This window comes from Aegilops tauschii, chromosome 4 (assembly GCF_002575655.3).
Source record: "Aegilops tauschii subsp. strangulata cultivar AL8/78 chromosome 4, Aet v6.0, whole genome shotgun sequence".
NCBI lineage: Eukaryota > Viridiplantae > Streptophyta > Magnoliopsida > Poales > Poaceae > Aegilops > Aegilops tauschii.
Window position 1 is genome coordinate 520,382,050 of NC_053038.3, and position 72,089 is coordinate 520,454,138.

Below are 72,089 nucleotides of genomic sequence, written 5' to 3' on the forward strand. Positions count from 1 at the left end.
AGGCCAGAAAATAACGATCCCCGCCGCGAGCCTCGACATTCATTGGACCACATGTATGATTTCCAACAAATCTGTTGCTCGCTCCATTATTCCGAAGAACGGCGTTTTAGTCATCTTGCCCATGAGGCATGGTTCGCAAGTACCAAGTGATTCCAAAAGTCCATCGGAATGGAGTTTGTTCATGCGCTTTACACCAATATGACCTAAACGGCAGTGCCACAAATAAGTTGCACTATCATTACCAACTCTACATCTTTTGGCTTCAATATTATGAATATGTGTATCACTACTATCGAGAGTCAATATAAATAGACCACTCTTCAAGGGTGCATGACCATAAAAGATATTACTCATATAAATAGAACAACCATTATTCTCTGATTTAAATGAATAACCGCCTCGCATCAAACAAGATCCAGATATAATGTTCATGCTCAACGCTGGCACCAAATAACAATTATTCAGGTCTAAAACTAATCCCGAAGGTAGATGTAGAGGTAGCCTGCCGACCACGATCACATCGACTTTGGAACCATTTCCCACGCGCATCGTCACCTCGTCCTTAGCCAATCTTCGCTTAATCCGTAGTCCCTATTTCGAGTTGCAAATATTAGCAACAGAACCAGTACCAAATACCCAGGTGCTACTGCGAGCATTAGTAAGGTACACATCAACAACATGTATATCACATATACCTTTGTTCACCTTGGCATCCTTCTTATCCGCCAAATAGTTGGGGCAGTTCCGCTTCCAGTGACCAGTCCCTTTGCAATAGAAGCACTCAGTCTCAGGATTAGGTCCAGACTTGGGTTTCTTCACTTGAGCAGCAACTTGCTTGCCGTTCTGCTTGAAGTTCCCCTTCTTCCCTTTACCCTTTTTCTTGAAACTAGTGGTCTTGTTGACCATCAAAACTTGATGCTCCTTCTTGATTTCTACCTCTGCAGCCTTTAGCATCGCAAAGAGCTCAGGAATTGTCTTATCCATCCCTGGCATGTTATAGTTCATCACGAAGCTCTTGTAGCTTGGTGGCAGTGATTGAAAAATTCTGTCAATGACACTATCATCTGGAAGATTAACTCCCAGTTGAATCAAGTGATTGTTATACCCAGACATTTTGAGTATATGCTCACTGACAGAACTATTCTCCTCCATCTTGCACCTGTAGAACTTATTGGAGACTTCATATCTCTCAATCCGGGCATTTGCTTGAAATATTAACTTCAACTCCTGGAACATCTCATATGCTCCATGACGTTCAAAACATCGTTGAAGTCCCGGTTCTAAGTCGTAAAGCATGGCACACTGAACTATCGAGTAGTCATCAGCTTTGCTCTGCCAGACGTTCATAACATCTGGCGTTGCTCCTGCAGCGGGTTTGGCACCTAGCGGTGCTTCCAGGACGTAATTCTTCTGTGCAGTAATGAGGGTAATCCTCAAGTTACGGACCCAGTCCGTGTAGTTGCTACCATTATCGTTCAACTTAGCTTTCTCTAGGAACGCATTAAAATTCAACGGAACAACAGCACGGGCCATCTATCTACAATAACATAGACATGCAAAATACTATCAGGTACTAAGTTCATGATAAATTAAAGTTCAATTAATCAAATTACTTAAGAACTCCCACTTAGATAGACATCCCTCTAATCATCTAAGTGATCACGTGATCCATATCAACTAAACCATGTCCGATCATCACGTGAGATGGAGTAGTTTTCAATGGTGAACATCACTATGTTGATCATATCTACTATATGATTCACGCTCAACCTTTCGGTCTCACTGTTCCGAGGCCATATCTGCATATGCTAGGCTCGTCAAGTTTAACCCGAGTATTATGCGTGTGCAAAACTGGCTTGCACCCGTTGTATGTGAACGTAGAGCTTATCACACCCGATCATCACGTGGTGTCTCGGCACGACGAACTTTCGCAACGGTGCATACTCGGGGAGAACACTTGTACCTTGAAATTTAGTGAGAAATCATCTTATAATGCTACCGCCGAACTAAGCAAAATAAGATGCATAAAAGATAAACATCACATGCAATCAATATAAGTGATATGATATGGCCATCATCATCTTGTGCCTTTGATCTCCATCTCCAAAGCACCGTCATGATCACCATCGGCACCGGCGCGGCACCTTGATCTCCATCGTAGCATCGTTGTCGTCTTGCCAACTATTGCTTCTACGACTATCGCTACCGCTTAGTGATAAAGTAAAGCAATTACATGGCGATTGCATTTCATACAATAAAGCAACAACCATATGGCTCCTGCCAGTTGCCGATAACTCCATTACAAAACATGATCATCTCATACAATAAAATTTAGCATCATGTCTTGACCATATCACATCACAACATGCCTTGCAAAAACAAGTTAGACGTCCTCTACTTTGTTGTTGCAAGTTTTACGTGGCTGCTACGGGCTGAGCAAGAACCGTTCTTACCTACGCATCAAAACCACAACGATATTTCGTCAAGTATGTGTTGTTTTAACCTTCAACAAGGACCGGGCGTAGCCACACTCGATTCAACTAAAGTTGAAAAAACTAACACCCGCCAGCCACCTGTGTTCGAAGCACGTCGGTAGAACCAGTCTCGCGTAAGCGTACGCGTAATGTCGGTCCGGGCCGCTTCATCCAACAACACCACCGAATCAAAGTATGACATGCTTGTAAGCAGTATGACTAGTATCGCCCACAACTCACTTGTGTTCTACTCGTGCATATAACATCTACGCATAAACCTGCCTCGGATGCCACTGTTGCGGAACGTAGTAATTTCAAAAAAAATCCTACGCACACGCAAGATCATGGTGATGCATAGCAACGAAAGGGGAGAGTGTTGTCTACGTACCCTCGTAGACCGTAAGCGGAAGTGTTATGCCAACGCGGTTGATGTAGTCGTACGTCTTCACGATCGACCGATCCTAGCACCGAAGGTACGGCACCTCCGCGATCTGCACATGTTCGGCTCGGTGACGTCCCACGAACTCACGATCCAGCAGAGTGTCGGGGAAGAGCTTCGTCAGCACGGCGGCGTGATGACGGTGATGATGAAGCTACCGGTGCAGGGCTTAGCCTAAGCACAACGACGATATGTCCAAGGTGGATTATGGTGGAGGGGGCACCGCACACGGCTAAGAACAATATCTGTTGTGCTTCAAGGGTGCCCCCCTGCCCCGTATATAAATGATCAAGGGGGAGGCCGGCCGGCCTTGGGGCGCGCCAAGGAGGGGGACGAGTCCTCCTCCAAGTAGTAGTAGGACTCCCCCTTTCCTAGTCCAACTAGGAGGAGGAAGGGGGAATGAAAGAGAGGGAGAGGGAGAGGGAAAGAGGAGCCGCGCCCCCTCCCCTAGTCCAATTCGGACTCCCCTTGGGAGGGGGCACGCCACCTCCTGGGCTGCTGCCCTCTCTCTCCCCTCAGGCCCAGTAAGGCCGAATACTTCCCCGGGGGGTTCCGGTAACCCTGCGGCACTCCGGTTTTCTCCGAAATCACCCGGAACACTTCCGGTGTCCGAATATAGCCGTCCAATATATCGATCTTTATGTCTCGACCATTTCGAGACTCCTCGTCATGTCCGTGATCATATGTAGGAGCCAATATGAGCATCTAGGTTCCGCTATTGGTTATTGACCGGAGATGTGCCTCGGTCATGTCTACATAGTTCTCGAACCCGTAAGGTCCGCACGCTTAACGTTCGATGACGATTTGTATTATGAGTTATGTGATTTGACGTACCGAAGGTTGTTCGGAGTCCCGGATGAGATCACGGATATGACGAGGAGTCTCGAAATAGTCGATAGGTAAAGATCGATATATTGGAAGGCTATATTCGGACATCGGAAAGGTTCCGAGTAATTCAGGTATTTTTCGGAGTACCGGAGTGTTACGGGAATTCGCCGGGAGGAGTGGGCCATATTGGGCCATACGGGAATAGTGGAGGCAGGCCAAAGGGAAGGAGGCACGCGCCCCCCCATGGGTTCGAATTGGACTAGGGGAAAGGGGGAGGCGCCCCCCTTGCCCTTTCCTACTCCCTCTCTCTTTCCCTCTTTCTCTCTCCTACTCCGGAAAAGGAAAAGGGGAATCCTACTAGGACTTGGGAGTCCTAGTAGGACTCCCCACACTTGGCGCGCCCCCTCTAGGGCCGGCCTCCTCCTCCTCCCTCCTTTATATACGTGGGCAGGGGACACCCCAAAGGCACAACAGACAATCTCTTAGCCGTGGGCGGTGCCCTCCTCCACAGTTACACACCTCGGTCATATCGTCGTAGTGCTTAGGCGAAGCCCTGCGCCGGTAACTTCATCATCACCGTCGCCACGCCGTCGTGCTGACTGAACTCTCCCTCGGCCTCAACTGGATCAAGAGTATGAGGGATGTCATCGAGCTGAACGTGTGCTGAACACGGAGGTGCCGTACGTTTGGTGCTAGAATCGGTCGGATCCTGAAGACGTACGACTACATCAACTGCGTTGATAAAACGCTTCCGCTTTCGGTCTACGAGGCTACGTGGACACACTCTCCCGCTCGTTGCTATGCATCACCTAGATGGATCTTGCGTGTGCGTAGGAATTTTTTTGAAATTACTGCGTTCCCCAACATTAACGCCCAGCTGCACCTCTATTTGGCCCCTACCTGCACTCGGCCAACCTCATCTTCACCTTCACCTAGCCCATGCCGGATCCGAGCACCACCACTCCTCCCTTAACTCCACCACTGGCCGCTGCCCATACCCATATTTGTCGTTTCCCGATCTTTACCACTGGCCCGTGCCGATCTAGGAGAAGAAAGCGGAGGTTACAAAGGGAGTGGAGAATCGAACTGGGATTTGTGGCGATGCAAGGTAAGGAGAACATGTCGAGAGTAGGCGGAGCAACAGTGTCGATGATAAACGACGGGATAGTGTCGGGCGGCCTGCGACGCGGGGTCGGGGTGACAGGACCAAATTACACCGATCAACAACACCGTTACTCGAACTAGCCCCGATTGGATTAATTTTGAGGAACACAGTACAGATACAGGGGTTCAGATCGAGGATCTGCCCGAATTCTACCAAGTAGTCTAGGGTTCTAAACTTAGGCTAGCTATTACAACTTGGAGAAGGGGAAAGATGACTCCAGAGACGTCTCGAAGGGGCTAAATAGCTGGCAGGTTGGTGGCGACGCCGGTGCTGACGCGCTCCGTCACTGTAGGCTTCGGGAGGGTGGCGGCAACGGCGTGAAAATGAACAGGAACCGTTACGGCTGTCGTCCGTTGATTTCCATCTGCGTCATCCCAGCCGTCCGTTCCCAAGTGCGTACCGCTTCATCATCGCTGTCGATTTCTTCAGCGTAGTTGTTGTGTTCTTCAGTTAAGAGCTGCAGATCAGCGGGGTCCTGACACGGGGATCTGGGGGCAAAGACATACCTCGGGCGCAGGAGATACATGGGGAAGGCATGAACCCGTGCCCACTTCGTCCGCCGCGCCAAGGGGAGCCGGCGCGGACTCCACCTTGCACAGAAACACCTCCTTGGAGCGGGAGCGCGAGGGGGCATGGCGGAGAGGCGCCGGAGCCCGAGGACTCATGAGATGCTACGCGGCGAGGAGAGGAAGGTCGATCGGCGGAGCAGCATCGAGGAGTAAATCTGGACGGGGTGGAACTGAAGACGGAGGCAAAAAGGAAAAGTGAAAAGAACGACGGTCACACGTGGAGAGAAAACGGTGGCATGCAAGGCGAACCGACCTGAATCACCCCCTGTCCAATGGGCCCACAGCGTCCTCAGCATCCCCGACTCACCAGGAGGCAGTAATTCCTGGGAGTTTGGAAGTTGTAGTGATTGAAATTGGAATGGCCTGATTACAAACCGATGGAGCACAGCTCCTTGGTCGCGAACCGACTATAGAGCAGATGCTTTGACTAGCTATCTAACACGTTAGCTAGAAACTACTAGCGTTACAGCTCAACTCAAGTTGTACTGCCTTAGCTACTAAGCTACGTAGCCAGCTGCCGACGTGCACAGATCTTTTTCACTGATAGCGGCTGTAGCATTCGCTCCTTGCCGCTGGATGCATGCCAACGAAGACAGGGGTGGAGCCCACATTGATGAGCAAATTATAGTAAATCTATGAAACCCGCAAATACTGTAAGTCTCACTGCACCCTATTTTCTCTCCTACATATGGTCCAATTCCTCTCGACGGAGTCAGATTCCGCCTTCATCACACTACATCCCTAATGCTAGGATGTGGCGCATACACATTGCTTCGGCCATACATGAGCTTGCCATATTTGCAAGAAGATATGGTATCATTCGATTAGACATTTGTTAGGGATCCTAACTGATGTCTACCATTCGGTTACACAAGAAAACATTCGGGTACCCATCGCTGCAACGTCTGTGGGATGGCGGTCAAGATGTTGCCCGATGGCCTGTGGAGGATTTTTCATTGATATATTATGCGGATTTACTACGTCTGGAACACCCTTAATGGTGGTCCAAAGATATTGGCGTCTCCACTGAATCTCGTCAACAAATCTCGGTGTCATGTCATGATTGCGTGTCCTGATAAGACCAACATGCACCTCCGATTTATAACAAAATCAAAGAGTTCTCTTAGTAGCATAGATTGTACGACCGCCCTGTTAAAGTGCACGCGGGTACCACACGGTCTGTCTGACCACATCTTCTGACGACCCATGATTTTACCATCAACATTTCTCTTGCTTGTCTAAGAAGTTGCCTCGGGTCATCCTACTACAAAAGAGCTTACAATGGACATATTGTCAAGGGTGACCCAAAAGGACAATTGTTGGGGAAGCTTTCACACAAAGGGCTTCATGCAAAATTAATTGCAAAAATCCCCTTCCATATCCTTGTGCTTGTCGTCGCCTTTAGACCTTAACGATACAAAAATTAGTATGCCATGCTCCAAGAAGGCATCATATAGGCCACCTGATATACATACCTTGGAATTGGCCCGCAATTAGGGACATAACCATCACTACATTGGCTTATTTGTTGTGGTTCACCACGTACCTTTTCCCTCCCTGAGCCGCAACCTACCCATGACATAGTCGAAGAAGAATGTCGGAATCACCCTCTACCTTCTGCAAGCCCTACTCCAACTGATGCCGCCAGCGATGTGGGGAGACTCATGTAAAACATCTCCCAAGCCACTTCATGATGGAACATCTCCTAGGCCACTGCTGGTACCATATATAGTAGCACTTCAATGGAACATCTCCCAAGCCACCGCCGACACCAATCTAGTACTACCTCCGTCCTGATTTATTAGTCCTCCTTGTAGTTTGGGTCAAATTTTAACCTTTATTTTAACTATTCAAAAATAAGTTATGTACTCTAAAAATATTATCATTGGAAATCTCTTTCAAATATGAATCCAACTATATAAGTTTTGTGACATACTATTTATAATTTGTTAGTCGAATATACGGTCAAAGTTGGACACAAAATACGAATGGACCAATAAACCCGGACGGAGGTAGTACCTCCGGAATGGAGCTGGTGCTAGACAACAAAATTCCATGTAGGTGTCAAAACATCCACTACTACCTCTTCTACGCGGACCAAAAATGTAGCCGTGCTACCCTTATTGATTGTAAATGGACGCTAACTCCTAGCCGCGTCCGTAGATAGTAGAGTCGAGTTGGGGGGAGTCGAGGCACTCTTAATGCTGGAATTACACCATCGTCTTGAAGCACTGCTAACGACAAACCTATGAGATGACATCAAAGTACCTGGTCCAACTCCCGTCATAGCGGGATTAAAGCCTCTTGCCACTTAGCCTTTGTGGAGACTAAAGTCACAGGGAGAGGAAAGCAAAACTTTTGTTGACGTACTAAGTAGTAGTTTGTGTTTGTTTTCTGGAGATGCTTCCAATCTATACATAGCCAATCATAGCAGTAGAAAGAACAACAGAGGTAACAAAAATTACAACCAGGACCGTGGACCATCTAGCGATGGCTACAATAATTGGAGCGAGCTGAATGCGCGTCGCTATCATCGCCCCTCCCTCACTATATCCGGGCAAACCTTGTCGTAATAGACCGTCAGTAATTCTAAGCCCAGAGGACCAGCGCACCAGAGCAACAACCATCACTGATGAAGAGACTCGTAGATTGGAAAGATCAAACCTGCAAACACACGACTTGACTCCATGTCCTTGCCATCTATTCAGTTTGTGCTAGCTGACGTTTTGCAACTTTATGACTAATCAAATTGTAAAACCTGGCCTTTTATTAAAAAAAATCTCAAATATGTTTCAATTTCGTCGGTCCACATCAACATTATCAAGAATGGATATAAGTTCCAAAAAACAATCATGACCACCAAAAGAAATATTGATGAATCCAATAAGAAAATCATGTCCAGAATCCTGCAAAAGGGTTCAACAGTTTATAAACAATGGGCCTGGTTAGGTGCAATTCTGTCTTATGGGATATCCAGGGTCATACAAAAATCGGAAACAGCATAAAAACACAAAATAACAAAATTATGACAAAAAAGTACAAATGTTTGCATTGGAAAACAGAATCTTTGAATTGAATAGTACCTAACTGGTGACGTTCGAATTAGATAATATTAGTAGGTAAATTTGTCTTTTCGGTTTTGTTTTGTTTCTTATGCCCAAGAGGTAAACATGGATCAGAAACGCCGTGAGTGACTGGCAGATAAACATCCCGTTTATTTGTAAAAGAAAAATTATACCAATTTGGACTTCACAGTGCAATGGGAACCTTCTCATGCTGACATCACGTTTTAAGGCATCGATCTGATTTGACACTCACGAAAGGCGCTGAGGGCGAGATTTGTGGTGCCGCCGAAGTGTATGACAGTTCCCTTGGTTGCTCGGATAAGTCCGCTTCCCTCAAGAAAAAGTTCCCTTGCTTGGTGTTCATCATCTTTGGGATGCATTCGTGGTCCGTAGCGAGACATATAAAGTTGTGGCAAAAAGTTGTGGTGTGGATTCGCTTAGCATGTGATGAAAGCTAGCTAGGGTCGGGTCGAATCGTTTGCTGCCATCTTTTCTTTCTTTTTTTTAGGGAGCATCTTTTCTTTATTGGTACGCCATTGCTTCCTTTGTTTAAGGAATACATTGGTGTTATAGATTTCTGTATATCGAATAATAACCATACAAAAAAAGGGCTTGTGTCGTTGTTGGCAATACAAGGAGCGACACGTCGCAGGTTCCTTCCCATTTTTCCCAGGAAAAGTTGTGCCTGTATTATAGTCAGTGAAGGTGCAGAACACATACATTACACCATTGGAACTTTTTACAGGATGCACGACATGACATGTGAACGATGGATGCGTTGTTGCGTTCAGTATGTGGCCCTTGAATCAACCTCTCGGACGGCGGCGCCGATATCTTGAGTCGTCAGACCTGCCCCTTTCGGCAGTTCTTTTCGAAAGTTGCAACTTGAATCTGGGTGGGTCATGTGGCCTGTGTGGTGGACGATCACGACAAGTATGATAGTATGTGGCCGGAACACGATCGAGGACGTGGCTGGACCATCTCCTAGTAAAGGGATGACGCCCTCCACGGCGCATTCTGTCGACATGGACCGTCCGTCGGTGCGGATTCAACGGTCCAGATCCAATAATCCAATATAATACGCTGACGTCACTTGTATTACATGGACACATGAGGGACATTTTCAAAAATAAATAAAAAAAAATCTGACATTTGCATCTCAAATTTTAGGAGCATTTTCTGTACGATTTTTGTCCAGTTCATTCCCGTCACTGCAGGTCCGTCCTACGGCGTCATCACTAGGGATTGACTCATCTCCGGCGGTAGGGTTTCATCCCTCGCCGGCAGGATGGAGCCGCGCGTCGCGCACCCCAATCCCCTCACGCTCTCGCACCTCCTCTTCACCGAAGAACATGAGAACAGGCTGACTGCCCTCCCCGCGGCGGCCGCCAGCAAAGATACGGCGCCATCCCACCTCCCAGTCCTATGTGCATGTGCCTATAGTCCAAGATGGACATGGGGGCAGTTTCGGATCTGCCGCCTCGCCTCACCCCCTCCAACGCAGCGAGGACGCCGGAGTTGGCTCCTCCCGGCCCGCTCTCAGCTCTGTGAGGGTTGCGCAGCCCACACCGCCCCCACGTCGCCCCCTACCCCCGCCAGCCACTGCTCCCCCCGGGTAGTGGTGGGTGCTAGTGCCCACACTGTCGTCTCGGTCGCGCGCGCCGCCGGCCGCGAGAGGTAGCTGGCAAGGGAGATGAATGCGGTGGAGCCGTCCGTGCGCCGTCGCCGCGGGTTGCCAGTGGAGCCCACGAGAACGAGTGGCTCCATACTTGGGTCTACAGCCCGTCGCTTACGACGACGAAGATGGACGCTCGGTAGATCCGTCGGAAGAACGAGCCTCGTCCATGGCGTAGGTCCCTGGTGTGTCCAGCTGGAGCGGGTGAGGTCGACGTTCGTCGCCGAAGGCTGCTCGGCGTTTGTCGTCAGAGGCAGCTCCAACACGCTCATATAAGAATTTTGCGGGTCAGAATTATAGCCGCTCTCATTGAGATGCTCTTAGGTTTTTCATTTCGGCGGAGTGGATGCTGATTGTTATTGGAGGTCTTGCGTGTGTGACCCATTGTCAGCAAGCACAAACGTCGTACAGTTGATAGAGATGGAGAGAGGAAGTCAAGCTGGTCAGGAAGAGACCTCTATGCTAAGGGAGATAGAGAAAGATAAAGAGAGATAGAGAAAGAATGAAAAACCTAAGAGACAAGGGAGATAGAGAAAGATAGCATGTACTGTCGCCGGCTGATTGGATCACCACATTTTTTGAGATATATTCAAATTTCCAGCATGTGAAGGCTTCAGATTCTGCCCACTACTAGTACTACTTTAGGCTGAACTGATTGGGATAGACCTTTACAGAAAGTTTGATTCCAGAAAAGCCCTAAAAGGGCGAGGAAACATAATCTCTTGTATTTTTTTATCTTAATTCAAACTCTCTGTCCGGCAGCAATGCATTGGCCATCCGATCAGAGATCTGAGAACTGCAACAGGTTCGAAGAAGTGTATTTCTTGTTCTGGTCAGTGTACTCCATTCTTTTACGGAGATTAGTTTAGTCTATTATTGGCTTAGATATGTTGGCTAATTAAAAGGCATACCACAAATAGTATATCTTATATTTTTTCCACAGAAAAAAAAGAAAATTATATCTTTTTTAACAGTAGTCATGTCATCTCCAGCGCCGACCTTCAAACTGACCGCATACATCTGGACCGGGCGGTCCGAATATTTTGTGCCATCCAACGGGGCCTTCTATCGGTCCGCCGAGTCGTCTAGACGTGCTTTTTCCCGTAAATAGGAGATAAAATAGGAGGCTTTCCCGGCGTCCGGACCACTGCCACATCCGCGTCTGGCAACCATGGCCCGCCCAAAAACCCCTCCGTCGCCGCGCGCACTTCGCACAAAAAATGGTCAATGCCGCTCAGAGTATCAGTGCCGCATTCTTGCCCGGTCAGAGCGGACACGACATCTCGCGGATTTCGGCATTGAAGTTGCGCGATAGCCTAGAGAGCCCGCCAACGCCACTTCCTGGTGCAGACGGTTGCTCCGCATTCAAGCGACAAAACGGACGTCCGTTCGTCCGTCTGTCGCCCACATTAGTGACATGCGGTTGCCGAGGAACCAACTCTGGCGCCACCCGCCCATCCGTCTGCCGCCCACCATTGCCATTCGCCTGCTATATAAACTGCAGCCCCGGCCATAGCCGCAGTCATCTTCCTCTGGTCCCTTTCTCCTCTCCGCACCACTCCCACCATGGCCTCCTCGCGCTCCAACGCTCTCTGAGGCAGATTGTCATCGGAGCAGAAGAAGGAGATGGCCGCCATTGCTGTCGGCTGGCAGGCCGGCAGGCAGCCGGAGGCCGATGACATCCCAAATGTAGGACGCCGCCAATGACGAGCCGGCGCCACCCTCCTCATCAGTGCATTGTATCATGGCCATAGGCGAGGTCAGTGCCCACTACATGGACATGGTGTAGGAGGAGTGGGAGGAACAATTTCGGGAGGCCCAGGCCAACGCGGCCTACAACCTCCAGCTCCTCAAGGAGCAACAACAGGCGCAAGAGCAGATCGCCGCCGGCAGGACGGTCGCGCCGGACGCGGACGAGGTGGAGCAGGCGGCGCTGCTCGAGTCTTACCCCTCTGCCCACGACATCTCCCTTGACCACAAGCGGTAACGCCAGCGTTAGGCGGAACTGGAGGCCGCCTACAAGGAGTTCGACGAGGCGGCAGAGCAGGTGTGGGGCAAGAGCGACAACGACGAGGACATCGCCGGCTGGGCCAACGCCTACACTACGCCCCCACGACCACGAAACCAACACGTCCATGGGCATCGCCTAGAGCGAGAAAGAGTAGCGCATGGTACGTTGCCACCGCTTGGGTCACAAGAAGGCAACCACTCCTCCCCTCCCGTTGAAACCAAGCTTGGTGGGCTGAACATCGACGGGCGACTAGCCACTTGCCGGGACGTGGAGGCAGACATCTTCATTTCCTAGGGCTCCGGAGGAGATTAAGGAAACGGAGCTGGAGAGCGCCGAGACGGATCTGGAGAAGACGAAGGCAATAGTCGCAGATTCAGTTGTCGGGGCTTATGGCTGGACATAGGAAACGGTCTCCGGTGATCATTTAGCTTTAGTCGGGTTGTCAGGTATAAATGAAAAATTTAATGACTTTGTCCGGCTTATATGAAAAATGTCTGAAATGTTATGAATTTCGTCCGGTTTATATGAAAATCCGTCTTTTTTTGCATGAATTTTGTCCGGTTAGTCTAAAGAGTGGCCGAAATTTATGTGGGCACCGTTGGATGGTGGCCTTCGGCATCAATGTTTGTCCGCTGACTGGTCCTCTGTTGTTCGCGGATGGATGACGGAGGGAATTTGGGATGCCCTCACACTCACTCAAGATGCTTGCGTGGGAATTTCACGGGGAGGCTGGAGGCAGGGATATAAATAGCAGTAAGACGCGCGGTGCACATAGCACATGCCATAACACACAGTCTGTCGCCTACGTACGGCTGGTGTAAATAAAAGCCACATCTATCGAAGAGTCCTTTAATAAGTAAGATTAAGTAAGTCAGTGGTGTGAGCATATATATATATGTCGAGGTCGAGGGACCCGCTAATCATCGGAAGGATCGTGGGCGACGTCATCGACTACTTCGACGCATCAGCCCGGCTGAGGGTGTCGTATGGCAACCGGGAGATGACGGTCGGGTCCGAGCTAAGGCCGTCGCAGGTGGCGAACCAGCCCACGATGCACATCACAGGAAGAGCGGGATCACTCTACACACTCGTGAGTGCTCTGGTCGATCATATTCATACGTTACTACTGCTTCAGGCCTTGCTTGTGCATATGTATACCTACAAGTACGTTGCAATCGAATGCATGCATCCATGGCGCGCACCACCAATTTGTTTCAGAGTACTTCCTAGCTCTGGGTGCAGGGGAACTATTGCGAACCAAGGTGCCCCCGCCGGTTTTCTGCTGGGGGTTGATATTGCATCTAGCCTTTCTCTCCATCAATTAATATAAGCAGCGGGCTTCTCATCTTCCTCCCTTCTCATTTCGCATCACTCCGCCATGACCGAGAGACCCCCAAGTTCTAGCATCTCATGCTCATGCATGCGGCGGTCACGAGCCGCTGAGGTTCATGGCGCCGCTGGAGGACGATGATGCGTGGTCAGAGGGCCTAAAGTGAGGCAGGCCCTTAAGATGTAAAATGAGTCACATGGGGTACTTCCAGGGCATACTCCCTCCCTTTTGGTTTAAAGGGTTTAAAAGGCCTTTAGTCCCGATTTGCAAAGGCCTTTAGTCCCGGCTGTGCAACCGGGACTAAATATGCGCGACTAGCCTTTAGTCCCGGTTCTCGTGGCTAACCGGGACTAAAGGCCTCCTCCGCAGGTTTAAACCTGGTTTTTTTGCGAATTTTTTTAATTTTTTTTTATTTTTAAATTTCTGAATTATTTTAACCTCTAATCTCTAATCATCACTGCTCAATTTATCCTCTAATCTCTAATCACCCCTCATCATTTCAAATCATCTAACTTCCCGGACGGTCACCCATCCTCAAACTACTCCAGCCTGAGCACGCTTAACTTCCGGGTTCTATTCTCCCTCGTTTCCAAGTCTGCACTTGTTGTTTTCCTAACAATAGTAGGATGTCAATTCTATTAACCCTCAGGAATTTAGCTTGAGCATGAAGTGACACATTTCACTGTTTGAGTTTGAAACTATTGTTTTAAAAAACAATAATTATTTAGTAACACTAATATTTCTGGAATAATTAGTTTGACCATTGTTTGACCACTGTTTGACCACAGTTTGACCAGATTTGACCAAAATTTAAAAAAAACTGAAATAATTATTTAGTAACACTAATATTTTAGAATAATTAGTTTGACCATTGTTTGACCACAGTTTGACCACAATTTGAAATTTTTTGAATTTTTTTGCCTCTCCAGATCTTAAAAGCCCCGTATCTTTTTTTCTGTTAGGTTTTTGAGGATTTTGAAAATGTTTAACGGGGTTCCCCCGGTTAAATTTGGATGTAACTTTTCGAGTAGATGATTTTTCATATAAAAAACTTTTTCATCCGAGTTCGTATGCAAAAGTTATGCCCATTTTAAGAAATTCCAGAGAGATTTTGCAAATAAAGTCGAAATTCATATTTGTTAATTTTCCCAACAACTAGACCACATATCACATGGGAAACTTATTTTATTTTATTTTTTTGACATTTGCATCATTTTCTATTGTTTTTTCTAAAACTGAAAAGGCGATCCACGGGAGGGGGGGGGGGGGGGTAGAGTTTGAAAATGAGGCCTCAAATCTACCTTTAGTCCCGGTTGGTCTGGCCAACCGCGACTAAAGGTTCGGGCCATTAGTCGCGGTTGGCCAGACCAACCGGGACTAAAGGTCTAACCTTTAATCTCGGTTGGTCTGGCCAACCGCGATTAAAGGCCTTCGGGCCAGCCTGAGGACCTTTAGTCCCGGTTGGCCAGGCCAACCGGGACTAAAGCCCCTCCCGTCCGCCAGCTCGCGCTGGGCCCAGATAGTTGGTCGCGGGTCTCCTCCCGAACCGCGACTAAAGACCCCTTTGGTCGCGGTTCGATTATTTTGGGGACTAATGGGGGCGTATGGAAGCCTCTTTTTCTACTACTGATCTCTAAAAATTAGGTTTTTATTGTATTAGTAGTCTAATTTATGGGTCTCATTCAATTCAATTAAAGTGTTTTGAGTCCCACGCTAGTGATGTGAGAAAGATAATTATAGACCAGGCATATTCTGCTTCAGGAGTGGAACATGTGTAGAATATTTAATTGGGCAGTTTCGAACTCGTGAAGCTCGTGACATCCATTTATCATCTATCTTGGTTGCTGAGAATTTTGAGATGAGCCTTTTAAACCGAAAGAAGGGAAGTAGATGTTACATACTCCCTCGCATCCATATATGGCCTAAACCATTTTTTGAGGTTGTATTCGATCATTGATTTGATTAATAATACACGAGATATATGGTATATAAAAATATATCATTAGAAACTCCGTTAACATATGTATTTGACAATATACATTGTGTAATATTCATGTCGTATATTATTATCAATGTTCAAAACCAACCTCGTGAAACATATTAGCCCCTGAGTAGTAAGTTTGACACTCCCTCCGTTTCTTTTTACTGTGGGTATAAGTTTTGTCTTAAGTCAACTTTATGAACTTTGACCAAATTTATGTTCAACATCTACTATACTAAAGATCTATGTTAAACTCCACAAAGTTTGACCTAAGACAAAACTTATGTGCAGGATAAACAGAAATGGAAGAAATAGTATATATTCTAGGACACGTTCGGAATAGTTCGTGGACGCACCCCATACTGTACTTTATTTTCCAGGCAAACACACACGTCATTTTTTTAACGGAGTTACACACAGTAAACTGTACATGCAATAATGTGTCCCATGTTAATTTGTTTCTAGGTGATGGTAGACCCTGATGCACCCAGACCAAGCGACCCTTCCGAACGGGAGTACCTCCATTGGTACGTGCGTGCCGGCTACATTAAGCTAGCATTACCTTGGGAGTAGCTTGGTAGTACTTCCTTTATTCCTGCACTTTGTTGGCTAATTAACCTTTTTCTCAAAAAAATAACATTCATTACTTCATATATACTATATACTAGCTAATTAAGCTAATTGATTCAGTTTAATTTCTGCGTACATAGGCTTGTCACAGACATACCAGAAGGAGGTGACGTGGGCCGTGGTAAGAACTAATTTACCCATGCATCGAGTACGTACATGTAGTATCGTGTCAATTATCCTCCCCAGCCGTCTTCTTTGATAAATAATAAAAAGATTAACTGATCAAATGAAAAGTATCATATACTAGTATCATGCATATGATTCTAGTGTATCATACTATTTTCATAATGTGTAGTTTCATAGCTCAGTATGATATTGACATTATTCATTGTCATGCATGATACATACTAGCACTTCCTTTAATATGATACTACATCATATCATAATACTCAATTCTCTCTCTTCTCATTTAATTAACTATGTGTCCCCTCAACAAAAATGCCTAGTTGATATGCATGATACTAGTTATGATACTCTCATTGTGACCAGCCTAACAACATGGTTAATAATAAATCCAACAATCGGCTATAAAGGAGTTGTAATGTCATCTACAACCAACCTAATAGCCACCAACATGTACAATAGTACATTTTAAATGTGTACTACTTTATGAATAGTTGGCTCATCTTAGGGGGTGTTTGCTTCAGAAGTCCTATGACTTTTTCTAGTCCCAGGGACTAATCAAAAAAGACTCTCTAGTAGAGTCTTTTTCTAGTCCCTGTAAAAAATGTCCCTCCCGTTTGGTTCCTAGGGACTTTTTAGGGACTTTTTCTAGTCTCTGGGACTAAAAAGTCCCTGAACCAAACACCCCCTTACAACCTCACAAACTATCTTGGGGCTTGTGCTGCAGCCGGCTAATAGTCAAGAGCCTGCTTCTCTACTCTCTCATCTTCTCTCTCCTCCAGCTAAGCAAAGATATAGTATTTTAGTCTTTATAGTCTGCTTATGTCACCTTATTGTACTTGCTCTAAAATGTAGGCCGGTGCATTGAAGAGCATTTTTTCGCATGCATGCAGGAACCGAGGTGGTGGCGTACGAGAAGCCACAGCCGACAGCAGGGATCCACCGTTTCGTATTTGTGGTGTTCCGGCAGGCGGCACGGGAGGACATCGCAGCACCAGGGTGGCGCTCCAACTTCATCACAAGGGACTTGGCCGAGTGCTACAGCCTCGGCGCTCCAGTCGCCGCTGCCTACTTCAATTGCCAGAGGGAAGGCAGCTGCGGTGGCCGGAGGTGGTACAGGTGAAGCAAGCTAGATTTAACTACATCAGTGCCATCCCTAGCACTACAACCAAAATGATAGATGAATAAATGTGATACCAAAGTTTCGCATGGGTCGCGTAGTGTGGGGCACACACTTGCCCAGCCGAGCACGGCCGTCTGATTCCCACTTGATCCGCAAAGTCATTGGATCTCGTACGAGTGCACATCAAGTTTTTAGTTCCAGTTTCTGAAACTTACGATTGTAACATTCATAGTTGCTGAAAACTTACGATTTTATTGCTCCCTCGCTCTAAGGTTAACGATGCCCGCATTTGTGAAATCTGCAATTTTATCGTTTAGTTGCATTAAGTTTCAATTAATATTTTTTTTCAAAATTCTTCAAAACATATTTAAAATGGATCTTATTTGAAAGCCGCCGTCCCAAGCAACACAAACCTGAAAACAGAACTTAATTTAAATTTTTAGTTGCACACGACAAACCGGCTGGATTGCCACAGGTACGTGACGTGCCTGGCGTTTTGCTTTTGTTGATTCAACTCCACGGACGAACCTAGTCAAAATTGCTTTTGACGCTCGGCCTCTATGGAAGCCAGTTTTTGAAAAATTCAAAATTCAAAATTCAACAAAATTCATTTTTTTTACATTTCAAAAAATTCTGAAAAAAAACTACAGACATACATGTGTGTAAATTTTCTAGATGAAACATGTTGACATGCAAACAAAATATGTGGCTTTTCAACACTTGATACTATTTATCCCAAAAGTCCATGAATTTGCTCTTTCTGCACAGATCGCATCTCAAAATATTTCATTCTGAAATTTTACACGCATACACATCACATCTTAGTCCTTGTGTACCAAAAAAAATATGAATTTTGAATTTTAAAAAGAAGGCCTCGATGGAGGCCGAGCTCCAAAATGCCGTTCTACCAACCTAACCAATACAATTCCTATATGGTGACTGTCTTCTAGTCCTATCCGGCTAGGAAATCACAAGACGTAATTAACTCCAACAGACGCTCCGTCAACCAATTCTTCCCTCTCCCAACATGTCCCTTCATCGATTTTTTCAGTCCAGCTGGTATTTTTGTCACACCATGCATGTCTTTTGTCCGCATCTTCCATGTATTCTAATTAATCATCTTAATTTATTTACCTTTGAACCAGTTTCATCTTAATTTACTACCAAACTTCTCATCAAACTATCAGGTAAATTACGAGCAAGATGTGATAAACATTTATTTACATAGTCACGTTAATTTGGGAAGGTAAATCACAACCTAATGCACTAGAATATTTATATCCCATAGCAACGAAGGTGCATTGTCATAGTTTAATATAATAATTATATATATGTTGTCGTTGGCAAACGAATAATGCTTCCCCAGCAGGAGATCCAAGAGTAGCACACCACCGGGGGCCCCAGACCAAAGTGGACGACATCTAGCACACGTCCGGATCAGGGGTCCAGCCCGCCGGACTTGCATGGTTGGCGTGGAAGGACGTCCGGCCGGTGACGGGAAGAGATGAGAGGACCACAAGAAGGGGGAGAGGAGAAGGGAGGAAGAGGAGGAGAGGAGCATGAGCTCCGCCGTCATCAACCTTGCGGGACGAGGGGCTTTTGCCGTGGGACCTCTCAGCCAACAGCAAGCAGTAGGGAGGAGAAGGGTGGTCGTGGAGGAAGGATAGGGCGCCGCCCGAGTCGCCCAGGGGAAGCAACACGGAGGCAATGCTCCTTCTGTCACTGGGACTCACCGTGTCCAGATCATTACAATGTACTCCCTCCGTTCCTAAATATTTGTCTTTTTAGAGATTTCAATGGACTACTACATACGGATGTATATAGACATATTTTAGAGTTTAGATTCATTCATTTTGCTCCGTATGTAGTCATTTGTTGAAACCTTTAGAAAGACAAATATTTAGGAACGGAGGGAGTATATAGCAAAACTCTCACATATTTAACGAATAATGGGCAAGGATAATAATATAAATGACCAAAGGGGCATTGAACGTGGTAGCATAACAGAATGACTTATATTCTTGGGCCCTAGCAGATGGTAGGCTGATTTAGGCCCAAATGAAGCACAACCAGATAATAAATGTTCTGAAGATGGGTCATTCTTCTAAACATAACAATTTTTGAAGATGATGATTATATGACCAAATATTACTCCAATAACCATATGCTCGATTACATTTGCTAAAAACCCTTGGTAAGTAGTCATCCTAAGTAACAAGCACGGGAAACATGGAGCATGGATGTTGCTTCACCTGGCCACAAGGATTAGACATACACATCAATAAACTTAGGAGCGATATAGTGTCAAGTGTCCATATGTATACTAGATAGGCATCACGCCAAGGCGCGCGTTGCCCTGTTGAGCCGGGAAATTCAAACAGTAAAATAGTTCATTGTTCGGTGCCGAAAGCAATTCATCAAATATTTGACCTCATGAATGTTCAAATAAAGTAAGTAAGCTCGACACAAAGAAATAAACCAAAAGCAATGCAGTTGGATAGATTAAGATTAGAGCAAGTCATTTATATAAAGTAACACATTCTTCGGGTCAAAAGATGAAAGGGGCCGACGAAGGGGTGTCACATACGGCCAACCCAGCGTGCCATGGTTTTAAGAATTTATCTATCGTTTTAGCCAAGTGGTACAGAATTAGTCTATCACAATTTGTTCCAAAAATTACCCAAAGTGAGGGTGGGTTGATACATGAAGAACTCTTTTCTATTATGAACTGTCATGCAGGCATCTCTTTGGGTAATTTTTGGAACAAATTGTCATACACTAATTCAGTACCACTACGTGAGTTGCCATCAGGGACAAATGATCGAGGTTTTCAGCTTCATTGCTGACATTTTAAAGAGCCCAGTTGGCATCAACTTCGACAGCTACTTCCTCGGCGACAAGGTCAGAGCACCAACATTTGGTATCAGAGAAGAAGGAAGAAGGAGAGATAGACACAGGAGTTTTCCCAGCGCACGAACGCTGCTGCAGCCGCACGAACGGCTTCAGATTCCCTCGAGCACGAACTTGAGTTCATGCACTCACCATTACAACGCATACGCGGGGGGGGGGGGGGGGGGGGGGGGGTCGAGCACCTGGTCCACGCTGCTCCGCCCGCGCCCGTCCGACATGCACGCACACGTCCGGATGCGGCGAGTCCGCAGCTAACCAACTCGACGGGCACCCCCAGCTCGCCAACGGCTGGCCCGAAACTTACGCACGCGGTGCACACCCACACGGACATGCCCGTGCTGCACCTATACGCACACACGCACGCCTACGTCACGGTCCCGCAGCGCCTGACACGCCCGGCGCCTGCCCATACACGCACCCGACGCGTCCGACACTGGCGCCGCGGCTTATTCCGGCCAACAGGACTAATACCTAGAGACATTCCATTAGCCACGTATTAATACAAGTTGCAGATTCAAACATGTCATCTGCACAAGTACCCAAGCCCTTGCAGCCTGACCTGAAAATCATATTCCAATCTTCTTTTGAGGGCCTGGATTGTCCTGTCGCTATCGCCAACATTAGCTCACAGACGTTTCATCTTAAATGCTGACAGGCACTTCATCTTGACCATTAGGAAATCAAAACAATATTCATTTTCCCTCCAATATTCTCAATCGCTAGTAGTCAGTACCAGGATTTTGCTCAGCCTTATCAGTATCCCTAGTTGGACTGTCTTGGATCTTCCTGGGTTCTGCCATTGCGGACAAGTGCAACAGGGACGGCCAGAAAACCAAAGTTGCACCCCACGTCAGTTTTAGTTCCTGTAGCACGCGTACTTTGCATCAGACAAACCAATCTTACCAAGAATCGCACAGAGCAGAGCCCTTGGCCTTACCGTGATAGCAATCATTGTTGGAAATAAGTCGTGACGGAGCACGGTGCGACCGGCGTCAGTGCGTCAGGCCAGGTCCGTGGCGGTGTGACCGGCGTTGGTGCGTCAGGTCGGGTCCGCGGACTGCGTCACGGCCTTAAGTGTGTCGTGTGTGTACTGCTGGTCGAGCTGGGCGCTGGTGTGTGGCCGCGTTGGGTCCATAGGTGTGTGTGCGCGCGTGCGTGGCGTGTGTGTGGCGTAGTGGCCACGGTAGGCAGGCTAGGTCGTTGGTGATCTGTTGGAGCAGCTGTGGTGTGCGCGTTGGTTGCGTTGTGATCACGCACGAGCATGCAGATCGTGGAGGCGGCTGTGTAGGAGGGTGGGCAAGGCCCTGTGCGTGAGTGCGCCTCGGTTTTAAACCCTTGTACTGCTGCCTAGTGTGTGGGTTGAGCCGGAGATTAATAGAAAAGGCTGTACGTGCCGCCGAAAGAAAAACTGTGCTTCTTCTACCTCCAGCTACGTGAGAGAGAGAGCTAGGGCTCTCCGAACACTTGATTTACAGAGCTTCATTGCGATCCTGCCGGCGGCCATGGCGCTCGTTCCACACGGCAGCCGTGTGGGCGCGATGTCGTTGCAGTTGCCGCCGCTAACGACGATGAACTACACCGCCCGGGCGATCAAGGTGGAGGCTATCCTTGACGCCCAGGGACTGTGGTGTGCGGTGGCTCCGGCGGAGGGCGCGGCAGTCGACGCCGGCAAGAGCAAGACGGCGCGGGCGGCGATGCTGGGCGCGTTGTCGAAGGACCTGCTGATGCAGGTGGCGACGAAGCCAACCGCGAAGGAGGTATGAGACTCCCTCAAGGTTCGCTTCGTCGGCGCCGATCGAGTGCAGGCGGCGCGGCTCGCGACTCTCCGTGGTGAGTTCAACCGCCTGCGGATGGAGGACGGCGACGACCTCAACGCGTATGCAGGCAAGGTGAATGGCATGGCGGCGAGGTACGCGCAGCTCGGGTCCACATTGGACGAGGCCGCCATGGTGAAGAAGCTGCTCGACACGGTGCCGGATCGGCTGTATGCCGCGGTCGCCGGCATCGAGCAGTTCTGCAACGTGGAGGAGATGGTGTTCGAGGAGGCCGTTGGGCGTTTGAAGGCCTTCGAGGAGCGGATGAGGCGGCGCGTGCAGGCCGGCGGCGAGCGCGCAGGCGAACAACTCATGATGACGGCTGCCCAGTGGGCGGCGCGGCGTCGACAGCAGGGTGGGCGCGGCTTCGGCGACCACGACGACGACGGAGCAGCAAGCACGACTTCAGACGGCGGAGGAAAGTGGCGAGGACACTGCTACAACTGCGGCGAGCGCGGGCATTTCCGGCGCGAGTGCCCGAAGCTATGGAAGGCACAAGCAGTTGAGCAGGCTCTTCTGGCCGACGCCAACGTCGAGTGCGACGGGCTCCTCTAGGTCACGGCTTAGGGGGTGATTGTTGGGAATAAGTCGTGACGGAGCATGGTGCGACCGGCGTCAGTGCGCCAGGTCGGGTTCGCGGGCTGGGTCACGGCCGTAAGTGCACTAGTAGAAAAATGGCCATTTGTCCCGGTTCATAAGGCCCATTTGTCCCGGTTCGGGAACCGGGACTAAAGGGTCGGTACTAAAGCCCTATACCTTTAGTCCCGGTTCTTATACCAACCGGGACAGATGGGACTCCACGTGGCCGCTGCGGCTTGCCCTGGCAGGGGGGCCTTTTGTCCCGGTTGGTAGCACCAACCGGGACCAATAAGCTACCACGCGTCAGCAGTTCAAAGGCTAGGGTTTTTGTTTTTTTCTGGAAGGGGGGGGGGGGGGTTTGGGGGTTTTATAGGGTTAATTTAGGTGTTTCATATATTGTGTTAGCTAGCTAATAGAGAGAAGTGTCCTCTCTTATCTCCGTGCTTGGTCGATGCTACGTACTATACGTATAGAGAGGACTCGACACGCTAGCTAGTAAGCAAAAGAAGGAAACCATTAAGTACAGAAGATCGTCATGAACATATGCATATAGAGAGAAGTGATATCGACCTCTCCTTCTCCGAGAGATTGGTCGAACAACATGTTTTCGTATATCTATCCGACGCTACTGGCTACATATATACAATATAAGATCTCTTACAATATAATCCCCTAACATATGAACTCAAGTTCCACATGGTATTCTCTGTCTTTATTGATGACGTGTTCAATAAAGAATCCCGCCAATTCCTCTTGAATTGCTCGTATGCGATCTTGTGGTAGGAGTTCATCCTGCATCTGAAACATCTAATTTTAAGAAGGGGGTCAATACATATATATGAATGAATGAAACTCAACACAAATGATGGTAATAAAATAAAATTGTGAATATTATTGCTTACGCACTTCATATTTTTTTAGAGTAGCCCCGCTCACAGGTCGTGTGGCAGATGGACTCGCAAACGTAGTATCCATAGTAATTATTTCCGGGTTCCTGCCACAATCACTTTACAAGAAATAGAGGTCAATCAAACTGATAAGCAAGCATGCTAAATGGTATTGATGAAACTAGCGCTAGAATCACTGGGAGATGCGCGGAACTAGCTAGTAGTACTTACTTTCGGGTGCGTAAATCACAGCTCCCCCCGCAGTCCCGAAGCTTGTGCGGTGAACTTTTTCCAAACCCTGCCAGACAAAGAAAACAATTACTTAATATCAGGAAATAAACAAAGTTGCCGATATGGTGCGATAATGATCGATTGAACTTACTTCTGGAGCATTTCAGTCATGTTCGCATACTCCTGGGGATCTTTTCGTCTCGAGTCTAAGACGGTTACTACTCCCTGCTCAAGCTTAATCTCTAGGAGAATATAGTGGAAGCTGCGCACGCATGCATAACTCATCAATTACATTACTATAACCTCGAGTAATAAGGAAAACCAAATATGCAAAAGACAGTAACACTCACTTGAAGTTGTAAGGAAAGAGTTTTTTTTCTTTGTTTTGATTTATTACCAACGATCGTAGCAAGTTGGCCTCGGTTTCTTTGGCATGAAATTTAACCATAAATTCATCTATGAGATTTGTGTTAATGAACCCAATATCACCGATTTGTCTTTTCTTGCATTCGGCGATCTTCAATCTGCATAATATAGTGAGGATAATTATATATACATGCAATGAAAGAGCTGAGCTATATATAGAGACTTAATGACAGAAGTAGTACTTACAGATAGTAGCAAGTGACCGTTAATTTATCGAGGGCCTTTTGATTAAAAAATAGAAGAACTCCTCAAATGGAACAAACAACAGATCAATTCCAACGAGGTCGTGCTCCTCTTTAACTTTCAGCGTCAAAGTATCGTTCCCAGACTCTCTGCAGGTTTTCATCTACCAATCATAGAATCTTTGCATCATCGATGTTAGAGGAGGATGACCAGGTTTGACGAGAGGCTTCCCGTACTGGTATCTGAATTCATCCACCTCCATTATATCAAAATGTGCATTGTCGTCGTGCATGTAATCTGCAGGATTGGTATCGGGCAAGATCCCCGGATGATTAGCGACGATATCGCTAGACACCTTGAGCGGGGTGCATGATTGGTTCGCTTGTTCGCCGAGCTGGGGAATTTTTTTCCCACTTCTTCGTTCCGCTAACCTTCGATCACTGCAAGTACTTCCCGACCGGGACGCTTCCTTATATGTCCTTCCAATAATGCGCTCATAGTTGGTTTGCGGCCGAGACGGTGGTGGTCGCTTCAGGGCATCAAAAGTGCGCTTCGCTTTCACCGAATATATCTTCTCCTTCAGAGGTGGATGTTTCTTAGCTCTTTGCGTTTCAAAGAAGTCCTTCACATGGGCTTGACAGATCTCCGCATTTTCCTGTACGGTCATCTCATATGGTAACTTCTCTAGAGGCTTGAGAGATGGACCAAATCTGTATTGCCTCCCGCCTCTGGCTGTACTGCTAGACGCCGGAGCAGGCCGACCGGCTGCGGCTGTCTTCTTTCGTTGCTTACGAGGCGGAGAAGGAGGCGGGGTGCTACGACACGTCGGAGCAGCCGGAGCGGCGGCGGCTCTCTTCCGCCCTTGCTGACGAGGCGGAGGAGGAGGCAGGCTGCTCGGACGCGCCGGCGCAGGCGGAGAAGGAGACGGAGTGCCACCACGCGCCTGAGCAGCCGAAGAAGGAGGCGGAGGGCCCTGATCACTCGCCGGAGGAGGAGGCGGAGTGCCCTGACTCGCCGGAGGAGGAGGAGGAGGCAAAGGCGTCCAGTTAGGAAGGTTGATGAACTCCTTCCGCCATAGGCATGGAGTCTTCAGAGCAGAACCCAGCAGAGTCTCCCCTTCACCGATAGGGTGGTCAAGCTCGAGCTCCTCAAATCCCTCCGTTATTTCATCCACCATCACCCTAGCAATCCTTCTAGAATCGGCCGGCAGCGAAAAGTTGCGCCAGGTTCAGGAGGTGCAACAGAGCCGACAGCCGCCTTGACTTTGAATTGCTGCCATTGCGTCATAAGGTGCCAATGTTGAGACTCCGTGATAGCATCCACGGGGTAGCTAGCAGGAACCGTGAAGACAAGCTCCTGAAGCAGCTCGGTGGAAGCCACGCTGCTTCTCCGCTGAGATGGCGGGGTAGCTTCGGCATGTCGCTTGCTGTGAACTTTGTCTCGTTCCTCTAGCGCTTGTACCCTTTCATGCAGCTTCTGCAGTTGGGTCAGCTCCACTTTCCTCTTCCTCTCCCGGCCTTTGTAACCACCTGCGTCGGGAACCCCAGCCTTCCACGAAACGGAGCCTGGCGTGCCTCGTGTCCGTCCAGGGTGCTTAGGATTCCCGAGGGCCTGTGTGAGCTCGTCGTTCTCTCTGTCGGGAACGAACGTCCCTTCCTGCTTTGCGGCGATATACTCCTGAAGCCTCGTGACGGGTATTCTCAGTTGCTTGTTCGTCCAAATGCACTTCCCTGTTTTAGGGTCCAACGACCCCCCAACCCCGAAGAACCAAGTCCTTGAACGGTCTGGCCAGTGCGGTGTCTCTGGTTCGACCCCATTATCAAGCAGGTCATTCTCAGCCTTGTCCCACAATGGTCGGGCTCTGAAGTAGCCACCTGATCCCGTGCGATGGTGATGCTCCTTCTTTGCAGCATTTTTCTTGTTTGTCGCTGACATCTTCTTACTTTTCTCCGATGTCTTGTGGGGGACAAATGCGTCCTAGTGATATCTGATCTTCTCAAATCGGCCGGTGAATTCTGGAGTCTTGTCATTGTCGACAAACGTTGATTTCAGCTCATTCTTCCACTTCCTGAATAGATTAGCAATCTTCTTAAGAGCATGAGCCTTGATCAATGGCTCTTTAACTAGCTTCTGCGGATCCTCCTCTGGCGGTAGGGTGAAATTTGCCTTCAGCGCAGTCCAAAGCTCAGCTTTCTGCCTATCGTTGACATAAGACACCTCAGTGTCTTCCTTCTTAGGCTTATACCATTGGTGGATGCTGGTCGGGATCATGTCCCTAACAAGAACCCCGCACTGAGCAGAAAATGCTTCCTTGGTCCGGATGGGTGCAATCAGTTGGCCATCGCGCGCGATTTCTGTGATCGTGAACCTTTCATCCGAGCGTAACTTTTTCTTCGGGCCTCGTCTCGTTACCGAAGTTTGGCTCGATCCGGAGGGCTAGAAAAGAAGAAAGAAGAGAGTTAGTATGTGTACATACCAAAAATATTAATGCATCAATTAGCTATAGTCAGCACATGTTTAATTAATATATATACCTGGCCGGACTCTGTTCGGTCACCGGAGCCGTCATCATGGTGTCCTTCTTCCACCGGCATTCGGTCACCGGAGCCATCATAATCATGTCCTTCCTCCTCCATTGTTCAATCACCGTAGCCTGCTTCTTCACCCTGTCCTTCCAGACCATCGGTGTCATTGAGATACGACAAGACATCAGCTCCAGCTGCGATTATGTCCCCCAACACCTGTTCTGCTTCGTCGTCTCGGCCGTGCTCCATAGTTTCTGCAAATATTACAACATGGCAATTATTATACAAACATGACATATGGATATATTAGTGGCAAACGTAGACCTAGCTAGCTAATCACAACAAGGAATCATATTAGTGGCCTCGATGCTTCTCTAGGGTTTGGGGTGGCCTCGGCAATGCTTCAAGGGTTCGGGGTGGCCTCGACAACGCTCTTTTAACTTGGTAAATTTGGGTGGCCTCGGCAGCGCTTCTAGGGTTTGGGCCGGACCGCCTCTCTCACGTTTGTCTAGCGTCAAAGGATTCAACAAAACCATGTCTTCATTATTAGGCGAAAGTAACAGGCGCATGATGGTACGAAGCTCTCCAAGGTTATTTTGGAAGGGAGTCCCGGATAGGATAATTCATCTTTTGGTACGAATTTCAGCAAAGGCCTTCCAAATAGTGAAATTCGTACCAAAAGACGAATTATCCTATCCGGGACTCCCTTCCAAAATAACTTTGGAGAACTTCGTACCATCATGCCCCGGTTACTTCCGGCTAATGATGAAACCATGTATTTCTTCAATACTTTGACACTAGGCAACCTGTCGACCCCTCGGCGATCCTCGACCCTCGACCGCTCGGTGATCCATGACCCTCTACCCTAGTTCCCGACCCTCGACCCCCTCATGTCACGTTTGTCTAGTGTCAAAGGATTCAACAAAACCATGTCTTCATCATTAGGCGAAAGTAACAGGCGCATGATGGTACAAATCTCTTCAAAGTTGTTCTGGAACGGAGTCCCAGATAGGATAATTCGCTTTTTGGTACAAAGTTCAGCAAGAGCCTTCCGAATATCGCTATTTGGAAGGCCTTTGTTGAAATTCGTACCAAAAGGCGGACTATCCTATCCGGGACTCTGTTCTAGAACAACTTTGCAGAACTTCGTACCAACATGCCCCTGTTACTTCTGGCAAATGATGAAGGCATGGATTTCTTCAATACTTTGACACTAGGCAACCTCTCGACCCCTCGGCGATCCTCGACCCTCGACCCCTCGACGACCCTCGACCCTCGAACCCTCGGCCCCTCGGCGACCCTCGAACCCTCAACCCTCGACCCCTCGACCCTCGAACCCTCGGCGACCCTCGACCCCTCGGTGACCCTCGACCCTCTACCCTAGCTAGTTCCCGACCCTCACCCCTCGAACCCTCGGCGACCCCTCCCCCCGTCATGTCGAAGTTATCGGGGAGGGGGTATATCAACTCCCCCCCCCCGTCATGTCGAAGTTATCGGGGAGGGGGTATATCGATAACGACATACCCGATAAAAAATAAGAAGAGGAAGAAGAAGAAAAAAAAGGAGAAGAAGAAAGGAATAGAGGAGAAGAAGAACAAGAAGAAGAAGAAATAGAAGAAGAAAAAGAGGAGAAGAAGAAGAAGAAGAAAAAAATAGAAGAATTTTTCTTTTCTATTTTTTCTTCTTCTCCTTTTTTGCTTCTACTTCCTCTTCTTCTTCTTTTTCTCCTCTTCTTATCCTTCGTCTTCTCCTTCTTCCTTCTTCCTCTTTTCTTCTTTTTCCTTATTTTCCTTCTTCCTCGACGACCCTAACCCTAAACAGTACAAGTTCCTCGACGTCCCCGCCTCTCTCATGAACAAAAAAAATCTATGAATAAAAAAGCACCATATTCTATGAACAAAAAAACATCATATTCCATCCACATCCATGCATACATCATATATATGATCATCTATCAACAAAAAAATATCATATTCTATAAAAAATCATCTTATATATGAACAAAAACAATTATGATAACAAGCATATATATCATCATATATATGAAAAAAACAAGCATATATATGAAAAAAACAAGCATATATATCATCATATATATAAAAAAACAAGGACAGGGAGGGCGTCGGCCGGACCAAGGTGAGGAGGGGCAGGGGCGCGGGGTCGGCGGCGAGGACGGCGACGGCGATGACGTCGACGTGGCAGGGGGCGCGCGCTCGGGGCAGGGGGCGACGGTGACGAAGGGGGCGGGGCAGGGCGACGACGACGACGGGGGCGGGCCGGGGCGGCACGCGTCGAGGCAGGGGCGACGAGCGGCGACGGCGTCGGCCGAGGGCACGGGCAACGGCGTCGGCCGAGGGCGCGGGCGACGGCGATGGCGGGCAATGGCGACGGCGACGACGGTCACGGGCGACGGCGACGACGGGCGCGGGCGACGGCGACGGCGGGGGCGGCGGGCAGCGTCGGGGCAGCCTGGCGGCGTCGACGTCGTCGGCTTCGTCGGGGGCAACTGCGAGATGAGAAGTGAAAATTTCCTAAGTGTCATCTTATATAGCAAAGCCGTTGGTGGCACCAACAGGGACTAAAGGGGAGGCATTGGTCCTGGTTGGTGCCACGAACCGGGACCAAAGGTGGGCATTGGTCCCGGTTCGAGCCACCAACCGGGACCAATAGCATGTGCCTGGCACAGCCGCGGTGGATGTTTAGTCCCACCTCGCTAGCTGAGGGGCTTCCGCACCGGTTTATAAGCGTGGCTGTGCCTCCCCTTTCAAACTTCTCTGAACTACAGGCTTACGGGCCTAAACACACTGTATCTGCCTGTGGGCCTATTGGGCCTTCTGCGGGCCTGAATCCTGGCCCATGGGTGAGTTTCTAGTCGTATTCAGGCCGTGGTGGCCCAGTAGGTGGCATTTTTTTATATTTATTTCTAGTTTTTTCTTTGTTGCTTTATTTTTTTAATTTTGTTTCTACTTACAACAAAATACTTACTATTGCTATTTCTATTTATTTTCTTAAAGTTTATTTATTTTATTTTATTAAGGTTTATTTTATTTTATTTTGTTTCTACTTATTTATTTTATTAAAGTTTATTCAGTAATTAAGATAAAATTGGACAAAAACATTGGGCTTTTAATGACTACACCTCTTGTATACCCAGAGATAGGATTCACGCCACCGTACTAAACCTTTCTGTCACTGGTGTTCAAAATGGCGTTTCATGCTCCCTCTCTGCCCTTAGCCTCTGTGTGGCTCGATCTCTATACACCTGGGTACCTGCAGGGACAAAGATAATGAATGAGACAAGAGACAACTATGAAGCAATTTTATTTCACACATACAAGATGTTATAATACTTCCATTGATCCTTCCAACAAATACATTGGGTTGTAGGGTTATGCCTCAACCCATGACCTTATCGATGCTCCCTATGCGTGTGTTCTTGATCACCGAACAAGTTACAAAATAAGTTTATGCGCTCCTATCCTTGTTCTTGTGAGTCCTTGTGAAGCTACATTAGTGATGGTTGGTGGTAGATGCGGATTACCAGCAAGCTCTGTATGCTACTCTATATTAGGGATATTACTGTGCTTTTTTGCTATGGTTAGTGATGATTACTGATCAGTTGAGCAGTTCTTTTGAATGTACCAATTTTATTTTTTCATTTATTTGTTTCCCCCCATTTGAAACAGGGCTCAAGTCGCTTCCTGAGATGCATTTCACACCTATTTTGTTTCTACTTATTTATTTTATTTTATTTTGTTTTGTTTTGTTTCTACTTATTTATTAAAGTTTATTTTGTTTCTACTTATTTATTTTATTTTATTTTTTGCTTTTTTATTTATTTTACGAAAATTCTTTTTGCTTTTAATGTTTTGAATAGAAAATACTTTGATAATTTTAGTTGCATAAATTTTATATAATTTTAGTTTCAATAATACTAGAGGTTTATAAAAGTTTTTTAGTTGATTCCTTTAGCTATTAGAGTTTCATTAAAGTTTTCTAGTTCATTCTTTTTTCTATTAGTACCGGTTCTAAGGCTGGGGCCCCACGAGCACCTTTAGTACCGGTTCGAAGGCTAGGGCACCACGAGCACCCCTTTAGTACCGGTTCGTGGCATGAACCGGTAATAGAATTTTTTAGTTGATTCTTTCTGCAGCTGTTTTTTAATCCCACCTCGCCAAGCGAGAGGCACTCGCAGCGGTTTATAAGCCCTGAGTGCAGAGACGATGAAGGAGAGGTGCAATGCTCACCTACACGTTGCTTAGCTTCAGGCCTTGAAATGGTGTAGACTGCACGAAGCTATGTGTAGTTTCTCAAGGCCTGAAGCTAAGCAACGTGCAAGTGAGCATTGCACCTCTTTTTTATTTTTAATAACTTATTACAACTCTGGACTTTTTTGCGTTCAGTATGCACCATTCAAAGCCACGTCATCAACTTTCAACCCTATCTGACATAATTTGTTATTTTTCATGCATTTACTGATTTTTTTGAGCTATAAGACCCTGAAATTGAAATGCATTTCAAATGAACTCTGAAAAGGTTGAAAGTTGGCATGGTATCATCATTTCACCCACATAGCATGTGCAAAAAAGTAGAGGGGGTTACGGCAAAAACTGGATGCAATTCGTGTACGAAACCGACAATCTCTTTCGAAGTATCAGGGTTTCATACGGAAACTCATCTGTTACACAGGGATTTCATTTTTTTGAACTTATTTGAACTCCAGACTTTTTCTGTGTTCAAAATGCACCATTCAAAGCCACATCATCAATTTTCAACCCTTTCTGACTTCTTTTGTTATTTTCCATGCATTTACTGATTTTTTTGAGCTATAAGACCCTGAAATTGAAAAGCATTTCAAATGAACTCTGAAAAGGTTGAAAGTTGGCATGGTATCATCATTTCACCCACATAGCATGTGCAAAAAAGTTGAGAGGGTTACGGCAAAAACTGGATGCACTTCGTGTACAAAACGGACAATCTGTGTCGAGGTATCAGGGTTTCATACGGAAACTCGTCTGTTCAACAGGCATTTCATTTCTGCACATGTAACTGCAGTGATATTCTAGATCAAAGGCATCATCATAATAGTTGTGGAGAGAAATTCTTCACTTTTTCTTCAGTTGTGTCCTTTGCTTATTGCGCCGTAACCATGGATATTCTTCATCGCTTAACACGGTGCTTGGGTCAGCCTTGACTTTGAAGGGAGGAATTTCATGAAACTTTTCATAATCTTCAGACATGTCTGTCTTGCCCTCCAATCCCACGATGTCTCTTTTTCCTGAAAGAACTATGTGGCGCTTTGGCTCATCGTATGATGTATTCGCTTATTTTTTCTTTTTCTTGGTTTGGTAGACATGTCCTTCACATAGAAAACCTGGGCCACATCATTGGCTAGGACGAACGGTTCGTCTGTGTACCCAAGATTGTTCAGATCCACTGTTGTCATTCCGTATTATGGGTCTACCTGTACCCCGCCAACTAACAGATTGACCCATTTGCACTTAAACAAAGGGACCTTAAAATCATGTCCGTAGTCAAGTTCCCATACGTCCACTATGTAACCATAATATGTGTCCTTTCTCCTATTGGTTGCTGCATCAAAGCGGACACCACTGTTTTGGTTGGTGCTCTTTTAATCTTGGGCGATCGTGTAAAATGTATTCCCATTTATCTCGTATCCTTTGTAAGTCAATACAGTCGAAGATGGTCCCCTGGACAATGAGTACAACTCATCAAAAACAGTGGTGTCACCTCTGACACGTGTTTCCAACCAACTGCCAAAAGTCCTGATGTGTTCACATGTAATCCAGTCGTCACACTACTCCGGGTGTTTGGAGCGCAGACTGTTCTTGTGTTCATCGACATACGGGGTCACCAAGGTAGAGTTCTGTAGAACTGTGTAGTGTGCTTGAGACCAAGAATGCCTGTCTCTACATATTATTGAGTCCCCTCCAAGCATGCCTTTTCTAGTCAGTCTCCCCTCATACCGCGATTGAGGGAGACCAATCTTCTTAATGCCAGGAATGAAGTCAACACAAAACCCAATGACATCCTCTGTTTGATGGCCCATGGAGATGTTTCCTTATGGCCTAGCGCGGTTATGAACATATTTCTTTAGGACTCCCATGAACCTCTCAAAGGGGAACATATTGTGTAGAAATACGGGGCCCGGAATGACAATCTCGTCGACTTGATGAACTAGGACCTGCGTCATGATATTGAAGAAGGATGGTGGGAACACCAGCTCGAAACTGACAAGACATTGCGCCACATCACTCCTTAGCCTTGGTAGGATTTCTGGATCGATCACCTTATGAGAGATTGCATTGAGGAATGCACATAGCTTCACAATGGCTAATCGAACATTTTCCGGTAGAAGCCCCCTCAATGCAACCGGAAGCAGTTGCGTCATAATCACGTGGCAGTCATGAGACTTTAGGTTCTGAAACTTTTTCTCAGCCATATTTATTATTCCCTTTATATTCGACGAGAAGCCAGAAGGGACCTTCATACTGAGCAGGCATTCAAAGAAGATTTCCTTCTCTTCTTTGGTAAGAGCGTAGCTGGCAGGACCTTCATACTGCTTTGGAGGCATGCCGTCTTTTTCGTGCAAACGTTGCAGGTCCTCCCGTGCCTCCGCTGTATCTTTTGTCTTCTCATACACGCCCAAGAAGCCTAGCAGGTTCACGCAAAGGTTCTTCGTCACGTGCATCACGTCGATTGAAGAGTGGACCTCTAGGTCTTTCCAGTTGGGTAGGTCCCAAAATATAGATTTCTTCTTCCACATGGGTGCGCGTCCCTCAGCGTCATTCGGAACAGATAGTCCGCCGGGACCCTTTCCAAAGATTACGTGTAAATTATTGACCATAGCAAGTACGTGATCACCGGTACACCTGGAGGGCTTCTTCCGGTGATCTGCCTCGCCTTTGAAATGCTTGCCTTTCTTTCGACATTCATGGTTGGTCGGAAGAAATTGACGATGCCCTAGGTACACATTCTTCCTGCATTTGTCCAGGTATATACTTTCGGTGTCAGGTAAAGAGTGCGTGCACGCATGGTATCCCTTGTTTGTCTGTCCTAAAAGGTTACTGAGAGCAGGCCAATCATTGATGGTTACAAACAGCAACGCATGCAGGTTAAATTCCTCCTGTTTGTGCTCATCCCACACACGTACACCATTTCCATTCCACAGCTGTAAAAGTTCTTCAACTAATGGCCTTAGGTACACATCAATGTCGTTGCCGGGTTGCTTAGGGCCTTGGATGAGAACTGGCATCATAATGAACTTCCGCTTCATGCACATCCAAGGAGGAAGGTTATACATACATAGAGTCACGGGCCAGGTGCTGTGATTGCTGCTCTGCTCCCCGAAAGGATTAATGCCATCCGCGCTTAAACCAAACCATATGTTCCTTGGGTCACCTGCAAACTCAGCCCGGTACTTTCTCTCGATTTTTCTCCACCACGACCCATCAGCGGGTGCTCTCAACTTCCCGTCTTTCTTACGGTCCTCACTGTGCCATCGCATCAACTTGGCATGCTCTTTGTTTCTGAACAGTCGTTTCAACCGTGGTAGTATAGGAGCATACCACATCACCTTCGCAGGAACCCTCTTCCTGGGGGGCTCGCCGTCAACATCACCAGGGTTATCTCGTCTGATCTTATACTGCAATGCACCGCATACTGGGCATGCGTTCAAATCCTCGTACGCACCGCGGTAGAGGATGCAGTCATTAGGGCATGCATGTATCTTCTGCACCTCCAATCCTAGAGGGCATACGACCTTCTTTGCTGCGTACGTACTGTCGGGCAATTCGTTATCCTTTGGAAGCTTCTTCTTCAATATTTTCAGTAGCTTCTCAAATCCTTTGTCACGCATAGCATTCTCTGCCTTCCACTGCAGCAATTCTAGTACGGTACCGAGCTTTGTGTTGCCATCTTCACAATTGGGCTACAACCCTTTTTTGTGATCCTCTAACATGCGAGCAAACTTCAGCTTCTCCTTTTGACTTTCACACTGTCTCCTTGCATCAACAATGACCCGGCGGAGATCATCATCGGGCACATCGTCTGGTTGCTCTTGATCTTCAGCTTCCCCCGTTGCAGCATCACCGTATTCAGGGGGCACATAGTTGTCATCGTTGTTGGGGATATTACTACTGGGCGTAAACCGGCCAGGAGAGGCCGGGTTAACCCCATAATGGTTCACTGTATTTGAAGCCCATGAAGACAAAGATGGTGATGCTTTATAAAGGCCTAGGGCCCAAAGCCGGGTCAAGGCCTGTAGACATAAACCGACATTAATATGTAAACTTGTGTTGTAAGATAGAAAGAGCAGAGACCGAGCCGGACACGTTTATGAGCCGGCCTCAGGATTTTGTAAACCGACGGGCGTCAACCCATGTATATAAGGGGATGACCGGCGGCGGTTCAAGGACAACAAACAACAACTCGAGACTCAGGAAAAGCGTATTCGCTCCCTGGTCATCGAAACCCTAGCAATTCCACAACAACTGGATTAGGCTTTTACCTTCACCGCAAGGGGCCGAACCAGTATAAAATATTTGCGTCCCTTGTCCGCTTTAACCCCTTTAAGCTAACCCGTAGCAATGGCTCCACGACTAAGTGTTTTCCTTAGGACATCTCCCGTGAGAAAACCACGACAGTTGGCGCCCACCGTGGGCTATCGCACGATGGTTTCGAGTTCTTAGAGGGCAGTTCGAAGGACTCAAGGGCTACGCTGTGGGCCGGATGACCAAGAGTCGTCGTGGAAAGCTCTACATCGACGATGCAGGCTGGGGCCCCGAGGCCGGCTCAATCGAGTACGGGTACCGGGTCCCCTTCGGCGGCATACACGTTTTCATTGGCAAGATCGCCGAACCGGGCCCTGAGCTAGACATCTGCACCGACCTTGTCGAAACGGCTCAGCGTGCGAGATATGCCCGGGTTAAGCCTGTCATGAAGCGTGCCTTCGTGGGAGTCATCCACGGAGGGGAATCTGAGGATAGATTGGAATTTGGTGGTGAAACCGTCATTTATTTCGGCGACGAGTCATCCACCGGAGAGACCGAGTCGTTATATCAGTTGCAAGATGGCCGGATTGGGGGCTGTTCCGATGGTGACAGTATTCCCGACCCCTTTGATCCGCCAAATCGGGTTGCGATCTTCATGGCGGATACACAGCCAGCGCTCCACTCTTCGACCGCAGCGGCGGTGGTTTCCGGATCAGCAGCAGCGACAGCGGCCGCGGCAGGAGGCCCTGTGCGACCGCCGGCTCAGGTTTTATCTGATTTGTTCGACGCCTTGGCAACACTGATGGCGGAGGTTAATCCGGCAAATCCGGATGAGCATACTACGGAGATTGCAAAGGTGAAAGATCAGATCACCCAGGCCAAGGCCGACTTGGCAGCTGAGGATACCAGGATGGTTGCGGAACGGGCCGCATTGGATGCACAGGCTTACCGGCTTATGCTGGATCAGAGTGCGTCAAACGATGTCCTGAAGAGGAGGTACCGATCTCGCCTGCCGCCGGTTTATGAAGCCAGGAACCTCTTTAATACCCCAGGAGCAGGGACCAGTAATCCACCGGTGGTAAACTGGGCGGAGGCACCTGGAGCGGGGGCGCCGGTTCAGCCACGTTTGGTGGATCCGCCTCACCAGAACAACGTTTCGACACAGCATGTCCCAACACCACCGGGTCATTACTCTAACCCGATGGACAACATTGTCGCTGCCGCTTCACGGCTGGCGGCCCTCCCGATCGAAGGCAAGTCTCCGGTGGCAGTCGAGACACGACGGGCTAGGGAGCTTCTTCAGACAACTTTGGTTCAGCAGCAGGCTTATTCATATAGTCGCGAGAGGATCCATTCTACTCCCCGCCCAAGCCGGAGCTACAGTAGGCGTATTGATGAACCGGCCGTGTCAAGCAATGCGCGAAACCGTCATCCGCCACGTGGCCATAACCCGGCGGGCGGTGGCGGTGATGCTCAGGATGTGGTGGATCGCACTAGAGCTCGTCGAGAGGCCGAGTTAGCAGCACAGCATGAGGCCTGCCAACTTACTCCGGTTCGTCCAACCATGTCGGTGGAACTAGGAGTTACTTCTAGCTCTTTGGGAGTACCGTGTCTCGTCCCAGCGCTGCGCAACGTGCGCCTGCCCAAGGATTTCAAAGGCCCACGAAAAGTGTCGAATTACACCGCCGATTTATCCCCCGATTCATGGGTTGAAAGCTATGAGATGGCAATGGAGATGCTGGATGTGGACGATGCGGCATGCGCTAAATGCTTTACCATGATGTTGGAAGGAACGGCTCGCACTTGGTTGAAAAACTTCCCAGGTAACTCCATTGGTTCATGGGCCGAGCTGAGGGCCCGGTTCATCAAGAATTTCAAGGATACATGCAAGCAGCCCATGTCAATTGTGGACTTAGCTGCCTGTGTCCAGGAGGAAGGAGAATCGACAACCCATTGGGTGCGCCGGGTTTCGGAGATTTTGCATTCATCGGACCGCATCAACGCTGACACAGCAGTTTTGACAGTTTGCACCTCTGAAGTTGAAGTTCGGATGGCTCAAACGTCACTGGAACGACATGGGGACTCTCATGGCCACTCTGGTGAAGTATGCCGACTCTGATAGTACCAAGAATCCCGAATCTGACGATGATAAAATGGGGAAGGGAAAGAAGAGCAGCAACACCAACGGGCAGCAACATACCCCGGCGGGTCATGGAAACAGCGGTAAGCGTAAAACAGATAACAATTTAGACTTTGTGGCTAATACAAGCGCATAGGACAAGGGCCAACGGCGTAAAGGTAAACCGCCCCGGCGTAGTGGAGGACCAAGCCCTAATCCGGAGCGCCTATCTTATCTGTTGAACCAGCCTTGCCCAAAGCACGGGTCACAGGAGAAACCAGCCACGCACCTCTGGAAGGATTGTTATATCATGCAGGAGTTCAAAATTCCGATTTTTCGGTATGATCGTGGACCGGGTGGCGGTTCAGGCCCCGGATCTCATGGGCCGGGTTACGGCGGAGGCAGTTCCGGTTCAGGTTTTCACGGTAATCAGAGTGGGCATGGCAATCAAGGCAATCAGGGCAACCAAGGTGGTTATAATCATCAGGGAAATCAGCAGCAGCAGCAGCAGTCGGGTTACCAGAGCAACCCGAAGCAGTTGAATAGCGGGTAGTATCATGTCTTCACCACTAGCCTGGACAAGCGCGATCAGAAGCTTCATAAAAGGGTAGTGAATTCCGTTGAACCGGCGGAGCCCCGTTATCTACGCTGGTCTGAACAGCCTATTGTGTGGAGTCGAGAGGATCATCCACCCCGGGTTGATAATCCGGGTCATCTGGCGTTGGTGGTGGCACCTCAGGTGGGAGGTTATAAGTTCACCAAAGTACTCATGGATGGGGGGAGTAGTATCAACATCCTCTACTATGAAACTTTCCGTCGCATGGGGTTAATAGATAAAAATCTTAAACCGTCCAACACAGTCTTCCATGGAGTGGTGCTTGGTAAATCGGCATATCCAGTTGGTAAGATAGCTGTGTAAGCCGCTTTTGGAGATGAGCCCGTATCATGCCCTATTTGGACGACCGGCTTATGCTAAGTTCATGGCAAGGCCCTGTTATGTCTATCTACAGCTCAAGATACCGGGTCACAAGGGAACTATCACAGTGCATGGGAGCCGCAAGATCACTTTGGAATGTGAAGAAGGTGATGTGGCCTATGCTGAGTCGGTTTGTGCGACAGAGGAGCTGAAGTTCTACAAGGATAATGTTGATCCGGCAGATATGACTTCCCTGAAAAAGCCAACTACTGAGCATGATCCGGCCTTGAAGTTTATATCGGCTGATGAGACTAAGCTTGTTGACTTCATTCCCGGCGATTCATCCAAGCAGTTTAGCATCAACGCTAACTTGGATCCGAAATAGGAAAGCGCGCTCATCGAGTTCATCCGTGAGAACCGGGACATCTTTGCATGGAAGCCTTCTGACATGCCAGGTGTTCCGAGGGAACTCGCTGAGCACACACTTAATGTTGATCCCAAGTTTAGACCGGTCAAGAAATTTCTTTGCCGGTTCAATGAAGAAAGACGCAAAGCTATTGGTGAGGAGGTAGCGAGGCTCTTGGCGGCTGGGTTTATCATCGAAGTATTTCATCCTGAGTGGTTGGCTAATCCGGTGCTAGTACTTAAGAAGAATGGCACTTGGCGTATGTGTGTGGACTATACAGATCTCAACAAGGCTTGCCCAGCAGATCCTTTTGCCGTCCTACGTATTGATCAAATCATTGATGCTACGGCGGGTTGCGAACGCTTGAGCTTTCTGGATGCATATTCTGGTTATCATCAGATCAAAATGGTAGTTAAGGACCAGGAGAAGACAGCCTTCATAACTCCTTTTGGAACCTTCTGCTATGTGTCTATGCCCTTTGGGCTCAAGAGTGCCTAGGCGACTTATCAGCGCTGTGTGCAGAATTGTCTTCATGATCAGATCGGCCGCAATGTTCATGCTTATGTGGATGATATTGTGGTAAAATCTAGACAGAAGGAGACGTTGATAGATGACTTGAAGGAGACCTTTGATAACCTGCGGGTTTATAAAATGATGCTTAATCTGGCCAAGTGTGTTTTTGGTGTACCGGCAGGCAAGCTCTTGGGTTTTCTGGTATCTAACAGAGGCATCGAAGCTAATCCGGAGAAAATTAAGGCTATAACTTCTTTGGCTAAACCGAAGTGTATTAATGATGTTCAACGCCTGGCAGGCTGGATTGCCGCGTTGAGCCGGTTTATCAGTCGCCTTGGGGAGAAGGCCATCCCTTTATATCAGATGCTGAAGAAAATGAATAACTTCGTCTGGAGTGCCGCCGCCAATGAAGCATTTGAGGACTTAAAGCGGCAGCTGGCTAATCCGCATGTTCTTGCTGCTCCTGTTGGTAAAGAGCCATTATTGCTATATGTGGCAGCTAACGCCCGGGCTGTTAGCGTGGCTATTGTGGTGGAGCGCAAGGAGGCCGGAAAGGAATACCCAGTTCAACGGCCGGTTTATTATATCAGTGAGGTATTTATTGAATCCAAGCAAAGGTACCCGCATTGGCAGAAGCTGGTGTATGGAGTTTTCATGGCAAGCCGGAAGCTTAAGCAATATTTCCAAGGTCATCCCATCACGGTGGTCAGCTTTGCTCCTTTGGGGGATATAATCCAGAACAGGGAAGCAACTGGCCGGATTGCTAAGTGGGCTATTGAGCTTGGGCCTCACGGGTTAAAATACATACCCCGGACGGCGATCAAATCTCAGGCACTTGTGGATTTTATCAAATGATTGGACAAAACTACAGGCGCCGGAAGAGAAGCCGGATCATACTTATTGGACTATTCATTTTGATGGGTCCAGGCAATTGGAGGGCTCAGGGGCTGGAGTCGTCTTAACTTCCCCACGAGGTGATAAGTTTTGTTATGTTCTCTGTTTAATGTTCCCTTGCACTAGAAATGCAGCTGAATATGAGGCTTTACTCCATGGTCTTCGGATGGTAAAGAGATGAATCTCAGCCGAGTTAAGTGCTTTGGTGATTCGGACCTGGTGGCTCAACAAGTGTCCGGCACTTGGGACTCCAAGGACCCACTCATGGCGGCATATCGTCGTGAGGTGGATATTGTTGCAGGTCACTTTAAAGTTTATCAGGTGGATCATGTGGACCGGCGGAAGAATGAAGCGGCGGACGCTTTAAGCCACTTGGGTTCCCAACGTAAACCAGTTCCACCAAATGTTTTCCTGGATGTGCTGCATAATTCGTCCGTCAAGCTCCCTGGTGAAGTGGATTTGGCTGTTCCTGATCCGGAGGCTCAGTTGGTGGTGGCTCTTCATGTTATTCCGGATTGGACGGTTCCATATTTGGCGGATATGAACCGGGGCGAGTTACCAGAAGACGAAACTTCAGCCAGACAGATAATCTGACGGTCCAAGTCCATGACTATTATCAATGGAGAGTTACATCATTGCAGTGTGACAGGGGCGTTTCAACGCTGTGTATCCCCTGAAGAAGGCCGTGAAATTTTGCGTGAGATCCACGAAGGAGATTGTGGTCACCACGCCGGTTAAAAATCGCTGGTAGCCAAGGCGTTTCGTCACGGTTTCTATTGGTTGACAGCTCATGCTGATGCCAAGGACTTGGTCAAAAGGTGTGATGGATGTCAAAAGTTCTCACGACGGGCTCATGTACCGGCTCAAGAGTTGAGGATGATTCCAATTACTTGGTCGTTTGCGACTTGGGGGCTCGATATGGTTGGACCCTTTAAGAGATCTAAGGATAAGAAGACCCACCTTCTGGTGGCGGTTGATAAGTTCATAAGTGGGTGGAGGCAGAGCCAGTCAGTAAGTGTGATGCAGCTATGGGGGTTCAGTTGATCAAAAAGGTGATCTTTCGGTTTGGCTTTCCACATAGCATTATAACAGATAATGGTACCAATCTGTCAATGGGTGCCATGAAGGAGTTCTGTCAACGTGAGCACATCCGGCTTGATGTATCATCAGTGGCTCACCCCCAGTCCAATGGTCAAGCGGAGAGGGCCAACCAAGAGATCTTGAGAGGCATCAAACCCCGGCTTATGGTTCCTCTGCAACGGACGCCGGGTTCTTGGGTTGAGGAGTTACCTTCTGTGTTATGGAGCATCAATACCACACCCAACAGATCGACGGGGTACACGCCTTTTTCCATGGTTTATGGAGCGGAGGCGGTTCTTCCTAGTGACATCCGTCATGACTCGCCCCGTGTGGCGGCATATGTCGAAGCTGACAATGAGAAGGCGCGGCAGGAAGCTCTGGACCTGTTAGATGAGGAGCGTGACATGGCAGCAGCCCATTCCGTGATTTATCAGCAAGATCTGCGTCGTTATCACAGCCGCCGGGTTAGAACCAGAACCTTTCAAGAAGGCGATTTGGTGCTCCAACTCATCCAGGATCAGACGGATATGCACAAGTTATCCCCCCCTTGGGAAGGACCCTTTGTGGTCAGCAAGAATCTGCACAACGGGTCATACTACCTAATCGATGTTCGAGAGCGCAAAGACTCACGTAAATCGGAGGAGGAGACCCACCGGCCGTGGAATATTGCTCATCTTCGGCCCTACTATACTTGAGCCATAGGCTCTGCTTATGTACATATTATGAAAATGTATATATTATGATAAATATAATGAACTGGAGCCTCAGCTAAAGCGGGGTATCTGTTGTTTTTCTTATATCATGTGTGGTTACATGGGGGCTTCTGTTCATAAAGCGGCGTCCGGTTTACCCCTTGATTCAGCTTATTAAAGCTTTATATAAAAAGCACTTGGGGGCTTGGTTGCATTTGAGCCATAGCTACACCTCTTGATCGACGCAAGGCCACAAAATCACTTGGGGGCTTGGTCGTAGTCAAACCATAGTCACACCTCTTGATCGGCTCAAACGTCAAATTTCTTCGAGGCCAAAGAGAGTGTTGCAAAACAACAACTCAGGCACGCACTGAGCACAGCTCAAAATGTTACTTAGGGATTCTTTGCTGTCGCAATGAACAAAGAATCTACGCTTGTAATAGGCTATCAAGCCATGGCTTGGAAGCCTGGTGTATACACCTAAAACCCCAGGTTAGCCTGCCTTTTTAAGTAAGTCACTCCGCCCAGGTAAACCTGGTATGACCCGTCGAACTTTGACAAGTTACTCTGATAAGACCCTGAACTTGTCAAGTTAAAACGACGATTGGTTAAGGATTGAGGACCATCTTAAAAGGCTTTGTAAAATGGTTTAACTCAGTGGCCTGGCAGCCCCTGAAAAGCCTCGAATTTGGGGCCTGGCAGCCCGTGAAAAGCCTCGACTACAAGTTTTCATTTGCTTTTTGCTAAGTTTTTCTCTCTTTTGACAAAACTTATGATATTTTTTGATAAAACGGTGTTCATCAACCCGGCTAGGCTTTCAACTACAAGTTGTCAGTACGTAATCACTTATAAACCCGGAGTTTCTTAACCCGGTCTGGTTTCGGCTCAAAGTCGCCAGTATTGAATAAACCGGTGTTTATCACAACCCGGAACGGTTTTATCGTAAACCGGCATAATATGACAGGAGTTATTAATACTCCGGGTTAGGGTTATTACCCTCACTACAACAAGTTGGTCAGCCAACATTATGACTCAAGGTCACAGGTATCAATTATTTTCATATTTGATTATCTTTTTGCAGCCTTGGTTATAAACCCTGGCTATATATATCTAGGCATCATGACCCGTCCGGCGGTAAACCGCCAGGACACTATGTACTTCTTGTGTGCATGAATGGCTTGAGTAAAACGCTACGGTTTATGAGCATCATATGTCTTAAGCATGGCGGGTTAACAAGTGTCAGGCACAAATAAATATGCACGAAGGCATAATAGACCAAGTGCTTTAACTAGCCTATTACAAGGCGTTTCAGTGCCCAAAAGGATAATTGTTTCTCAAATAAGTATTGCAACACGTGGAAGACTAAACCGGCCTCCGGATTATGATTGGTCACCAGCTTGACCTGACGGCTGCGGATCATCTTGCACCGGTTCATCCTCTTCGTCTCTACCCAACGGCTTGAAATCAATAGTTGTCCAGTCGATCCCAGTTAACGCTTGGAACACAGCTTCGTCGCTTATAAGGGTGGACGGTTCAGTGTCAGGAGCATAAGTGTGCTTACGGATTGGAGGGATCAGGTTTCGAGCCTCAGGAGTCGGTGCAGCAACCCGTTTGTTCTTGGTGTCATAACTCGCCTGGTAAAATGAAAGATCAGCCTCTTCAGCAAGTAGATAAGCCAGTGGACGTACTTCCCGGTTTATGGCGCGGAGATCTTGATTGCCAAATTCTGATCCGTCTTCTTTTAAGCTTGGGTAACCTTTTGCCACGTCTGCCGGATCAAGATCAGGCACCCATGCTTTTGCCCGGGTTAGTGCGGTCAGAGCGCTAGCCCTTGCAGCAGATCTCTTTAGCTCTTCTACCCGGGCAGGCAGCATAGATAGCCTGTCTAAGGTATCCTTGATTAACGTTGAGGGCGGCTTATTGTGAGAAGCGGTGCAGATGATTCGTTGCGCGCCGGTGTACAATTGCTCTATCAACGTGTAAGCAGCCTTTAGCTTCTTCTGTACATCAGAGCCCAGATGACTAATGCAAGTTCCTGCATCATTACAAACATCAGTAAACCGGCAACGCATGGGAAGATATGTTCAAAGTACAAAGCAAGGATGCTTACCGAACACAGCAGCAGTCATAGCATGTATCTGCCGCTTTACGCCAGTCACCTCATCTACCACCGGTTTAAGCACTGCTTCTGCGTCCTCGGCTCTTTTTCGCAAAGCGGATTTTTCTGTCTCCCAATCTGCTCGCTCCTTGTTGAAGCTCTCTTTCAGTTTCTCCATAGCGTCTAAAGCGCTGGTCAACTCTTCCTTGGCCTTGGAGGATTCGGCTTGCTGAGATTTGATGTTCTCTTGCAGATCAGCGGTTTGAGCTTCCTTTTTGCTCAGTTCAGCCTATAACAGAAAGAAGTATAATGAGTTGGTGCTACATGTTTGAAGTACCAAGCACATAACAAGTTATGCACTTGATACTTGGGGGCTAATGCATATTTGCTTGTTCTCGGAAATTTCTACAAGTCCCAAGCACAATACAAGTATTATTCTTGGCACTTGGGGGCTAATGTATGTTTGCTCAAAGTACTGATTTGGGAAGTCTTTTAAAAAGTCCCGGTTCATCTTTGCAAAGTTAAACCGGCCCTTGGGGGCTACAAGAAAACAGTATTGCAATTCTACAATACCGGTTCATCTTAAAGAGATAACCCAGTCCCTAGAGCTAAGTATTGATAAGTTAAGTTGTTACAAAGTCCCGGTTCAGATTGGTATCATAAACCGTCACTTGGGGGCTACTGGAGTTGATAGACTGCAATTGGACTTAAGAGAGAAACAGTTATGAAGTTACCTCATATCGCTCCTTCATCAAGTTAACCAAACCAGCTTCATAGTCGCGGCTGGTGTACAGACGGTTCACAAAGCCAGAGTGAATGTCTTGAGCATTGAGATGGGCATAGCTGGACAAATCGGCGTTCCATTTGCCTTTGCCAATAGCACAAAGCTCGTCCTTGGCAGTATGCTTTGACAAAGAGACAGGATTGCCAGGGGTGGTGTGGCCAATGCCAGTAATCATGACATCATCCTCTTTATCATCAGCAGCCTTCACGGGAGTTAGCGGTTTATCGTAGCCTTTGCTGGACTGGCCGATTTGTCATCAGGTCGGACCGGGCTGGTCGGTTTGTCAGCGTGGCCTGCGGTGTCAATTTCTACTTGTTCAGTAAACAAGTCATGGTCTTGAGGCGGCGGATCATCAAGCATGGCATCAGCATTGGTTTCTTCTGGGTCTGGAGTCTTTTCCAGTTCAACAGCCACGTTATCATCAGTCGGTTTATTTAACCGAGCCTTCTTGCTGGGTCTAGGCTTGGCGCTGAGAAAAATAAACATGAGGATCAGTACAGTATGTAAAAATAACACATCAAGGATAAAAGCAAGTGCATAAATCACCCAGGAACTGTCTTGAGGGGCGGAAGCTTTGTGGCCGATGACTCGCCAGAAGACGAGTGGGAAGTGCTCTGATAATTTGAATCAGACAAATTAAGAGGCTGTCGGAAACAACCCGCCTTGGGGCAAGAAGTGTCAAGAGTATAAGAGACCTCTGATCGGCGTTTCCGAACCGGAGTGTTCGGTAAACCGGCGGAGGTAACTACCTGGCCGCTGTGCCGGGTCGTGCGGCGAGCTTCGTGTTGCTGCGTCTTCAAAAGAAAGTTTGGGTCCAAGTAAGCAAGGGGGTGAGAAAATTTTACTTTCCGGTTTGCTCGACGAATTTTTGATGTTGGCCGAGGATCTGAATCGGAGGAAAGAATGATTACCTCTACATCATCAGCTTGACTGCCTTCAGCGTCGTCCTGATAATAGTCATTGTCAATGAGGTGTACAAAAATGAACCAAGAGAGTCAAGTTCTACCTCTGATTCCGGGTTACCCACATCGTCATCAGCATTTGGCTCGGAGGATGCAGTGGTCCTTTTATTGGCAGGTTTTTTTAACAACCTTGGTCTTCGGGCGAAGTGGCTTGGCCGGTTTGTCTTGTGGTTTTGCCGGTTTATCCTGTGGCGGTTTTTTCTTCCAGAACGGATCATCACCCTGGCAAAGATGAACAAAATTTTGAGGGAATGTTTTAAAGGATTAAGCTGAAAACAAAGAAGTCATATGGTTCTTACAGCTGGCGGTTTGTTGGAGGTGCAGAAAGGGCTTAGTCCGGTCTGGCCGCAGACGGCCTCCAGTTTATTCAACATTTTCTTGACAGCCTCTGTAACTTCAGCCTCTGTTAGCTGAATGTTAATATGTCGTTGAGGATCGGTCAAACTCCCTGTATATTCACACATCAAACCGGGGCGCCGGCTCAAGGGCAGAATGCTCCAGCTTATCCAACAACGAGCAAAATCAACACCTGTTAAACCGTTTGCCATAAAGGCTGTAAGCTTTGACAGTTGTGGAGCATAGGTGGACCTTTCCTTTGCAGTGAACCTCTGAGGAAAAGGATGTGTATTGCTGAGACGGTGAGGCCGGTAACCCGGCAAGGGGTTTTCATCAGTTGGAGATGTATCTTTGCACTAAAACCAAGTTTGGTTCCACTCCTTGGGGTGACTGTGAAGCTTGGCGTGAGGGAAGCTGACTTCTTTCCTTTTTTGAACCGCCATTCCACCAAGTTCAGTATTGGGTCCATCTGTGAATTCTGTGCGACGGTTTAAGTGGAAGAAATCTCTAAACAATTCCACTGTGGGCTCCTCTTGAAGATAAACCTCACAAAAGACTTGGAAATGCAGATGTTGTACATAGAGTTTGGACCGATGTCCTGAGGGTGAAGCTGGAAACTGGCAAGCATGTCTCGGAAGAATTTTGAACGGGGAGGGCTAAAACCTCGACCCAGATGGCCAACAAAAACAACTACTTCTCCGTCCTTGGGTTCAGGAGGGTTTTCTGGACCAGGGGCCCTCCAGTGGATGACCCATTTTTTGGCTAAGGCACCAGTTGCGACACATCTATTCAACTGTTCTTCAGTGACTCGGGAAGGAGCCCAGTTGCACTCATAGACTTGTTTGGCCATTTCAATGACAAGCTGAAACATAATTATCACCGGTTTAAGATTCACAATGGACAGCTATAAAGCGGTGCAAGGGTGTATGCATAATGTTAAACCGGAGTCTAACAATGGAGACAGTACAATGATGAATGCATTGGCGGTTCAATAGGGGACTGATGGTATCTACTGGGTCATCATTTTTTCTACAGGATTAAACCGCCTAATCTGGTATTGAAGATACAAGTCTAAAGATGTGTAAGTAAAGGAAAAACAAGTTTCACAGCTTGGCATGGTAATTTCAGATCTGCCGTGCGTTGGAAAATCAAAATATATTCTGACCTAATTTCAAGTGCTCAAAGACTTCGGTAAGATCATATGAGTTTTATGTAAGGCAGATGCCCTAACAAGGAAAAAGGAGTTTAAACTACAAGGGCACTGGAAAATATCAGATCTAACTAGTCATTGTTATTACTGAAGAGGAACAAGGAAGAACAACTCCAGGAACTTCGAAGAGCTATGAAGAACACTGAACCCTAATGGTGGATCTGGAGTGAGGAGAAGAGGAACTTACTGGTGCTGAGGAAGCAGCGGAGGATCGCCGCGTTTCTCTGGTATGGTCAGGTTGATGCAGCGGCCGTTGTTGAGGCAGAGGCGACGGCGGCGGGAGAGCTCGAAGATCGGTCGGCGCGAGGAAGAAGACGACGCGAAGAGGCACGAGGGGGAAAAGTTAAAGGGACCCCTCGGCCTTATTTATAAGGTGAATGGGTAAAAGGCAGGCGCGAGAATCGAGGAGCCCGAAAAAATGGGATATGTGACAGCTCTGTTGCCTCGATTATTGGAGGCCCATTAATAAAGGTGGGTTATGTACAGTTCTTAAAAACAGATGATGTCATGGCAATTTATCATGGTCCTGGAAAGTGACGTCATGGCGGTTTACAAGATTTTTATGAAGATGATGATGCGTTGAGGATTGACATGAACCAGTTCAAATCAATCTGGGGCCTAATGTTGGGGATATTACTACTGGGCGTAAACCGGCCAGGAGAGGCCGGGTTAACCCCATAACGGTTCACTGTATTTGAAGCCCATGAAGACAAAGATGGTGACGCTTTATGAAGGCCGAGGGCCCAAAGCCTGGTCAAGGCCTGTAGACATAAATTGACATTAATATGTAAACTTGTGTTGTAAGATAGAAAGAGCAGAGACCGAGCCGGGCACGTTTATGAGCCGGCCTCGGGATTCTGTAAACCGACGGGCGTCAACCCATGTATATAAGGGGACGACCCGGCGGCGGTTTAAGGACAACAAACAACAACTCGAGACTCAGGAAAAGCGTATTCGCTCCCTGGTCATCGAAACCCTAGCAATCCCACAACAACTGTATTAGGCTTTTACCTTCACCGCAAGGGGCCGAACCAGTATAAACTCTCTGCATCCCTTGTCCGCTTTAACCCCTTTAAGCTAACCCGTAGCGATGGCTCCACGACTAAGTCCTTTCCTTGGGACATCTGCCGTGACAAAACCACAACAATCGTCCTCTTCTTCTTTGTTGTCTTCCATCATAACCCCTATTTCTCCGTGCTTGGTCCAAACATTATAGTGTGGCATGAGACCCTTATAAAGCAGGTGGGTGTGAAGGGTTTTCGAGTCAGAGTAAGACTTCGTATTCCCACAGCTAGGGCATGGACAGCATATAAAACCATTCTGCTTGTTTGCCTCGGCCACTTCGAGGAAATTATGCACGCCCTTAATGTATTCGGAGGTGTGTCTGTCACCGCACATCCATTGCCGGTTCATCTGCGTGCATTATATACAATTAAGTGTGTCAAAAACCATTACAGAACATCATGAATAGATAAGTGACCAAATTAATACAAGTTCATCATCACCTTAAAACCAAAGCACATACATAGTTCTCATTGAACAACATATAGCTCTCCAGAGCATCTAATTAAACCATACATTGAAACTATGTAAAACATTTCAATGCAACAACAAATGCGATCATAATCGCAACCAAGGTAACAATTGATCCAACGGCATAATGATACCAAGCCTCGGTATGAATGGCATATTTTCTAATCTTTCTAATCTTCAAACGCATTGCATCCATCTTGATCTTGTGATCATCGACGACATCCGCAACATGCAACTCCAATATCATCTTCTCCTCCTTATTTTTTTTATTTTTTCCTTCAAGTAATTGTTTTCTTCTTCAACTAAATTTAACCTCTCGACAATAGGGTCGGTTGGAATTTCCGGTTCACATACCTCCTAGATAAATAAAATCTATGTCACGTTGCTCGGCATAATTGTCATAAACAATAAATGAACCAAATAGTTATAAAAGATAATATATACCGCATCCGAATCATAGACAGGACGAGGGCCGACGGGGGCGGATACCAAAACCATCGCACTATATAATAACAAGGAATAATAAAAGTAAGAAAAACTAGACAAGTATCTATCTAATCATACAAGTAAGATTTTTTTCTTTCACAAAGAAGATAAGAACAAGAGGCTCACCACGGTGGTGCCGTCGACGAGATCGGCGCGGGCGATCGACGGCGGTGAAGACAGGGACGGGACGTGACGGACCGGTTAACTAGTGTGGCTTGAGGAAAATGGAGCTTGGAGGTCGAGCTTCGAGAGGAGAAAGCTTAACTAGTGTGGCTCGGGCGTTTCATCAAACACCTCATGTGCATAGGAGGTGAGCTTGCGCACCACAAAGCTCTCCCCTCGCTGGCCAGAAAAAACATAGCAGTGTGGAGTACTCTGCTGCGGCGATGGGGTATATATAGGCAACTCATTGGTCCCGGTTCGTGGCTGGAACCGGGACTAAAGGCCCCCCTTCTGTCCCGGTTCCAGCCACGAACCGGGACCAATGGCTGTGGGCCAGGAGCGAGGACCATTGGTCCTGGTTCGTGCCTGGAACCGAGACAAATGGGTCCAGACGAACCGGGACAGATGCCCCACGAGGCCGGCCGGCCCCCTGGGCGCACGAACCGGGACGTATGCCCCCATGGGTCCCGGTTCGTGACTGAACTGAGACTAATGGGCTGGCCAGGCCCCAACCAAAGCCCTGTTTTCTACTAGTGGTGTGTCGCGTGTGTGTACTGCTGGTCGAGCCGGGGCTGGTGTGTGGCTGCCTTGGGTCCGTAGGTGTGTGCGCGCGTGCGTGGTGTGTGTGTGGCGTAGTGGTCACGGTAGGCAGGCTAGGTCATTGGTGATCTGTTGGAGCAGCTGTGGTGTGCGCGTTGGTTGCGTTGTGAGCACGCACGAGCATGTAGATCATGGAGGCGGCTGTGTAGGAGGGTGGGCAAGGCCCTGTGCGTGAGTACGCCTGGGTTTTAAACCCTTGTACTGCTGCCTAGTGTGGGTTGAGGCAGAGATTAATAGAAAAGGCTGTACGTGCGGCCGAAAGAAAAACTGTGCTTCTTCTAGTCTAGCTACATGAGAGAAAGAGAGCTAGTTAGTGACGATGACATGTACCTAGGGTAGGGTCCTAGACCTAATCTGGGTGTCCTACCCAAGGACACTACGTGAATAATCCAAGACCTACAAAGTTAGAAAGGCGGTACCAACTGGAATGACACAGTGTGCAAGTCTCCCGACAGAAGATCCACTCGGTTAACTCAACCCCCCACTCGACCGTCGTTATTCACTCGGAGTACATGGTTTCACTCGGCGAATACCTAGAGCCACCATAGGAGGGGCCAACAGACTCTATATAAGCCGCCCCTCTCCTCCTGCACAAGGGTTCGCTCCCCCTATAACTCAACACTCCAAGGAAACAAAGCTCCCGCAGCACCGAGACGTACGGCTATTACCTCCTCCGAGAGGGGCCTGAACTTGTAAATCCGAGTGTACAATCTCACCATAGCTAGGCTCTACCCTCTCCTACGTAACCCCTACCTCTACTGTCAGATCCGTTCCCATGATAGTTAGGGCTCTCCCAACAGTCATATCCTTCAAAATGCCAATGAAGATAACAAAATGCAAAAACGCATCCACATGCATGTAGTTGCAAGTGTAATTCAGAGAGATGAACGGAGAGGAGGGGGAACATGAGCGCGGCGGCAGAGCAAAGAAGCAGGCTATGAGCCTGTGATGGGCAGTGTCGGCTAGGGTTTTCACCGGATTGGGGGGAAGTGGAGAGGAATAGGTGCCCTCCTTCCAACCCATGCGAAATTCTTCCACCCAAGGGTAGGAGAAATGTCAAAAGTGCCCTCGATGGCCACCCAGTTTTACAGGCGCTGCCACGACCCCCGTGCCCATTTTTTATCCGACCACCGTAGTCATTCCTGAGCAAGATCCAACGGCCCAAAACGCATCAAGAAACGGATCCGACGGCCCAAAACGCTTAATCTCTGAGAGCATCCGGTTCCTCCTTCTGTGATTGTTTCTGGATTCACCAATTAGAAAATGTGGCTTGCCACAACCCTCCCCCTCCCGCGTGACAACCATATCCAACCCCCGGTAGGCACTATTGGAATCAGAATCTTTGTCGTCTGCTAGCTGACGGCAAAGAAGGTATTTGCCATCAGCTTCAGAAAACTGACGGCAAAGAAAGAGCTGACGGCAAAGATCATGTTTGTCGCCAGCCAGCTTTTTGCTGTCTGCTAGCAGACGGCATAGAAGCTTAGCCGTCCACTAGCAGACGGCAAAGAGGGAGGGTGGACCACTAACGAGAACAACCTAACGGCCACTTTCTTTGTCGTCTGCTAGCCGACGGCAAAGAAAGTGGCCAACCTAACGGCCGTTCCCCCACCCCCCGGCCCCACCCCACTAGCTACGCTCTTTGCCGTCTCCTAGCAGACGACAAAGAAACTCAATCTAACTAAAAAACGGTCATCCCCGTGCCCCGCCCCTCTCTCTCTCCCCTCACCTCACCTCACTCGCGCCGCCCCCGTGCCCGAGCCGCCACCGCCCCGCGCCACCCCCGTGCCCGAGCCACCACCGCCCCGCGCCACCCCCATCGCCAACCACCCCACCCCCGTGCCCGAGCCGCCGCTGCCCCGCACAACCCCCGTCGCCGGCCGCCCCGCCCCGCGCCGCCGCCGCCCAATGCCACCCCCGTCGCCGGCCGCCCCACCCCACCCGGCGCCCCACCCCTCTTTTTTTCTGTTTTTCTAGATTTAGTTTATGTTTTTTAAGTTTAGGCTAGTTTAGTTTAGGTTAGTTTAGTTTAGTTTAGGTTAGGTTAGTTTAGGTTAATTTAGTTTAGTTTAGGTTACATTTAGTTTATAGTTTAGTTTAGGTTTTTTTTCTTTTTTTTAGATTTAGTTTAGGTTTGTTTAGTTTAGGTTAGTTTAGTTTAGGTTAGGTTAGGTTAGTTTAGGTTAATTTAGTTTAGTTTAGGTTACATTTAGTTTATAGTTTAGTTTAGGTTTTTTCTGTTTTTTAAGAACAAACAAGAAAGATGAAAAAAAGAGGATGAAGAAGAAGAAGAAGAGGAAGAAGATGATGAAAAAAAAGAACAATAAGTAGAAGAAGAAGAAGAAGAAGAAGAAGAAGAAGAAGAAGATGATGATGATGATGATGATGAAAAAAAAAGTAGAAGTAGAAGATGAAAAAAAGAAGTAGGAAAAGTAGAAAAAGAGGGTCGCCGAGGGTTCGAGGGTCGCTGAGTGGTCGAGGGGTCGAGGATCGAGGGGGAAAGGAGTCGAGGATCTAGGGGTCAAGGATCGAGGTGTCGAGGGGTCGAGGGTCGAGGATTTTCCATCCCGACCCCAACACCCCGACCCCCTGACCCCGACCCCCTGACCCCGACACCCCGACCCCGACATGACACCCCGACAACCCGACCCCGGCACGATACCGCGACACCGCGACCCCGACACGGCACCCTGGCCCCGATACGGCACCCCCGACCCCGACACAGCACCCCGACCCCGACACAACACCCTGACACCCTGACCCCCGACACGACACCCCTACACGGCACCCCCGACCCCGACACAGCACCCCGACCCCGACACGACACCACTGACACCCCGACCCCCGACACGACACCCCGACACGGCACCCCCGACCCAGACACAGCACCCCGACCCGACACGACACCCCGACCCTGACACCCCGACCCCGGAGACCTCTCGAAAAAGGTGCTCTTCGGCCTTCCAGAGGCCGACGGTGTCATATATTTGTGAATTATCAGTTAGGTCATATATTTTTCGATTTATTGATCCCGGAGCATATATAGAGGATGAAGAGTAATATTAGTAATGTTAGGTATTTAATTATTATTATGTACATATATATATTATTAATTAGTTCATGTTATTAGATATTCAATTTTTTATTATGTTCATGATGATGATACACACTTATTTTTTATTATGTTTATGTTGTACTAATTTCGTTTACTCTTTGTCATTGCAGGTGTTGACAGATGGTGGGCGCGGGTCGAGAGCGCTCCAAGCCTCCTTCCTCTTGCGCGTGCTGGGAGGGGTGCTATTATTCCACCCCAGCACCTCCGGAGAGCGCTGGTAGACAGTATGCGGACACTGGGGGGTGCTTCTTCTTCGGCCGAGAGAGGTCGGGGGAAGACGAAGAGGGTTGCTAGAGGTGGACATGGCGACGGGAGAGGTAGGAAGGTTGGTGCGCCTTCCTCGCCGCCAGCCCCCAACTGATTCTCCCGACCATAGGAGTGCTCCATCTCAGGTGGACCCATCTGACTTGGAATTGTCTCGGACTCCAGTCCACGAGCCTCGGACCGATGAACCTCGGGTCAGCGAGCCTTCATCCCACGAGACTCGAGTCCCAGAGTCATCGTCCCAGGAGACTCCGGTACCAGAGTCTTCATCCCACGTGACTCCGGAGGCTAGTGGCCATGCTGATGGTGGCGAGGACAACTTTTCTGAGGATAGCTATAGCGAGGGTGAGCTAGTTGAGGGGGGCAAGAAGGTCTACCAGTGTGGTGGTAAAAAGCTCCCGCGCGTGCCGCCGACCCGCGATCAGAGGTGGTTGATTGAGCCTAACGAGGATAAGTAAGTGCATTTACTCTTTTTTAACCTTTTGCCATCATGTTTCTTCAAATTAATATCTAATGTGTTGGCCCTGTCATACTGCAGGGGTTGGAAACACGCCCCTGGTGTCCGCAGGCCCAACCAGGTCCTTGGTGTGCTTTGCCGGCGCCACTTCCCGGGGTGGGTCACGTTGCCCGGTGAGGGTGAGGTTCCATAGCTAGCACTGAGCTGGGAGTTGTACGTGGCTGCCCCAGCCCCTCCGGAGGAGAGGGTCGACGGTGTCTTGTGCGAGACGGTGGCCGACATTGTGATCCGGCGGTTGTGGGTAATTTTTCCTTTACAGAATTAAAAATCAACAGTATCTAGTGATTGTACTAATCATTGTTGTCTTGTTTGATTGCAGACCTTCTACAGGTGTCTTGAGGAACACGTGGCGGACGCGGCTATGGTTCTCGAAGCCGAGTGCAAGCGCCTACTTCAGAACTTATGGCACGAGGCTCGGGTGCAGGCTGTTCGAGACTACTACGCCTCGACTAACATTAAGAGGGCCAAGAAGAAGTGGCGCGCCAAGTATCTGAGTAAGGAGAAGTATAGCCTTGTACTTAGTTTCCTTGATTTTATTCGTAGGTGTAGCGCTGAAATTTCTCTTTGTCTAACTTAGGTGCCCCGAGATGGTGTGCGGATAGGATGGACTGTTGGGAGGCGTTGGTGGATGAGAGGTGCTCTCCCCAATGGCTAGCCATCCAAAACAAGGCCAGAGATAAGCGTGCCCAAATGCATGGTGTGCCACACCATCAAGGGATCCCCAACCTGTTTGAGTACGGGGATCACTGGGTATGTGGTTTGCTTCATGATTCATGCAATTTCATTCTTCATGCTAGCTTGAGCCCTTAACTAATATTTTGTTCCACTCTTTTAGGCGCGACACAACAAGAAGGACGTGCCACCGCTGTACAACCTCTATGCCATGGCCCATACTGCCCCGTACAAGAAGGCCAAGGCATTATCTGAGGATGACCTCGATCATCGAGAGAGCTTCACCAACATCTCCTCCCGCAACAAGCTCGTGAGGTACAGAGATGTTGGGAAGACGAGGAAAGGGGAGGACTTCAACCCAAGCCAGAGTCCTTTTGATCCAGAGATCATGATGCTATCTGGTGGTGGGAGGTACCATGGCTCGGTAGCCATTGGGGATGGACTCATACGTTGTCCTAGAACTCTCCCGGAGATCAACACTACTGGAATTTGCTTATTTGCCGTCTGCCTATTCTTTGCCGTCTGCTCGCGGACGGCAAAGAAGGTCTTTGCCGTCAGCTTGCAAAAAACGGACGGCAAAGAACTGGCTGATGGCAAAGAATGTCTTTGCCATCAGCCAATTCTTTGCCGTCTGCTGGCGGACGGCAAAGAGAGAGGTGGGCCCCACTAACGAGCTGCTTAGGAAAGACGGCAAAGAGCAAAAAAGCGGACGGCAAAGGGGGGCGGACGGCAAAGAGACAACCTAACTAACGGCTGTCCCCCACCCCGCTCCCTCCCTCTCTCTCTCTTTCTGTCCTCCCCACCCCGACGACCACCACCACCCGCCACCCGCCGCCAGCCCCACCACCCGCCACCGCCACCCGCCCACCGACCACCTCTCGCCCCATCGCCCCGACCACCCGCCGCCCCTTGCCCCGTCGCCCCACCACCCGCCGCCGCCCCCTCGCGCCGTCACCCCGCACCCCTCCCCTGCGGCGCCCCTTCCACGCCGGCCAGCCGCCCCCTCCCCTCCCCTAAGTGGTCGTCCCCGCCCCGTCCCGCCGCGGCCTCCCCCTCCACCGGGCCGCCACCGCCCCCACCCGCCGCGGCCTCCCCCTCCACCAGGCCGCCGCTGCCCCCACCCGCCGAGGACTCCCCTCCACCGGGCCGCCGCCGCCCCCACCCGCAGCGGCCTCCCCCTCCACCGGGCCGCCGCCTCCCCCTCCACCGGCGATCCTCTGCACAGGTGAGTGATCTTCCCCCCTTTTTTTTAGTTTAGTTTGTTTTAGTTTAGTTTCTTTTAGTTAATTTAGTTTTTGTTTTAGTTATAGTTTTACTTTAGTTTTAGTTTCAGTTTAGTTTTAGTTTTATTTTTAGTTTAGTTTATTTTAGATTAGTTTTAGTTTTAGTTTAGAAGAATAAGAAGAGTAGAAGGAGGAGGAGGAGGGAGGAAGAGGTGGAGGGAGAAGAAGAAAGAAAAGAAGAAGAAGAAAGAAGAAGAAGATGATGATGATGATGAAGAAGAAGAAGATGATGATGATGAAGAAGAAGAAGAAGAAGAAGAAGAAGGAGAAGAAGAAGAGGAAGAAAGAAGAGGAAGAGGAAGTGGAGGAGGGAGGAAGAGGAGGAGGAGGAGGAGGAGGAGAAGAAGAGGAAGAAGAAGAAGAAGAAGAAGAAGAAGAAGAAGAAGATACCCTGACACCCCGAGCCCGACACCCTGACACCCCGACCCCGACACCCCGACAGCCTGACACCACACCCTGACCCACACCCCGACCCCGACCCCGACCCCGACACCCTGACACCCCGACCCCGACACGCCACCCCGACACCCCGGCACGACACCCCGACCCCCGACCCCTGACACCCTGACACCACACCCCGACCCCGACCACACCGACACCCCGACCCCGAAACAGCACCCCGACCCCGACACAACACCCCGACCCCGACACGACACCCACGACACCAGAGGCCGATGAGGTTATATATTTGTGAATTATGAGTTAGGTCATATATTTGATGCCACTGAACCCTATGAGCCCGTCATTGATTATAGTGATGATGATGATGATTATGCATTTATTGATGATAGTGATCGAGATTATTAGTAGTGTCAGGTATTCAATTTTTTATGTTGTACTTGATGATGATACATAAGTGTTATACATATTATTATTCATGTCGGTATTTTTTTATGTTGTACTAATTTCATTTACTCTTTGTCATGGCAGGTGTTGAAAGATGGTGGGCGCTAGTCGGGAGCGCTCCGAGGCCCCTTCTTCGTCGGCGCGTGGTGGGAGGTCTTCCATTCCACACGCACCTCTCCGCCGAGCGTTGCTGGACAGTATGGCAACACCGCCAGGCCCTTCTTCGTCGACAGCGGTGCCCAGCAGGGGACGAGGTAAGGGAGGGAAGAAGAGAGGAGTTGGAGCACGTGGTCGCAGGAGAGGAGGTAGGGTGACTGCCAGGGCGCCTTCCTCGCCGCCACCCCCAGATGTTTCACCTGAGCACGTGACTGCTAGGGTGGACTCGTCCGAGGAGGAGGCTACACAGACTCCGGTCCACGAGTCTTCAGCCCACGAGCCTCGGGTCGACGCGCCTTCGGCCCACGAGACCCCGGAGGAGCACACGTCTGGATGGGGTACCTGTCCGGATGAGCCTGAGGGGCCGAGTGGCCATGCTGATGATGGCGGGGAGCCAACTGATATTGAGGAGGAGGGGGCACCATCTACCAGCGTGGTTGTACACGGCCCCCGTCCGTGCCGGCGACCCGCGAGCAGAGGTGGTTGATTTTCCCTGATGGGGAGAGGTAAGTGCATTTAATCCTTTTGTACCTTCTGCATTCACGTTTCTTCAAATATCTAATGCGTTGGCCTTGTCATGCTGTAGGGGTTGGGACCACCATCATAGTGTCTTGTGCGACACGAGGGCATATGTGGTGATCAGAAAGTTCTGGGTAATTTCTCCTTCACACATTTAAAAATCTTCAACTAGCTAGTTATTAATTGTACTAATCAATATTGTCTCATTTGATTGCAGACATTCTACAGGTCTGAGGAGGGACACGAGGAGGAGGCGGCAAATGTTATCGAGAACGTCTGCAAGCGCCTACTACAGAACTTATGGCACCAGGCTCGGGTGCAGGCTGTTCGAGACTACTACGCCTGCGTGGTATCAAGAAGCCCAAGCCGGCGTCCCGCGATAAGTTCCTGAGTAAGGAGCAGTACATGAAGGTAATTCTTAAGGCCTTGTACTTACTTCCTTCATTTAGTAATTCATAGCCGTAGCGCTCAAGTTTCTATTTGCTAACTTAGGCGCCTCCGAGATGGTGTGCGGATCGGATGGATTGTTGGGAGGTGTTGGTCAATGAGTGGTTCTCAAAAGAATGGCTAGCCGTCCACAACGCGGCCAAGGACAAACGTGCCCAAATGGAAGGCGTGCCACACCATCAAGGCAGCTCCAACTTATATCAGTTCGGGCAGAACTGGGTATGTGGTTTGCTTCATGATTCATGCAATTCATTCATCATGCTAGCTTGAGCCCTTTAATTACTAATTTACTTTGTTTCTCTCTTTCAGGCACGCTACAATAAGGCGGATAAGGTGCCAGAGGTGTACGACCTGTATGCCATGGCCCACACTGCCTCTTTCAAGAAAGTCAAGGCATTCTCTCTGTCTGACCTCGATGATGCAAACAACTTCACCAACATCTCCTCCCACGACAAGCTCGTGAAATATAGAGATGAGGGGAAGGCGAGGAAAGGGGAGGACTTTAACCCGAGCCAGGGTCCCATTGATCCAGAGCTGGTGATGATATCTGGTGGCGGGAGGTCCCATGGCTCCATAGCCATTGGAGATGGACTTATCCGTTGTCCTAGCACTCTCCCGGAGATCAAGGCGCGCCAGTCGAGCTCCGCTCCTGAGATAAGGCCTCGTGAACGGCCAGTCCAACTCGCCATCAAGGTTAGTTATACGTACTCAGTTATCTTTCTCCATTACATTGTCTGTGCTTCCATCAATGATTACAAATGGTAACGAGGAGTGGTGTTGCAGGCTGCTATACAGAGTGAGAGAGATAGAACGGAGAAACTTCTGGCGGAGGCGGCGGAGAGGCGGTGGGAGTTGGAGGAGAGGACGACAACGATGATGTTGGAGGAGGAGAGGGCACGGAATGACATGCAGGCAAGGGCCATGTATGAGCTCCTTGTGGTAATTTTCTTCTACAGATTAGCCAAAACATTCATGTAGTGTTTGTCTCATTACTAACTAGTATGAGTGAGTCGTCAAAACCAAATGTGCAGTCTGTGTGCGAGAAGACCGGTCAGACCGCTCCGCCGATGCCAGTGATTGCTCCTGGGACCACAGTGAGTTTAATTTGAATGGACATTACTTGCTAGTCTAAACATTTGAGTGTCATCATGCTAATGAGACATTGGAAATGATCTTTGGTGCAGCATAACTCCAGAGAAGCATCACACGATCCTTCTCCAGCTACCGGCACGAGCCTGCCCGCTCCCACACCTCCATGATCATGTTAAGTTTCTCTAGTGTTTTGCTTAACAAATGCATAAAGACCTAGACTTAGCCTTATTTCCTCCAAAATGCTTACCACAATGACCTAGACTTAGCTTTATTTCCTCCAAAATGACTTAATAAGCTTACTGACCTCCAAAACCATCCATTTTACCTAAGTTAGCTCTAAAACAATCTATACTTAGCTTTGTTTCCTCCAAAATGACCAAAGTTAGCTCTAATATGCTTAGTTAACTAGGTTTGCTCAATAATGACATGTACTTAGCTTACTTATGTCAAAAATGGCATAATTAGCTTAGTTAGCTCATAAACGATCCATTTTACCTAAGTTAGTTCTAAAATGATCCATTTTACCTTAGTTAGCTCATAAATGATCCATTTTACCCAAGTTAGCTCTAAAATGACCCATTTTACCTTACTTAGCTCATAAGTGATCCATTTTACCCAACTTAGCTATAAAATGACCCATTTTACCTTACTTAGCTCATAAATGATCCATCTGTTGGAAATATGCCCTAGAGGCAATAATAAATAGGTTATTATTATATTTCCTTGTTCATGATAATCGTTTATTATCCATGCTAGAATTGTATTGATAGGAAACTCAGATACATGTGTGGATACATAGACAACACCATGTCCCTAGTAAGCCTCTAGTTGACTAGCTCGTTGATCAATGGATGGTTACGGTTTCCTGACCATGGACATTGGATGTCATTGATAACGGGATCACATCATTAGGAGAATGATGTGATGGACAAGACCCAATCCTAAGCCTAGCACAAGATCGTGTAGTTCGTTTGCTCAGAGCTTTTCTAGTGTCAAGTATCATTTCCTTAGACCATGAGATTGTGCAACTCCCGGATACCGTAGGAATGCTTTGGGTGTACCAAACGTCACAACGTAACTGGGTGGCTATATAGGTGCACTACAGGTATCTCCGAAAGTGTCTGTTGGGTTGGCACGAATCGAGACTGGGATTTGTCACTCCGTGTAAACGGAGAGGTATCTCTGGGCCCACTCGGTAGGACATCATCATAATGTGCACAATGTGACCAAGGAGTTGATCATGGGATGATGTGAGTTACGGAACGAGTAAAGAGACTTGCCGGTAACGAGATTGAACAAGGTATAGGGATACCGACGATCGAATCACGGGCAAGTAACATACCGATAGACAAAGGGAATTGTATACGGGATCGATTGAATCCTCGACATCGTGGTTCATCCGATGAGATCATCGAGGAGCATGTGGGAGCCAACATGGGTATCCAGATCCCGCTGTTGGTTATTGACCGGAGAGTCGTCTCGGTCATGTCTGCGTGTCTCCCGAACCCGTAGGGTCTACACACTTAAGGTTCGGTGACGCTAGGGTTGTAGAGATATTAGTATGCGGTAACCCGAAAGTTGTTCGGAGTCCCGGATGAGATCCCGGACGTCACGAGGAGTTCCGGAATGGTCCGGAGGTAAAGATTTATATATGGGAAGTCTTATTTTTGTCGCCGGAAAAGTTTCGCACTTTATCGGTATTGTACCGGGAGTGCCGAAAGGGGTCCGGGGTCCACCAAGGGGGTCCACCAGCCCCGGGGGGGCACATGGGCTGTAGGGGGTGCGCCTTGGCCTATATGGGCCAAGGGCACCAGCCCCAAGAGGCCCATGCGCCAAGAGATAAGATAAACGGAGAGTCCTAAAGGGGGAAGGCACCTCCGAGGTGCCTTGGGGAGGAAGGACTCCTCCCTGGCCGCACCCTTCCTTGGAGGAAGGGCCAAGGCTGCACCCCCCCTCTCCCTTGGCCCTATATATAGTGGGGGGGGAGGGAGGGCAGCAGCAATCCAACCCCTGGCGCCTCCCTCACCCTCCCGTGACACCTCTCCCTCCCGTTAGTGCTTGGCGAAGCCCTACCGGGATCCCGCTACTTCCACCACCATGCCGTCGTGCTGCTGGATCTCCATCAACCTCTCCTCCCCCCTTGCTGGATCAAGAAGGAGGAGACGTCGCTGCTCCATACGTGTGTTGAACGCGGAGGTGCCGTCCGTTCGGCGCTAGGATCATCGGTGATTTGGATCACGACGAGTACGACTCCATGAACCCCGTTCTCTTGAACGCTTCCGCTCGCGATCTACAAGGGTATGTAGATGCACTCCCCTTCCCCTCGTTGCTAGATTACTCCATAGATTGATCTTGGTGATGCATAGAAAATTTTGAATTTCTGCTACGTAACCCAACAGTGGCATCATGAGCTAGGTCTATGCGTAGTTTCTATGCACGAGTAGAACACAAAGTAGTTGTGGGCGTCGATTTTGTCAATTTAGTTGCCGTTACTAGTCTTATCTTGATTCGGCGGCATCGTGGGATGAAGCGGCCCGGACTGACCTTACACGTACTATTACGTGAGACAGGTTCCACCGACTGACATGCACTAGTTGCATAAGGTGTCTAGCGGGTGTCTGTCTCTCCCACTTTAGTCGGATCGGATTCGATGAAAAGGGTCCTTATGAAGGGTTAATAGAAATTGGCATATCACGTTGTGGCTTTTGCGTAGGTAAGAAACGTTCTTGCTAGAATCCCATAGCAGCCACGTAAAACATGCAACAACAATTAGAGGACGTCTAACTTGTTTTTGCAGGGTATGCTATGTGATGTGATATGGCCAAAAGGATGTGATGAATGATATATGTGATGTATGAGATTGATCATGTTCTTGTAATAGGAATCACGACTTGCATGTCGATGAGTGTGACAACCGGCATGAGCCATAGGAGTTGTCTTTATTTTTTGTATGACCTGCGTGTCATTGAATAACGCCATGTAAATTAGTTTACTTTATTGCTAAGCGCGTTAGCCATAGAAGTAGAAGTAATCGTTGGCGTGACAACTTCATGAAGACACAATGATGGAGATCATGATGATGGAGATCATGGTGTCATGCCGGTGACAAAGATGATCATGGTGCCCCGAAGATGGAGATCAAAGGAGCAAAATGATATTGGCCATATCATGTCACTATTTGATTGCATATGATGTTTATCATGTTCACATCTTATTTGCTTAGAACGACGGTAGCATAAATAAGATGATCCCTCACTAAAATTTCAAGAGACGTGTTCCCCCTAACTGTGCACCGTTGCGAAGGTTCGTTGTTTCGAAGCACCACGTGATGATCGGGTGTGATAGATTCTAACGTTCGAATACAACGGGTGTTGACGAGCCTAGCATGTACAGACATGGCCTCGGAACACATGCGAAACACTTAGGTTGACTTGACGAGCCTAGCATGTACAGACATGGCCTCGGAACACAAGAGACCGAAAGGTCGAACATGAGTCGTATAGTAGATACGATCAACATGGAGATGTTCACCGATGATGACTAGTCCGTCTCACGTGATGATCGGACATGGCCTAGTTTGACTCGGATCATGTATCACTTAGATGACTAGAGGGATGTCTATCTGAGTGGGAGTTCATTAAATAATCAGATGAACTTAATTATCATGAACATAGTAAAAAGGTCTTTGCAAATTATGTCATAGCTTACGCTTTAGTTCTACTGTTTAAAGATATGTTCCTAGAGAAAATTTAGTTGAAAGTTGGTAGTAGCAATTATGCGGACTGGGTCCGTAAACTGAGGATTGTCCTCATTACTGCACAGAAGGCTTATGTCCTTAATGCACCGCTCGGTGTGCTGAACCTCGGCGTCATCTGTAGATGTTGCGAAACATCTGACATACACGTTTTGATGACTACGTGATAGTTCAGTGCGTAATGCTAACGGTTTAGAATTGTGGCACCAAAGACGTTTTGAAACGTCACAGAACATATGAGATGTTCCGAAGACTGAAATTGGGATTTCAGACTAGTGCCCACGTCAAGAGGTATGAGACCTCTGACAAATTTCTTAAACCTGCAGACTAAGGGAAAAAAGCTCAATCGTTGAGCATGTGCTCAGATTGTCTGAGTACCACAATCGCTTGAATCGAGTGGGAGTTAATCTCCCAGATGAGATAGTGATGGTTCTCCATAGTCACTGCCACCAAGCTATTAGAGCTTCGTGATGAACTATAATATATCAGGGATAGTTATGATGATCCTTGAGCTATTCGCGATGTTTGACACCGCGAAAGTAGAAATCAAGAAGGAGCATCAATTGTTGATGGTTAGTAAAACCACTAGTTCTAGAAGGGCAAGGGCAAAAGGGATACTTCATGAAACAGCAAATCGTTTGCTGCTCTAGTGAAGAATCCCAAGGTTGAACCCAAACCCGAGACTAAGTGCTTCTGTAATGAGAGGAACGGTCACTGAAGCAGTACTACCCTAGATATTTGGTAAATGAGAAGGCAGGCAAGGTCGACAGAAGTATATTAGATATACATTATATGAATGTGTACTTTACTAGTACTCCTAGCAGCACCAGGGTATTAGATACCAGTTCGGTTGCTAAGTGTTAGTAACACAAAATAAAAGCTGCGGAATAAACGGAGACTAGCTAAAGGTGAGATGACGATATGTGTTGGAAGTGTTTCCAAGGTTGATGTGATCAAGCATCGCATGCTCCCTCTACCATCGAGATTTGGTGTTTGCGTTGAGCATGATTGGATTATGTTTATCGCAATACGGTTATTCATTTAAGGAGAATAATGGTTACTCTGTTTATTTGAATAATACCTTCAATGGTCTTGCAACTAAAATGAATCTCGATCATAGTGATACACATGGTCGTGCCAAAAGATATAAAATAGTAATGATAGTACCACATACTTGTGGCACTGCAATTTGAGTCATATTGGTATAGAACGCATGAAGAAGCTCCATGTAGATGGATCTTTGGACTCAGTCGTTTTTGAAAAGGTTGAGACATGCGAACCATGTCTATTGGTATATATGCATGAAGAAACTCCATGCAGATGGATCGTTTGGACTCACTTGATTTCGAATCACTTGAGACATGCAAATCATACCACATGGGCAAGATGACTGAAAGTCCTCGTTTTCAGTAAGATGGAACAAGAGAGCAACTTATTGGAAGTAATACATTTTGATGTATGCAGTCCAATGAGTGCTGAGGCATGCAGTGGATATCGTTATGTTCTTACTTCACAGATGATTTGAGTAGATGCTGAGTGTATTTACTTGATGAAACACAAGTCTGAATTATTGAAAGGTTCAAGTAATATCAGAGTGAAGTTGAAGATCGTCGTGACAACAGGATAAAATGTCTATGATATGATCATAGAGATATCTGAGTTACGAGTTTGGCGCACAATTAAGACATTGTGGAAAGTGTTTCACAATTAACACCGCCTGGTACACCATAGTGTGATGGTGTGTCCGAACATCATAACTGCACCCTATTGGATATAGTGCATACCATGATGTTTCTTATCAAATTACCACTATCGTTTATGGGTTAGGCATTAGAGACAACCGCATTCACTTTAAAAGGGGCACCACGCAATTCCGTTGAGACGACACCGTTTAGAGAAACCTAAGTTGTCGTTTCTTAAAAGTTTGGGGCTGCGATGCTTATGTGAAATAGTTTCAGGCTGATAAGCTCGAACCCAAAGCGGATAAATGCATCTTCATAGAATACCCAAAACAGTTGGGTATACCTCCCATTCCAGATCTGGAAGCAAAAGTAATTGCTTCTAGAAACGAGTCCTTTCTCGAGGAAAAGTTTCTCTCGAAAGAATTGAGTGGGAGGATGGTGGAGACTTGATAAGGTTATTGAACCGTCACTTCAACTAGTGTGTAGCAGGGCACAGGAAGTTGTTCCTGTGGCACCTACACCAATTGAAGTGGAAGCTTATGATAGTGATCATGAAACTTCGGATCAAGTCACTACCAAACCTCGTAGGACGACGAGGATGCGTAATACTTCAGAGTAGTACGTGATCCTGTCTTGGAAGTCATGTTGTTGGACAACGATGAACCTATGAGCTATGGAGAAGCGAGGGTGGGCCCATATTCCGACAAATGGTTAGAAGCCATGAAATCTGAGATAAATGGATCTTTAAGAAGAAGACGGACGTGGACGGCAATGTTACCGTCTATGAAGCTCGACTTGTGGCAAAGAGTATTTCCACAAGTTCAAGGAGTTGACTACGATGAGATTTTCCCATCCGTAGCGATGCTTAAGTCCGTCGGAATCATGTTAGCATTAGCTGCATTTATGAAATCTGGCAGATGGATGTCAAAACAAGTTTCCTTACCAGTTTTCGTAAGGAAAGGTTGTATGTGATACAATCAGAAAGGTTTTGTCGATCCTAAGGGTGCTAAAAGGTATGCTAGCTCCAGTGATCCTTCCATGGATTAGAGCAAGCATCTCAGAGTCAGAATATATACTTTGATGGAGTGATCAAAGTTTTTGGGTTTATACAAAGTTTGTTAGAAACTTGTATTTACAATAAAGTGAGTGGGAGCACTACAACATTTCTGATAAGTATATGTGAATGACATATTGTTGATCCGAAATGATGTAAAATTTCTGGAAAGCATAAAGGGTTGTTTAAAAGGAGTTTTTCAAAGGAAGACCTGGATAAAAGCTGCTTACATATTGGGCATCATGATCTATAGAGATAGATCAAGACGCCTGATGATACTTTCAAAGAACGCACACCTTGACATGTTTTTGAAAGAGTTCAAAATAGATCAGCAAAGAAGGAGTTCTTGGCTGTGTTACAAGGTGTGAGTATTGAGTAAGACTCAAGACCTGACCACAGCAGAAGAGAGAGAAAGGACGAAGGTCATCCCCTATGCTTTAGACGTAGGCTCTATAGTATGCTATGCTGTGTACCGCACATGAAGTGTGCCTTGCCATGAGTTGGTCAAGGGGTACGATAGTGATCCGGGAATGGATCACAGGACAGCGGTCGAACTTATCCTTAGTATCTAGTGGACTAAGGAATTTTCTCGATTATGGAGGTGAAAAGGAGTTCGTCGTAAAGGGTTACGTCGATGCGAACTTTGACACTAATCCGGATGGCTCTGACTAGTAAACCGGATTCGTATAGTAGAGCAATTATTTGAAATGGCTCCAAGTAGCGCGTGGTAGCATCCACAAGATGACATAGATATTCGTAAAGCACACACGGATCTGAAAGGTTCAGACCCGTTGACTAATAACCTCTTTCACAAGCATAACATGATCAAACCAGAACTCATTGAGTGTTAATCACATAGAGATGTGAACTAGATTGTTGACTCTAATAAACTCTTTGGATGTTGGTCACATGGTGATGTGACCTATGAGTGTTAATCACATGGTGATGTGGACTAGATTATTGACTCTAGTGCAAGTGGGAGACTGTTGGAAATATGCCCTAGAGGCAATAATAAATAGGTTATTATTATATTTCCTTGTTCATGATAATCGTTTATTATCCATGCTAGAATTGTATTGATAGGAAACTCAGATACATGTGTGGATACATAGACAACACCATGTCCCTAGTAAGCCTCTAGTTGACTAGCTCGTTGATCAATGGATGGTTACGGTTTCCTGACCATGGACATTGGATGTCATTGATAACGGGATCACATCATTAGGAGAATGATGTGATGGACAAGACCCAATCCTAAGCCTAGCACAAGATCGTGTAGTTCGTTTGCTCAGAGCTTTTCTAATGTCAAGTATCATTTCCTTAGACCATGAGATTGTGCAACTCCCGGATACCGTAGGAATGCTTTGGGTGTACCAAACGTCACAACGTAACTGGGTGGCAATAAAGGTGCACTACAGGTATCTCCGAAAGTGTCTGTTGGGTTGGCACGAATCGAGACTGGGATTTGTCACTCCGTGTAAACGGAGAGGTATCTCTGGGCCCACTCGGTAGGACATCATCATAATGTGCACAATGTGACCAAGGAGTTGATCACAGGATGATGTGAGTTACGGAACGAGTAAAGAGACTTGCCGGTAACAAGATTGAACAAGGTATAGGGATACCGACGATCGAATCACGGGCAAGTAACATACCGATAGACAAAGGGAATTGTATACGGGATTGATTGAATCCTCGACATCATGGTTCATCCGATGAGATCATCGAGGAGCATGTGGGAGCCAACATGGGTATCCAGATCCCGCTGTTGGTTATTGACCGGAGAGTCGTCTCGGTCATGTCTGCGTGTCTCCCGAACCCGTAGGGTCTACATACTTAAGGTTCGGTGACGCTAGGGTTGTAGAGATATTAGTATGCGGAAACCTGAAAGTTGTTCGAAGTCCCGGATGAGATCCCGGACGTCACGAGGAGTTCCGGAATGGTCCGGAGGTATAGATTTATATATGGGAAGTCTTATTTTTGTCGCCGGAAAAGTTTCGCACTTTATCGGTATTGTACCGGGAGTGCCGAAAGGGGTCCGGGGTCCACCAAGGGGGTCCACCAGCCCCGGGGGGGCCACATGGGCTGTAGGGGGTGCGCCTTGGCCTATATGGGCCAAGGGCACCAGCCCAAGAGGCCCATGCGCCAAGAGATAAGATAAACGGAGAGTCCTAAAGGGGGAAGGCACCTCCGAGGTGCCTTGGGGAGGAAGGACTCCTCCCTGGCCGCACCCTTCCTTGGAGGAAGGGCCAAGGCTGCGCCCCCCCCCCTCTCCCTTGGCCCTATATATAGTGGGGGGAGGGAGGGCAGCAGCAATCCAACCCCTGGCGCCTCCCTCACCCTCCCGTGACACCTCTCCCTCCCGTTAGTGCTTGGCGAAGCCCTACCGGGATCCCGCTACTTCCACCACCATGCCGTCGTGCTGCTGGATCTCCATCAACCTCTCCTCCCCCCTTGCTGGATCAAGAAGGAGGAGACGTCGCTGCTCCGTACGTGTGTTGAACGCGGAGGTGCCGTCCGTTCGGCGCTAGGATCATCGGTGATTTGGATCACGACGAGTACGACTCCATCAACCCCGTTCTCTTGAACGCTTCCGCTCGCGATCTACAAGGGTATGTAGATGCACTCCCCTTCCCCTCGTTGCTAGATTACTCCATAGATTGATCTTGGTGATGCGTAGAAAATTTTGAATTTCTGCTACGTAACCCAACACCATCTTACCTAGGTTAGCTCTAAAATGATGCATTTTACCTAAGTTAGCTCATAAGCGATCCATTTCACCTAGGTTAGCTTATAAACGATCCATTTCACCTAAGTTAGCCCACAAACGATCAATTTCACTTAAATTAGCTCATAAATGTCATATATTCTTCTTCTTCTTCTTCTTCATTTTCTTCTTCTTCTTCTTCTAATCTTCTTCTTCTAACTTTCTTATTTCCCATTTTGCAGAATTCATTCGCTTCACAGAAGCTAGCATAGATGGGGTGCTTGTTTGGATGAACTATGTTTCTTTTGTATCGATGAACTATGCATGTATGGTAGGATGACACTATTGTAAGATGTATGGTTGGATGCATGTATGTGGAACTTGCTATGTATGGTTGATGGAACTATGCATGTATGATGAAATTATATGTGTTGGATATCTCATATGTTTGCTGTGAACTTGCCATGTGAAAAATATATATGTATCATCTATTTGCTGTGAAAATGGTTGGGTATAAGAAAAAACAGAAAAAAAAGAGGCAATGCAGGCTCTTTGCCGTCTGCCACCGACGGCAACGGGCTCTTTGCCGTCCGCGGCGGATGGCAAAGAAGCCACGTGGCAACCACCTGTGCTTCCTGGCAGCTGACCCATTTGGTCAGTTTGCCTACAGTGGCAGACGGCAAAGGCTTGATGCTCTTTGTCGTCAGCCTCGGACGGCAAAGACTGCCGCTAGCCACCTAACGGACTAACAGCGAATTTATTGCCGTCGGCTTTCTTTGCCGTCCGCCGCTGATGGCAAAGGCCCCTTTGCCGTCCGCTTCAAAAAGCAGACGGCAAAGAAGCTCTTTACCGATGCCTACTTTGCCGGAGCCTTTTGCCGTCCGCGGCAGACGGCAAAGGCCTTTGTCGTCCGCGGCAGACGGCAAAGGCCTTTGCCGTCCGCCATCCTTGCCTTTGCCGTCTGCCGTGGCAGACGGCAAAGTAGCTGATTCCTGTAGTGCAAGAAGCGCCAGACGAGCTCCGATCCTGAGATAAGGCCTCGTCCACGGCCAACGGAGCTCGCCATCGAGGCTAGGGCCCACGAGCTTCTGGCGGAGGCAAACAGGCAGGCGGCAGAGAGGGAGAGGGACTTGGAAGAGAGGACAGCTAGTCTGTTGGAGGCGGAGAGGAACCGAAACGACGCGTCTCACCGGGCCCTATACGAGCTCCTCGTGGTAAGTTTCTCCAGCATATTAGCCAAATCATGCACGTAATGTTTGTTTCATTACTAACTAATATGACTGACTCGTGAAAACAAAATGTGCAAACAGTTTGCCAGAATAACGGTCAGACCCCTCCGCCGATGCCCCAGATTGGTATAGCGACCATGGTGAGTTTCATTTGAATGGTCATTAGTTACTAGTATTCACATTTTAGTTGCATCATGCTAACGAGACGTTGCAAATGATCTTTGGTGCAGCATGCCTCCCGACAAGCATCGACCGATCCTTCTCCGTCTGGCACTGGCGCAATCCTGACCGGTCCTTCTCCGTCTGGCAATGGCGCAAACCCGACCGGTCCTTCACCTCCGGGATGATGGTATGTTTTCCCAAGTGTTTTGCTTAACAAATGCATACTTAGCTTAAGAAATAACCTACTTAGCTCCAAAATGACCTATACTTAGCTTATTTTCCTCGAAAATGACATAATAACCTTACTTAGCTCCAAAATGACATATTTTACCTAGGGTAGCTATAAAATGACCTATACTTAGCATTTTTTCCTCCAAAATGACTTGATATGCTTAGTTAGCAAAACAATGGCATAAATACCTAGGATAGCTCAATAATGATCTATATTTAGCTTAGCTAGTGCATTTATGACATAATTAGCTCACTTAGGTAAAAAAAGGCATAATAACCTTAGTTTTGCTCCAAAATGACCTATACTTAGCTTATTTTCCTCGAAAATGACATAATAACCTTACTTAGCTCCAAACTGACATACTTTACCTAGGATAGCTATAAAATGACCTATACTTAGCGTTTTTTCCTCCTAAATGACTTAATATGCTTAGTTAGCTAAAAATGGCATAACTACCTAGGATTGCTCAATAATGATCCATACTTAGCTTACCTAGTTCATTTATGACATAATTAGCTTACTTAGGTAAAAAAAATGGCATAATAACCTTGGTTTAGCTCCGTCATATGATTAGTTTATTTTCCTCCAAAATGACAAAATAACCTTACCTAGCTCCAAAATGAGCGATTTTAGCTAGGATAGCTCTAAAATGACCTACACTTACCATTTTGTCCTCCAAAATGAATAAATATGCTTAGTTAGCTCAAAAATGGCATAACTACCTATGTTAGCTCAAAAATGACCTACACTTAGCTTCTTTAGTTCATTTATGACATACCTAGCATACTTAGGTAAAAAAAATGGCATGATAACCTTGGTTTAGCTCCAAAATGACATAGACTTAGCTTATTTTCCTCCAAAATGACAAAATAACCTTACCTACCTCCAAAATGACCGATTTTAACTATGATAGCTCTAAAATGACCTACACTTGCCATTTTGTCCTCCAAAATGAATAAATATGCTTAGTTAGCTCAGAAATGGCATAACTCATTGGCTATCTCAAAAATGACCTATACTTAGCTTCTTCAGTTCATTTATGACATACTTAGCATACTTAGGTAAAAAATGGCATGATAACCTTGGTTTAGCTCCAAAATGACATAGACTTAGCTTATTTTCCTCCAAAATGACAAAATAATCTTACCTATCTCTAAAATGACCGATTTTAACTAGGATAGCTCTAAAATGACCTACACTTGCCATTTTGTCCTCCAAAATGAATTAATATTCTTAGTTTGCTCAGAAATGGCATAACTACCTAGGTTAGCTCAAAAATGACCTATACTTAACTTCCTCAGTTCATTTATGACATACTTAGCATACTTAGGTAGAAAATGGCATGATAACCTTGGTTTAGCACCAAAATGACATACACTTAGCTTATTTTCCTCCAAAATGACAAAATGACCTTACCTACCTCCAAAATGACCGATTTTAACTAGGATAGCTCTAAAATGACCTACACTTGCCATTTTGTCCCCAAAATGAATAAATATGCTTAGTTAGCTCAAAAATGGCATAACTACCTAGGTTAGCTCAAAAATGACCTATACTTAGCTTCTTCAGTTCATTTATGACATACTTACGTAAAAAATGGCATGATAACCTTGGTTTAGCTCCAAAATGACATAGACTTAGCTTACCAAATGATAAAATGACATTACTAAGCTCCAAAATGACCGATTTTAACTAGGATAGCTCTAAAATGACCTACACTTAGCATTTTTACCTAGCTTAGCTAAAAAATGGTATTTTTACCTACCTTAGTTAGAAGAAGAAGAAGATAAAGAAGAGGAGAGGAGAACAAGAAAGAGAAGAAAAAATCTTCTTCTTCTTCTTCTTCTTCTAGCTAGTCTTCTTGTTCTTCTTCTAACTTTCTTCTTTCCCAATTTGCAGATTTGCTTTAGATGAGGAAGCTTGTGTTGATGGTGTCTACCTCTTCTCCTTGTGCTTCCTTTTTGTTTTGATTTTGTACGATATGTATGTATGGATGAAACTTGGAGTCTACAGTTTGCGTTGATGAAATTTGTGACCTATATATGTATGTATGGATGAAACCATTGTATGCTTGTTGTTGGATATGTTG

General features: G+C 47.6%; 1 protein-coding gene and 1 pseudogene across 1 annotated transcript; both read left to right on the top strand.

The window, feature by feature from the left end:
- The first annotated feature begins 13,079 nt into the window (after window positions 1-13,079).
- LOC109785290 (protein VERNALIZATION 3-like) lies at window positions 13,080-17,413 on the top strand. The gene is made up of 4 exons (XM_020343883.2): window positions 13,080-13,316; window positions 16,003-16,064; window positions 16,248-16,288; window positions 17,184-17,413. Exons 1-4 carry the CDS (start codon window positions 13,122-13,124, stop codon window positions 17,411-17,413), a joined length of 528 nt encoding a protein of 175 aa, XP_020199472.1. The 5' UTR covers window positions 13,080-13,121.
- Window positions 17,414-21,825: 4,412 nt separating this feature from the next.
- LOC141022066 (uncharacterized) lies at window positions 21,826-22,692 on the top strand (annotated as a pseudogene).
- Window positions 22,693-72,089: the final 49,397 nt, after the last annotated feature.

Coding starts and splice junctions, on each gene's coding strand:
- LOC109785290 (XM_020343883.2), top strand. CDS start 13,122: ATGTCGAGGTCGAGGGACCCGCTAATCATCGGAAGGATCGTGGGCGAC. Junction 13,317..16,002: donor CGGGATCACTCTACACACTC/GTGAGTGCTCTG, acceptor ATTTGTTTCTAG/GTGATGGTAGACCCTGATGC. Junction 16,289..17,183: donor AGGAGGTGACGTGGGCCGTG/GTAAGAACTAAT, acceptor GCATGCATGCAG/GAACCGAGGTGGTGGCGTAC.